The 60948-nt window shown below is 45.9% G+C and overlaps 4 protein-coding genes across 4 annotated transcripts; 3 read left to right on the top strand and 1 right to left on the bottom strand.

Annotated features, from left to right (window-relative positions):
- Positions 1-9955: 9955 nt before the first annotated feature.
- Positions 9956-12983, bottom strand: LOC136453920 (uncharacterized). The gene is made up of 5 exons (XM_066454473.1): positions 12882-12983; positions 11875-12195; positions 11669-11747; positions 10574-10704; positions 9956-10477 (listed from the first exon to the last, which is right to left on the bottom strand). Exons 2-5 carry the CDS (start codon positions 12178-12180, stop codon positions 10259-10261), a joined length of 735 nt encoding a protein of 244 aa, XP_066310570.1. The 5' UTR covers positions 12181-12195; positions 12882-12983; the 3' UTR covers positions 9956-10258.
- Positions 12984-16362: 3379 nt separating this feature from the next.
- Positions 16363-22544, top strand: LOC136451014 (sucrose-phosphate synthase-like). Its single transcript, XM_066451735.1, has 12 exons — positions 16363-17083; positions 18117-18349; positions 18583-18646; positions 18799-19491; positions 19619-19750; positions 19847-19978; positions 20168-20344; positions 20418-20471; positions 20589-20651; positions 20749-21696; positions 21790-21917; positions 22031-22544. The coding sequence occupies exons 1-12, from the start codon at positions 16760-16762 to the stop codon at positions 22317-22319; spliced, it is 3237 nt and encodes a 1078-aa protein (XP_066307832.1). The 5' UTR covers positions 16363-16759; the 3' UTR covers positions 22320-22544.
- A 2114-nt stretch (positions 22545-24658) lies between these two features.
- LOC136453919 (uncharacterized) lies at positions 24659-25296 on the top strand. The gene has a single exon (XM_066454472.1). The coding sequence runs from the start codon at positions 24744-24746 to the stop codon at positions 24984-24986; it is 243 nt and encodes an 80-aa protein (XP_066310569.1). The 5' UTR covers positions 24659-24743; the 3' UTR covers positions 24987-25296.
- A 4494-nt stretch (positions 25297-29790) lies between these two features.
- Positions 29791-39007, top strand: LOC136455515 (uncharacterized). Its single transcript, XM_066455512.1, has 3 exons — positions 29791-29941; positions 33465-33674; positions 38922-39007. The coding sequence occupies exons 1-3, from the start codon at positions 29791-29793 to the stop codon at positions 39005-39007; spliced, it is 447 nt and encodes a 148-aa protein (XP_066311609.1).
- Positions 39008-60948: the final 21941 nt, after the last annotated feature.

Below are 60948 nucleotides of genomic sequence, written 5' to 3'. Positions count from 1 at the left end.
ACCACTGGATGCTGATTTAATGGATGGGGTGAGAGGTGGATTTTTTTGTGTTTAAGCCCCTCACCCGCCGACCTTTTTTTTGTGCTTAAGCCCCCTCACCCCATCTATTGGATCAGCATCTAGTGGCCCTGATCGGTAATTTCCAAGTTTATATAGGTTGGTTGATTTGCACCTGATATGTCGCTAAGTTGTTTAGTCAAGAGAGGGAGGGCAAAGTCCAGAGAGTGATAAAAAAAAAGTCCCTAGAGAAATTTGCACGGGCCCTAGTTTCGTCAACTATTCCAGTCCTTCATCTGTACAGGTTTTACTTCGTTTCTTTGGGCTGAAAGTTGTACTTGCTTATGGAGGCTGGCTACACCGGTATCTTTCGTTCACAAACTTAAATGAAGTTGCAGAATGGGAATGTCGTGATCATCGTATCCATGAATTCTGTGAAAAGCCAGGGGAACGATTGCGAAATATGACGGAATACCACTCGTCGAAGTCAAAAAGATGACACCAGGCCATATCCTACTCCACAGGCTACAGCCAGCAGCCGAACTGCCGAAGCCGAGGACCCGTGCCTCATCAGTTTTCTCCCACCAGCTAAGCAGAAAATCCCATTAATATCTTTTTCTTATATAACAGTAATAAAAATGTATAATAAACAAACACATGCTTACAAGGTACACGTCTCCTCCGCTATACTATATTGAGGAATATCACTTTTTCTGCTAAAAAATGAAATCTATTTTTAGCTTTTCCTCATATATAACTTGTTGTTTACGTTAAAAAGTTATAGGGTGACAAAAAAAGTTCATACAATATGCTACAGAGTATTTAAATGTTTTATTATAAAATATTTTAATATTCTTTTATCCTTTTTATGTATTTAAATCCGTACTAGATGTTCCCATCTATGAAAATAATCCCAGAAAATTTTAACATATTTTTGTGCTATAAGGGTATGCTATTACCTAGTTTAAGGGATTAAATATATTCTATGGGGACTAGGTAGATAAAAGGCATGTTTAGGGTAGTTCAAGATGATATGTAATCGCACCAATTTATTTTTTATATATATTATAAAAAACTTGTCAACGAGGAATCGTGAGAGGCATGCGTGTGATTTGATTGGGAGTGGAGGAGTATTAAGTTGAAGCCCACGCTAGTTCCTTCTCTCCCTTAATAGACGATTAGATCAAACAGTATTAGGTAGAGGTCCCTCAGGGACTCAACCGCATGTTTTATTTTTTACTCGTATTTTAGGGGAAAAAAATGTCTCAAGCACAAAGTTTTGATCTTTTTGAGTTGTATACCTAGAACAAGTATCTTTTTACATTATCTAATAAAGAAAGCTAGAATAGGTAAATTAAAAGCATAGCCAGTCGGATCAGAAAGCTATCTCCACCAATGAGAATCTGAGATGGGGTCACTATGAACTTGAGGATATACTTTAAAAAAAAGAACTTGAGGATATGTAGAATGAAAAAATACCAAAAAGAAAAACATTCCCGTCTCCATCGAAGACTAGAAAACTGCCTCGGGGCTCCACATCTCTTAGCCATCAACTTTATTTTTTGTATGTTGGAATTTTGTTTCATATGACTGCAATCCTATGTATATTCTGTTATGTCCTCGTCAATCGCCGCTTCTAGAGAAATTATAAGGCACACGTCTACATCAGCAAAATGAACAATTGGCCATGATCAAGCTATTTATGAGAGAGGACACAAAAAAAAAACAATTACTCGTTTTGCTGATGTAGAAAATTTTCAGGGATAGAAACATTCCTGCTGGCGTTACAGATGGACAGCACAAAAGTCAAATCAGAGTAATTATGGAAATCATGGAAATCGAGTCTCTGAAACCATAAAAAAAACTCACAGATAAAATCATTAGACCACAATGAACAGTCCAGCTGAGAGATTAGTTCTGGCAGGGACAGTGCCAGGATTTCCAGTCTGGATAGATAGCCCTGAGGCGGCTCCATTTGGTAAACACAGGGCAGTAGCATGCATGCAGAAAGGGTAGAGCAGAAAGCCAGAAACGCGTCGGTTCCAGAATGAGACGATTCTGCAACTTTGGTTAGGAGGCCGTTCAGGAGAAGCACATACATAGCTGGGGGTTAAGGTACACGATGGTTCAACAAACAAGTGATGAAGGAAGCTGCAGATTTTTTTAAAAGACTTGGACCAATCCAAAAACAAACCAATATGTGCAAACTTGAAAACTACCAGTCACGACCACTAAATGCTGATCCAATGAATGGGGTGAGGGGGCTTAAGTGTAAGACCGGCGGGTGGGGGGCTTAAGCGCAAAAAAATCCCACCTCTTACCCCAACCATTGGATCAGCATCTAATGGTTCTAATTGGTAGTTTCTAAGTTTGTACAGTTTGGTTCGTTTGCACCTGATACGTTGTCAAAAAGGAAACTACTAGGTAGCATTCTATATCAATTATTAATTAAGAATTAACTATTGATAATTATAATTAAGAAGATATGTCTGGTCTGGAATCGTGACATACATACATAGTCTCGACCAACTAAGCTAACTCAACTTCCTTTGGTGATTTTGTTTTCAGCTGTGTTGAAAAAACAAAAAAAAAACTGCCGCTTTTTTTATTATGATTATGAAGATGAAGGTATCTTGGTCTTGGTTTATGTTTTGTTTTGGAGCTTATTTCTCGGGTAGGCACTTTGGTTTAGAAAATAAAGGTCCAAAACGTAATAACTTAGTCCGTGAAGAGAATCTAGTAGTTTTGACTTTTGAGACCGGACCAATCCAACACTTTTTTTTGAACTTATTGGCAGGAGCGCTGCCCTTCAATTAAGAAGAGAATAGAAGTTCTGGTTATCGATTACAAATTACGAACTATTACAGTTTGATGAAAAGAACTCGACACATAGTAATAAAAGCAACTAAACGGTGCAGCGCTAAGGGGATGCAAGTCTTCTCTAATGAGAGGTGTTGCACACGCCCGATGCCGAAGCAAGATGTCTTGCTTGATGAGATCGAAGACTTGATCTACTCACAAAGCTTTAGATTCAAATATTCTCTGATTCCTCTCCTTCCATAAGTTCCAGGTCGCGTACATTAACACTGTCGCTACCGATCTTTTCTCTTTGTCCTTCAATGGCTATAACATTTGATTCCACCAATCTTGGATATCCGTTGCAACTGTTGAGAGAAAGCCAGCACCCCACCCCATCCAATTGCCAATCAGGAACCACACCTCCCTTGCAAAGTAGCATTGCAGACACAGATGGCATGCAGTTTCAGGCTCTTGGTCACATAAAGGGCAGGTTGTTGGACCTTGCCAATGCCTGGCCGATAGCAGGTCGGCCATCAAGATTTTCCTTTGTAGCAGAACCCAGGCAAAGAATTTAACCTTTCCCTCAGCGAATGCTTTCTAGACTTTATGCTGGCTGCCATCTGAGTAGGTGCCTTGCAGTTGCATCTTGTATGCCGATTTGGTTGTGTACGATCCATCAGCAGTCCATCACCAGGTTATTGAATCAGTTTCATCACTAAGCTGTACGCCCTGTATCAATTCCCACAAGATGATGAATTCTGCCATTTCTTGTGCTGTTGTCATTCGCCACAGACCACGAGTCTAGTTGTTGTTCTGGAGTTCTTGTTGAACTGTTCGTTGCTTCCTCCATGCCAATCTGTACAAGGTTGGTACTATGTCAATCGGGGCCCTTCCTTGCAGCCAACTGCAATGCCAAAACTTGGCCACCACACCATTGCCAACAGTGCTAACTCTAAAAACTTGTCTATTTATGTTATCACAGGGTGTTGGCGACCCAACCCAAGGCCTCTCCGGGTCCTTCCATTCAAATCATATCCATCGCAACCTTAGAGCTCTACTGAACATTTGCAGGTCTAGAATGCCCAATCCTCCTAACTCTTTAGGCAGCTTGCATTTCTTTCAATTCACCAGGCAGTGACCTCTGCTAGCATTCTCTTCACCTTTCCAGAGGAATCTTCTTCTAATCTTATCTATTTTCTTGATTGCCCATTTTGGCAAGGAGAAAACCGTGAGGAAGTAAACTGGCATTGCTGATAGCACTGATTTTACCAAAGTCAATCTTCCAGTCTTGTCCATTAACTTTTCCTTCCATACTGATAATTTTGATGCCATCCTATCAATTAGTGGCTGAACCTCCACCCTTCTGAGTTTTCTGAGTGACAGTGGGAGATCTAAATATTTGCATGGAAATGTTTTGATCGTGCAGGACATATCTTGCATTATATCATTTACAGCGATGTTGTCACACCTAATTGGGTAGGCAGTCGACTTATTGAGGTTGATATGGAGGCCAGACACCTCCTCAAAAATATCCAAAATCTCTTTGATTGCATGAACCTCTTGTCTGACTGGATTAACAAAAATAGCAGCGTCATTGGCATAAAGGCTTACTCTAAATTTGGCCGATTGGGATGCCACTGGGGTGATTAAAGAGTGCTCTTCTGCAATTGATAAGATTCTCTGCAATGGCTCTAATGCTAGTATGAACGGTGACAAAGGATCCCCCTGCCTTAAACCTTTTTTGTGCCTAAAGAAAGAAATCCGTTTACTAGAATTGATGAAGATGTTGTGGAGAGCAGCAATGATATCCACTCTCTCCATCTTTGTCCAAAGCCCATACTTTCCATAGCCTCTAGCAAATAGTCCCATCTCACCGAGTCGAAAGCCTTTGCAATATCGAGCTTGAGAAACAATGTTGGTTGGTTTGTTTTGTGTAAATGCCTAATGGTGTTCTGTGTGTAGAGAAAGTTGTCATGGATGCTTCGTTTCCTGATGAAAGCACTTTGATTTCTTGACACAAGATTGCTCAGACTCTAGGACAACCTGGTTGCCAGCACTTTGAATATAATCTTGGCAATGCTACTAGTCAAGCTAATTGGTCTGTAATCCCTAATTTTCAGAGCTTCAGCTGATTTAGGAATGAGCACAATGTGGGCAGAATTTAGCATCTTGAGATGTTGCCCGTGCAGATTGTAGAAGTAATGCAATGCTGCACAAAGATCCTCCTTGATTATGTCCTAGCATGACCTAAAGAACTTTGCAATAAAACCATCAGGGCCAGGTGCAGCTTCAAGTTGCATGTCCTAGATTGCCTGCTTAACTTCCTCTTCATTGAATTCCTCTTCCAGGTGACTTAGGTCTTGCCTTGTGATATTAATTGATTCCTAATTCAGTGTTTGATTCCTAACTGCTTGTGTCCCCAGTACAGATGAAAAAAGTTGTAGAATTGCCCCTTCTTTCTCCTCCTGTGTATGCAGGAACCCTTGCTGCGTTTGCAATGTTTGGATGTAGTTCTTTTTCCTTCTCCCATTAGCTGACAGGAAAAAATTTTTTGAGGATGCATCTCCTGCCTTAAGGTACTTCAATCTTGATCTTTGCCTTGCCCTTAATTTCTCAATAGCAGCCATGGCAAGATACCTGTTCTTTAGATCTCTTTTTAGCAGCACCTCCTGTTGGCTTAGCTGTCTGACCTCCTGTACCACATCTAGAATTGCAATGAGCTGCTTGGCAGCCAACATCAGTAACTTGTTATTGCCAATAATTTCTCTTGCCCATCCTCTCAACCGCTTTGCTGTGCATTGCAATTTAGTGTATAACTTCTGGAAAGGGTTCTGAATGGTTAGATTCCTGCTTCAGACTTGCGGTACTTCCTCCCTGAATCCCTGGATTTCTGTCCAAAAGGTTTCGAACCTAAACCCTCTATAAGCTCTGATATATCCTTCTGTAGCAAGTATTAAGGGGCAATGATCTGATACTAATGATGAATCAGCATACAATCTGCAATTGGGCAACATTAGCTCCCATTCTGTTGTGCAAAAAAACTTATCAATTCTTGTATATGTGACATTATTGCTCCATGTGAATTTTCTGTCTGTTAGGGAGATTTCCTTTAACTCTAGTTCCTCAACCGTGTTCCTGAAGGCACCCATTAGTCTTCTATTGATGTTGTTGTTGTTTTTATCCTCTGCACTCAAAATCATGTTGAAGTCCCCTAGGATCAGCCATCTATCTAGATCAGGTTGCTTACAACTTTTTATTTCAGCCAGGAAATACATTTTATCCTGATCAAATTGTGGATCATATACTCCTGTCAGCCGCCAACTTACAGGGTATGTCTTTGACTCTAATTTTGCTATCACTGTATGACCTCTGATTTGTGTCTCTGACAGGTTATAATAGTCCTCATTCACTGCTAGCAACACTCCCCCTCTGGTATCTTATGCAGGTAAATAAGTAAAACTGTTGGTAAATTTTGGACCTAAAGCTTATGATACAATGGTAGCATCTAGATTTTGCATCTTTGTTTCTTGCAAACACACTATGCTGCAGTTATGCTCAGTTACTAAATCTCTGACCACCTGTCTTCTTGCTTTTGTATTGAGGCCTCTAACGTTCCAATTCAGGATTCTACAATTCTGTTCATTCATGATCATTTTTATGGTAGTTCTAACCCAAAATAACTGTGGGACCAGCAACCTCATAGCCATTCCTGCTCCTCCCTTGCACACCTTTATTATGCACTAAGTAAATTACACTATTTACAATGGACCATAACACAGTGGTAGCCCTTCTCCTCTAAGCTTGCTCCCACCGTACACGAGACACACAGGATGCTGGTTTGTTCATGGTAATTGAAACAAACACAACTCCCCCCAACCCCCCTCCCCCAGCTGAAGAGAGGCAAGGTTCACTCATCCCCCTCCAACGCTATCGCGTCGAGAGGATCAGCTTCATTGCCATTTAGCCGAAAAGTCTCACGAAGGCCTTGCACAGTCATCTCTTTCATAGGCTCAACAAATTGCAGTCTGGATTTTTCCTGCTGGCCCTCTTCCAGATTCTTGTTGGTGTCCACAATTCCGCATTTTTTCATGAGGAGTCTGGTAGCCTGCTCCTGCATTGTCAGGTTAGACTTTGGCCTACTAGCAATCCTCTCACTTTTTCTTTTTCTCACTTTTTCTTTTACTTGTGTGTATACTTTCATTCTCCTTCCCTACTGCTTTGTTGCCCTTGTTTTCCTTCACCGGGGTGATAAGCACTTCCTTAGCATCTCCCTTGCTGATCTTATCTTTTGGCTTCTGCATCCGTTTGCTTTGTTCAGTGATAGGTGTTTCCAGAATGGCTCTTGGGACTTGCTTGGTGAGTGCAAAATCTGATAAGCGACGGGCTATTTTTTCTGTATTTTGGTCAGCCTCTTCTCGCTTGTGATTCCTGATTTTAGTGTTCTCTTCTGCTTGGGTCAGTTTCTGCATTGCTCTCTGTTGAGGGTCATCAATCTGTACCAGTGGTGGTACTGGTAAGTTTATTTCAGCGCCTTGCTGCAGTATGTCATTTACTGTTGTAGATCCGGTATTTTTCATTTCTTCAGTGCTCCCCCCTCCTTCCCCTGGATGTGCTTCTCAGCAGTAGCTACCTCATTTTGAGACAATGCAGGTACCTCTTTGTGAATGGTGATCAGTTTGATAGGAGTTTTAATTGAAGTTACAGACTGAGTGATCTGCAGCTCATTCACTGTTGGCAATCCGACACTCATCACTGGTGGCTCGAAGACTGTAGCCGATATGGGACATTCCCTCCCTCTAGTTTGCATTTCTGGCATGCTGCTTCGCCTAGCTTCAGCATTGTTTTGCACATTAACATCAACGTTGGGGTTGTGAAATAGCTCTTCATCATATTCCTGCTCCCTATTTTCTTTCTCCTGTGTCATCTCTAACCGTGTGGTTGTTTAGCCCCAGCATATTTGCATCTTCACTGAAAGACTGACCAGCCGATCCCGTCTTAGTTGTGATGGGAGTAAGGGTGTGTTGTTGAGCGTCTGACTTTTTCTCTCCATCGGTGTCTTCCCGACGTGCTAGCGCCGGCACATAGCCACATACCGTGCGCTTTGACTTGCTATTGCTACGCAGCCAAAAGGGACTCGCGCACCGGTAGCCCACTGGTACGGTGGCATGCCGTGATTCTACGTGCTTTTATGAATCGTCGATCCGATTTCGCCGCCAGGAACTGAATCGTTCGGAGTTCAGAGCCAACGCTGCGAGAACAAGTCCAGTCGTCCTTTTTTTTGAAGTATAAAAAGGTCCAGTCATCCTACATGCATGCATTGCTAATCCTGGAGTTAATAACATGACAAGGACGTAATGATCGATGTTTCTCAGCGTAATAATTTATAATTCATATCGAAAAAAGCACTAACACCTTTCGAAACAAAAAAAAAATCGCCCTTCTTTAACTCAACTTTCTGAATCCCAAAAGTAACATCCTGTTTCTTTTTATCTTAGAAAAAACAGAGCAATCTAATAACACTACGCAAACCACTCAAGAAAAACACAAAGTGCTTCCTTTTTGTGAGAGAGAAAAAAAACACACAAAGTGCTTCCGGTCGCTAGAAAATGGCGCACCCGATGCTATTGGCGCCCTACTTGATTGATGTGCAAGGATTGGACAAGTCAGGTCTTGCTGATTCTGAAGGAAGCCAGGCAAGCACTAGCAATCCTGTACTGTACTACTAGGCAGGCGTTACCCGGCACTGACGCAAATGGGCCGGCGCAGGAGGAGGAAGAAAGGCGACGGCGACGGAGAGGGATGGGTACGTGCGTGCTCGCTGGGTGGCCGCGTGGGTGGCGATGGCGTCAACCTCGGCATCATTTGGGCCACCGCTTCCCTTATCCCACCCCCCACCCCACCGAGACGGCTTTGGGATGAACTGGACGGGGACGGCAGCGGACGGGCACCCACCGCCGATGAAGACGTCCCCGGTGTTGTATTGCTCTTGCTCAGGCACGCTAGGATTGCTTTGATCCGATCCAATGGGCAGCGTCACGGGGTACGAGCTAGGCGAGGTGAGGTTCAGAGGCTGACACGACGGTGTTTGACTTGTTCAGTTGATTGATCCATGAACGTTACATCCCAGTTGCTCTGCCTGTAGGATGGATTGCTGCCCCGGCTCTGGTTTTGATCGACCCGTGGTTGGTGCTACCAAATGGTGCCAAAGAATCCTTTCGCTTTCGCCGCGTCCGTTTAATACCCGTGGTGCTAGCAAATATGCCTCTTTAGAATACAAGAACTTTACAGAAATTAAGAATCGTATATGGATGTCACATTTTTATTTTAGAAAAAAACACATATAAAATAGAAAAAAAGATTCGTACTCCAATTTCCAAACGGACCTTGAGCCCCGTTCGGCTTACCTTATAATCCGCACTATTTAGCTTGTTTTTTCAGTCGGAACAGTGTTTTTCTCTCACAACCATTCAGACAAAATAGTGTTTTCAGCCAGTTTCAGCAAGCCGAACGAGGCCCAAAGGAGGACGAGCGGAGCACCCCGCAATTTTGCAGGAACATCATAGCTATTTTATTAAAAAATAGCGATGGTAATAAGACCCGATTTGGATCCCATTAGCAGTTAATAGTTAGCTAACTATTAGCTCATAGCTAATATTAGCTAGTTTCGTCCAACTAGTAAGATAGTTCATAGCTAGTATTCAACTAACAATTAGCTAGACTATAAGTAAGACCCATTTGGATTCAATAAGCTAATTATTAGCTCTATGGATCTAACATGACCTAAGTTTATCGTCATCACCATCATCACATGACTCAGGAAAAGTTGACCTGTTCCAAACAAGACCTGAGAATGAGTAATACCGTCTTTGATAAAAACTAATAGCTAATTTCGATTTGTCATGCTAGCAGAAAAGGTAATGGGCTCGATAGCCGGTACCATCTGTTTTCTGTAAGGAAACATGTCTCTCTCTCAGCCCATGGGAATTGGTCTGGCCTTGACAACCTAAGCCCCAAAAACTTCCAGATCACGTCATCAGGCCACTGCAATACTTCATGGGCCTCAAAGATACCGCTGAAACTTCAGAGTCAGACAGACCTTCCACGGCCAGCACGCTGCTCATACGGCCTGCATTACAGAGACTGCAAACAGCATAAAAAATAGGGTACCACTTCACGGTTCACATTGCATTGCATCACAATTCACATCCCAGACAGAAGGTTAAGACACCGCATCGACCATAGTTAACAAACAAACACCAACATTCTGATGATGCTAGGATATACTTTACTGATGATCCAGCCTTGATACGATGCCTTGAATGCAAAACCACTTGTTAATTCCCTGTGATACTCTATGCTAATGATAAGCCCCTAAATACCTCCAACATACCCCGCCACAAGCCCACAATGGGATGAAAAAGGTCAGGCGCCGCAGAACTTGTAGCAAAATGACTGCACTGGGCTACTCAGTCAATGGGAGGTACACCCGGTGCTGCTGGGTTGGAGTAAGCTTCCTCCGGCAGGTAGGGCACTTCTTCTGGGCCTGAATGGCAGCCTTGATGCACTTCTGGCAGAAAATGTGGCCGCAGACGGTGGATGCCGCTTCCGTTAGCTCGTTCATGCAGATTGGGCAGCTGAACTTTGGTTCCTTCGGGACCTCCTTCACAGGTTCAGGGGGTGCCTGGATCAACATTGGCATGAAGAATCATTTAAGTGGGCATTACAGAGTCGATATTTACTGACCTTATATTGGCCAAGGACACCAGAGAGTTCTTACCTTGAAGGTGTTGACTTCTGGTGTGTCCACTATACTTATTACAGGGCGGGCGTTGGTTGCTCTCAGAGGCTCGTGCCTACGGTTTATGCCCAGAGATAGCAGTGTGTTCACATGCTCATCAAGAGCATCACCTAGAAAGAATGCAACATCCACCCAGAAAGACAAGTACGTGAGTCTCTTAGATTCCATCCCTACATGCTAGGCATACTTGAGCAAAATTAAGAACAAAAATTTACAAGGTGATATTTAACACTTATTTAAAAGGAAATGCATCACTAAGGCTACGATTATATTACCTAAACACTTGTCGTGTGTGCAAATGATCAGGTAAACAACAATTAAAACTTACAAGGCAGCCTAAACCAACTGAAACCAGGGAAAAACAATAACATTGATATCCAACACTGCTAACACGACAGACATGTGTGCACACGCCCATGCTATTAACCTTCCAGTGGAACAACTCTCAAGTCAGTATGCCAACCAGTGTTTCAATTTCAATCCCTGTTTCAAAGGCGTCGCCTAGGCGTCCAGGTGTACCCAGCTTGCCTTGGGGGAACAGTAGCACCTTGTCGCCTAGGTGCCACCTAGGCGTCCAGGCAGACCTAGCACTCGCCTGGACGCCCAGTCGCCTTTGAAACCATGATTTCAATCCAGCACATTGAAAGACATTAGTGATCTCTGATATTACTGCTAGCTTATTAAATAAACCATGTGGAAAATACCAGCCACATCAATAAGATTATGTTGTTATATGGGCAGCTAACAACTAGCCATGGTAAAAATAAAAAATAAAAAAATAAATAGCGCTACATCGTGAAGCACCAACACACATATCACATAATTTTTTATGCTTAGCAAGCTAAACTGTAAGAAACATGACCTACATTATGATGCTACCTCCTTTAAAGTGCAGGGAAAACATCACAACTACTAGAGAATGAAGAGCAGGGCAGTCCAACAGAGCAAAACTATAAATTACTATGTGCGAGATGGAATAAGAACCACGAGTTTCCATACAAAACAACTAGATTGCTGCATAAAATGAATGGCTGAATACGGTTTATAAAATTCATACTGGAGATAACATCAAACCTGCTGGTTCTGGGTTTGTTTCAGAATCATCATCTATTATCACAGTAATACGTTCTGTCCTGGTCGACTGTTGTCTTGCCTGAGACATGAAGGCAAACAACAAGATAATCAGTTTTCCATCTTAAATGGTCATATAAGAAACTAAAGCAGACCAAAATAATATGCAAATCAACAGATAGGCACTAGAACAATGCACAGGTACATACTCGAGGGAGTGATCTTGAAGAATAGATAACAACATCATCATCGATGGCTTCCACATCGATGGGGCAACTATGCATGCCAATGCGAGGCTCATCAGTAGCCGGTGGCGTACTGCTCGAAGCCTGGATGTGCTGCACAGGCATACTGCTTGAAGCCTCGCTGTGCGAGACAGGCATGCTGTTGAAAAGTAGAGCCCCCTCACCAGCCCCTTCAGCAGGGGGGCAGTTGAGGTCCAAAAGCCGCGAATGCGACTTAGTCGTAGTCCGCCGCCTTTTCGGAGTCCGCCTTCCAGCACCATGAGAGTTCATGGTGAGTAAAAGATACTGGCTTGCGCAAAGTCAATTAAAAAAAATGAATGTTAGCAAAATTTCAGCAATGATTACAAGCACAATCCCAACAGCTTCGAAACAGAATGAGGAAATAAACAATATTGTTCTCGAGACACCATGGTAAAATCGATCTTACATGATTTAATAACATTGAACAACATTCTTGAACAATGGAAACATGCTTTACCCAACTTCTCTACGGGAATTGGTATACACAGCAGTACAGCACTTAATCACTTATGATACACAACCGAGATAAACTACACCTGACGAGATGCAAGAACTCTAGAAAGAATCATCTGCGTACCCTCCCCACAAGACCGACTCCAATCAACGAAACAGAATCCAGAAATCTAGTCTTTTCGAAAAGAATACGTCCAAATGCCTTCCTAAAGCCCCAGGCTCCGCTTCAACCAAAAGGGGCTAAAAAATCGCACCTTTCTTCCGCTTTCCCCAATTCCCCAACCCCTAACCATCAGGGTCGACAGAGATCCCCGGAATTCCACCCCAAAACCTTGTATTCCGCCCAGAAATCGTCCAAAACCCCCAAATCGGGCATGATTCCAGCATTTATTCGCCGTCCACCTCCATCCGATCCCCCCAAAAAACAGAAAAAATCGCGAAAAATCCCAAAGCATACAGAAGGATACAGGAACAGCAAGCTGGGAATCGAAGACTACCGGGAAGAATCGGGCTTGTCGTCTGGGTCGGAGGAGCGTCTAGGGTCTGTGGTTGCGAGCTGAGTCTGTTCTTTTTTTTCGTCTGACCGCCGAGCATTTCGCCATTTATTACTATAAATACGAAAGCGGACGCGGGCAGTAGCGTCAGGGATGGCTGTCACGCGGGGGCCCTGCGCCGTGTCCACCATGGTCCGTGCACTCGGCGCAGGGTGAGAGGTGGCCGGAATGGGGTCCCCTTCGCGTGAGCGTCAGTGGGAAACGACGCGGTGGTCAGTAGCGACACGGTGATGTCAGCGCCTACGTGCCAAACGAACGGGCCTTTCCGTGTTAGTGACATGTGGGTCCAGGATCCAATATGTCAGTTAAACAACCATTCGGTTTGGCGTTGGATGCCTGAATAGGCTCGGCTCACGACCTATGGTTTGCGTTGGAGAGGCTCGGCTCATAACCGGTCTTGGACTCTTGGTTTAGGGTTTATCAGGGCTCCGCCCTCTGGCGTAAGAAGCCACAAAGTATCTAAACTTTGGCGAAAAAAAGTTTTTCTTCCTATGCCCGGGAAAAATGATGTAAACGTCCACGAAGAGAAGTTTTTCTTTGGACACGTGTGTCCTGAAAACATGGTGTAAATGTTTGATTGCTTTACTAGATTCTTAGGTCGTTTCATTGTTTCAAGATTTTAGTATCGAAACCGTTAACAGCTAGATAGAGGTAGTATTTGGGTATCTTATTAATATATTTTTGAAACACTAGTTTACATCTATATCATTTCTGATGCAGGGTGAAGGTTTACATGAGGTATTCGTTGATGTGAAACGCACCACCTCTCAACCAGCGTAGACGAAATGTATCGCATTCGTAGTTATCTAGATTATTATATGTACTCTTATCCATGGAGTAGTTTTGCTGGCTCAATGTGCCAAAATGATGGAACCCTTAGTGGTGAATATCTTACACCAAGGTTATGTAAAAAACCCAAATTAACACCTTGATAACATAATCAACCCTCTAACCGATTCCCCCTAATCGGCTTAGGGCTCAGGAGTTAGACCCAGCGGGTGCGCTCGGCCGCTCGCAGACCCCCGCTAGATACCGAGAAAGACCCGCTGGGCCCAGGACAACCCGAGCAACGTGCAACCTCATCGCTCGTGGAGGACATCTTTGGTCAAATTGGCGGACATGTCCCTCGCTCGGGAACCCCAGGGCTCTCGAGGAGCTTGACCCATGGTCCCAGCGCCAACGCTTGGGAGTGACCAAAGGTGGCTTGGCAGCGGTAGGCCCATACCCCATCTTCTCGACCAACCCTTTGCCTACGGCCACGTTGGGAATCTTCTGTCGAGCTTTGACAGGCGTCAGGGGACTAACACGTGGACAGAACTGTAGAGCTCACAGTCCTAGCAAGGCGTTGTTTCCTCACCCTCGCAAGGCATTGTCGACCACTCCGGACGAGGGATCACGATCCAGGAAGGACATAACATGAGAGCTGGAGCGCACGGCCTGTTGGCACCAAGGAGGAGAAAATAGGCGCGGGACCCTATGTTAGTCTCTCCTGGGAAGGCTCTTCTCAGTTGGCATGCAATGAATGCTAATGGGAAGATTGACCGGTGACGGCCACAACGGTATCATCTGTCCCTGGTCACTCGCTCCTGACCCCAGTAGTGCGAGAGACGTTTTCGGGCTATCGGTCTCGACCACGAAAGAAGGAGCATCGAATGCCCCTAACGACTCCAAGATCAAGAACGTGAAACATTAGAACTTCCTTAGTAGCCAAGGAAGCTACGATACCCAACTCTTGTACACCCTCGCCCTCGTAGATATAAGGCAGGGGCTCCTGTAGAGCGCGCTGGAGGGGGGGAGGGGCGAATCCCAAAGACCCTAGATCAAAACTAGCTCAACGCTCTCCTACCACCTCTCTTTCTCTCTTATTGTAAGAACTCGCTTAAACATTTTAACACAAAAAACTCATTGTTGAACATAGGGCTTTGAAGCCCGAACCGGGATGGCCCCCTCTGTGACTTGAGTGCAAAGCACCAGAATTCGTAATGTCGATCCACTAATCACTAGCCATGGTTACAAACTCACGTCACTTAGCTCAGCTCCTAAAAACTACGGAGTACCATGATAACTCTCAAGTAAAAACTCCTAGCTAGCCTGGTTAATGGGAGTGGAAGCATGAGCTCTTAGACGTAAGACCGGTGTCTTGTATGCTCTGTTGGACCAGAGCCATCCAGAGCTGACAGTGACAACTAATGTGAAAATGTGAAAGGCTAAATGCACTGTGCTGCTTATTCGATTTGGTGCCACGTGGACGGCCACATTATTTGTGATTTGCATAGACGTTATACGATTATGACTCGTATTACCGTAGTACTTTATTACTATACCAATGGCCGGTAGATTTTTTACTCTAAGTAGAAGAGGAAGAAACAGCACGTGTTTTCACACCATCGTGTAGCCTTTTCACATTGACTGCGATGGCCCTTGTTTGACTCGATGACGGGCCATGATTTGGGATCGGGCAAAGATGGACTATGCAGGCCCAGTAAAAGATGTCTCGACCGCTTCGGGTATTGGCCCAGCTGACTATTGGATCGAAATTGGAGGCTTGCGTGTGTGTGTATATGGCACCCAAGGTTTGCGCGTCCTGGGCTCCTAGCCCATACACACAACAAGCTGGGCCACGTACCAGCAACATGTTGTAGTGCCTTCGTATACGATCTCACAGTATATACTTCTCTCCCTGTACGGCCGTACGCAGGAACATGTACAATACGGTGGTACCGATAAGTACTGGCCAGCATTTGCTGTGATATGGCAGAAAAATGTACCGACTGGAATATATATGCGGCGAATATTCCGGCGACAGCGCAGTGCATTGAGTGCCCGATTGGTACGCGCTCGACCGGAGACGAGGGCGGAGCGCGACGCGCCGGCGAGGGGTTTTGTCCCCGCTCGCAACCGGCCAAATAAACGCGCCGCCGTGTCGTCCACACCAATCCCACCCTTTTATCGTCATTTCCTATTCCTACGGCTACGGAGTACGTGCCACACGTGACGCCACGACACGCGACGCCCATGGTCCGTCCGTGGATATACTATGCCGTGCAGTCGTGCACACAGGGTATGGATCGCGTCACTGCCGCCAGGACATGCGTTCGGCCTTCGGCGGCCAGCCGGAGCCGCAGGCTGCATGCATGGGACATGGGTGGCTGCGGAAAGGATTCGTGCGGGTGACGCAGCGCGTCCACATACGTAAGCATCATGACCACCACGAGCGTGCGATCCGTAACCGCGTGTGAATCCTGACGGGACGTAGAAGCGAAATCCGTACTAACCAACGGACGCGCAACTCAAAAAGCGCGGGGCCCGGAGCTCGTCGGCTCGCTGACCCCGCGGGCCCAGCCGAGCCGGGGGGCCACCACCTAGCCACGCTTCGCCAGGGCCGCGGTTTTCTCATCCCCCGCGCGTCCTCCCTGCTCCGTCCGTGGCAACGGAAGGCCCCTACAACTGCGGCCGCCGCTGCAACCGCATGCACGGCACGATCCTTTCCCTTCTTCTTTCTCAAATTCTCCTCCGATGCCGCGGTGACGCGTGGTGCGTGCGCGCGCGCCTTTCCCCCTGCCCCCGTCCTCTCCCTCTCTCTCTCTTGATCGGTTCCAGTTAACACTCGCAGCCCTCCAGTGGGCACGCCGGGACGGGCGCGCTTTCTCGCTGCCGCGCCAAAGCAGGAAACCAAGCAACGGCCAGGAAGGAGTCACGCGCGAGGCGAAAAGCGGGCGGGGGTTAGGAGAAGCGTGGGTTAATGCTCCCGTAGTCGCGTAGCGAGCGAGCGATCTGAGAGAGGTAGAGGCCGGGCGGAAGAGGAGAAGTCGGGGGATCCGATGGCGGGCAACGAGTGGATCAATGGGTACCTGGAGGCGATCCTCGACAGCCGCACCTCGGCGGGGGGAGGAGGCGGAGGCGGCGGGGACCCCAGGTCGCCGGTGGCGGGGGCGTCGCCGACGAAGGCGGCGAGCCCCCGCGGCCCGCACATGAACTTCAACCCCTCGCACTACTTCGTCGAGGAGGTGGTCAAGGGCGTCGACGAGAGCGACCTCCACCGGACGTGGATCAAGGTCGTCGCCACACGCAACGCCCGCGAGCGCAGCACCAGGCTCGAGAACATGTGCTGGCGGATCTGGCACCTCGCGCGCAAGAAGAAACAGGTCAGGATTTCGCATCGCCTCTTTCTCGGTTAATCTCTCGCTGCTTGTTTTGTTTTGTTTTGTTCATATAATCTCGTTCGTCTCTGAATTTGTGTTTTGTTTAATCTCTGTTTCCTTTCTTCTTTCTCGTGCCCCTTCTGTGATTTGCTTCCCGTTAGTTGGCGGCCGTACGGAACCGCCCGCTCCTTGATTTTTGTTTTTTAGTGTTTTCTGTTTGCTGGACGAAGATGCGTGATTAATGAAGCGCACACTGCATGAGCGATCCTTGATTTTTAATGTTTTCTGTTTGCTGGCCGGAGATGCATGATTAATGAAAAGCAAAACTGCACAGCGAATAGAATATCTGATAAATATTCTAATCGTTCGCTTTATGAACTTGTTTTTCAGCCTGTTCGCTTGTTGGTTTCAGCCAGCCCAAACCAGCCAGCCAACAGTGTTTTTCTCTCACAATAAACCAGCACCAGTCAGTCCAAATCAGCCTAGAAACCAACCGGCGAACAGGGCGTTTGATTGATGTTTAAGCCTGATGATGAAGTGATGATAGATCAGCTATGCATGGTTGGTTGTGGTGCTTTCAGAATTCAGAACCGCACACTTAACTGAGATGTCACATCTAATGATCTAAGGGTCTGTTTGGATTGTGGGAAAAAATTCATGCTCCTGCGTTTTTCCTGTAAAATTGAACTGATTCATGTAAAATTCCTGCGAGATTCCTGTGAAATTCCTACCTTCCGAACATGCCCTAAAAAGAAACTTTAGTTGATCTGCAGTGTTTCGCTGTTGTGCATATAAAGGTATCTCATTCAATCATTCTAGCATGTACTTTACCACCCGTTCACCCGTCAAGGCAGACACGGTATACTCACGGTTTGTTTGCTTTCCTTCACCTTTTTTTTAATAGAACACCTTTTCTGAATAGAACACTGAACTGGACCTGGTAGGATTCACGGTTTTTTCTGTGACAAAAGAGAATTGCGCATGTTCGTGCTGAGATTCTCCCTTTGCTGATGCTTCTGAATTTTGTTATGAGCAGCTGGAGCTGGAGGGCATCCAGAGAATCTCTGCACGCAGGAAGGAACAGGAGCAGGTGCGCCGTGAGGCGACTGAGGACCTGGCCGAGGATCTGTCAGAAGGTGAGAAGGGGGACACCCTCGGCGAGCTTGCGCCGGTTGAGACGGCCAAGAAGAAGTTCCAGAGGAACTTCTCTGACCTTACCGTCTGGTCTGACGACAATAAGGAGAAGAAGCTTTACATTGTGCTCATCAGGTCTACCCATTTGCACATTGTGTTCGTTCTATTCCTATGTAGTGCTAAATTGCTAATAAAGAATATATATCTGGTAATGAAATGTCTCTTCTTTGCTCTTTGCACATCTTAGGAAGTAGAAAAATTGGTATATCTTCTTTCTTCAAAAATTGTATAGTTTTTTTTAAGACAAATAAAAAATTTGTATAGTTAAATCTCTGGAGTTTCACAAGCTGTTCCTTTGTTGACTGCAGTGTGCATGGTCTAGTTCGTGGCGAAAACATGGAACTAGGTTGTGATTCTGACACCGGTGGCCAGGTAAACACCATTGGTCATTTGTTAATTATTTGGGAGAAGTTCGTTATGCCGAATCAAGTTTTCTTTTTTTTTTTGAGAACTTGCGACGGGGCGCAAGCTTTTTCCTAATCAAGTTTTCATGATTGAGTGCGACTGATCTTTGAATCTCACAGGTGAAATATGTTGTCGAACTTGCAAGAGCGATGTCAATGATGCCTGGAGTGTACAGGGTGGACCTCTTCACTCGTCAAGTGTCATCTCCTGACGTGGACTGGAGTTATGGTGAGCCAACGGAGATGTTATGCTCCGGTTCCAATGATGGAGAGGGGATGGGTGAGAGTGCCGGAGCCTACATTGTGCGCATACCGTGTGGGCCACGGGACAAATACCTCAAGAAGGAAGCACTGTGGCCTTACCTCCAAGAGTTTGTCGATGGAGCTCTGGCGCATATCCTTAACATGTCCAAGGCTTTGGGAGAGCAGGTTGGAAATGGGAGGCCAGTACTGCCTTATGTGATACATGGACACTATGCCGATGCTGGGGATGTTGCTGTTCTCCTTTCCGGTGCGCTGAATGTGCCCATGGTGCTCACTGGTCACTCACTTGGGAGGAACAAGCTAGAGCAACTGCTGAAGCAAGGGCGCATGTCCAAGGAGGAGATAGATTCAACCTACAAGATCATGAGGCGTATAGAGGGTGAGGAGCTGGCCCTGGATGCGTCAGAGCTTGTTATCACGAGCACAAGGCAGGAGATTGATGAACAGTGGGGATTGTACGATGGATTTGACGTCAAGCTTGAGAAAGTGTTGAGGGCCCGGGCGAGGCGTGGGGTTAGCTGCCATGGTCGTTTCATGCCTAGGATGGTGGTAAGTATTCAAATCTCTGTTGTCGATACCAAGTAGTAAGTACTGTTCAACACCTGAATCGTGAAGTTAAAAAAAATTGTCATCCATTTGATCTATATCTGTGTTGATTAGAGAACTTTGTTGGCAGGTGATTCCTCCAGGAATGGACTTCAGCAATGTTGTGGTCCCTGAAGACATTGATGGGGATGGTGACAACAAAGATGATATCATTGGTTTGGAGGGTGCCTCACCCAAGTCAATGCCCCCAATTTGGGCTGAGGTTGGTGCTTGATCCCAAATTCCTTTGCAGACCTACAACGACTGCCTTCACAGGTATCACAAGTCTTAAGGTCGCTGCATGACAACTTTGTCACAGGTGATGCGGTTCCTAACCAACCCTCACAAGCCGATGATCCTCGCGTTGTCAAGGCCAGACCCGAAGAAGAACATCACTACCCTCGTCAAAGCATTTGGAGAGTGCCGCCCACTCAGGGAACTTGCAAACCTTGTAAGAAACAGTTAATCTGAAGTATACTCATAAATTTCATCGTTGTAAATGTTTTGTAATTTGTATGGTCGAATAACTAGTGCTATCATGATCACAATGCAGGAATATTTGTTCTTTTCTCTAACAGACCTATATGCAAATTTCTGATTCTGAACATCATTCATGTAATGGAATTTTCCTCTGTTTCAGACTCTGATCATGGGGAACAGAGATGACATCGACGATATGTCTGCTGGGAATGCCAGTGTCCTCACCACAGTTCTGAAGCTGATTGACAAGTATGATCTGTATGGAAGTGTGGCGTTCCCTAAGCATCACAATCAGGCTGATGTCCCGGAGATCTACCGCCTCGCGGCCAAAATGAAGGTTTGCTGCTTACCACGACCCTTCATTGAGCTTTGACAACTCACACTCAACCATAACTGATTGCTCCCTGCAGGGCGTCTTCATCAACCCTGCTCTCGTTGAGCCGTTCGGTCTCACCCTGATAGAGGTCAGCTTCTTCTTCAGTTCTCTACCTCAGCTATAGCCTTTTTAAAAACTACATTATCAGCTATAGCCTTTTCAAAAATCACATTAAATTTCACTATGAAAAATGTGTGGTTTTCAGGCTGCGGCACACGGACTTCCAATAGTCGCTACCAAGAATGGTGGTCCAGTCGACATTACAACTGTGAGAAACCATATTTTGAACATTCAATGTGTGAGAAACCCACTGCAATTCACTTGTGAAAACAGTGGATAATTGTGTGCGTGCATCATACTGGCAGGCACTGAACAATGGACTGCTCGTTGACCCACACGACCAGAATGCCATCGCTGATGCACTGCTGAAGCTTGTAGCAGACAAGAACCTGTGGCAGGAATGCCGGAGAAACGGGCTGCGCAACATCCACCTCTACTCATGGCCGGAGCACTGCAGCACTTACCTCACCAGGGTGGCTGGGTGCCGGTTAAGGAACCCAAGGTGGCTGAAGGACACACCGGCAGATGCCGGAGCTGATGAGGAGGAGTTCCTGGAGGATTCCATGGACGCTCAGGACCTGTCACTTCGTCTGTCCATCGACGGTGAGAAGAGCTCGCTGAACACTAACGACCCACTGTCGTCGGACCCGCAGGATCAGGTGCAGAAGATCATGAACAAGATCAAGCAGTCGTCAGCGCTTCCGCCGTCCATGTCCTCGGGCGGAGACGGTGCCAAGAATGCAGCCGAGGCCACAGGCGGCACCGTGAACAAGTACCCACTCCTGCGCCGGCGCCGACGCCTGTTCGTCATAGCTGTGGACTGCTACCAAGACGATGGCCGTGCTAGCAAGAAGATGCTGCAGGTGATCCAGGAAGTTTTCAGAGCAGTCCGGTCGGACTCCCAGATGTCCAAGATCTCAGGGTTCGCGCTGTCGACTGCCATGCCGTTGTCCGAGACACTCCAGCTTCTGCAGCTCGGCAAGATCCAAGCGACCGACTTCGATGCCCTCATCTGTAGCAGTGGCAGCGAGGTGTACTATCCTGGCACGGTGAACTGCATCGACGCTGAAGGAAAGCTGCGCCCAGATCAGGACTATCTGATGCACATCAGCCACCGCTGGTCCCATGACGGCGCGAGGCAGACCATAGCAAAGCTCATGGCCAGTCAGGACGGTTCAGACGACGCTGTCGAGCTGGACGTGGCGTCCAGTAATGCACACTGCTTCGCGTTCCTCATCAAAGATCCTAAAAAGGTTAGTAAATTCTTTAATTTATACTTAATGCGTATCCTAATGCCTACTTATAACCGGTTGCTGTATGAATCTGAATTCTATTTGTCTGTTTAGGTGAAAACGGTCGATGAGATGAGGGAGAGGCTGAGGATGCGTGGTCTCCGGTGCCACATCATATACTGCAGGAACGCCACAAGACTTCAGGTTGTCCCTCTGCTAGCATCAAGGTCACAGGCACTCAGGTAAGAACATACTACAGAATCTAGCTTGAAGCTCTCGTGGAATTTTTCTGACAACAAATGCTATAATTAACCTTCCTGCCAATCTGTAACAAACAAACAAAATTCAATTTCAGGTACCTTTTCGTGCGCTGGGGCCTATCTGTGGGGAACATGTATCTGATCACTGGGGAACATGGCGACACCGATCTAGAGGAGATGCTACCTGGGTTACACAAGACTCTGATCGTCCGGGGTGTCACCGAGAAGGGTTCGGAAGCGCTGCTGAGGAGCCCAGGAAGCTACAAGAGGGACGACGTCGTCCCGTCTGAGACCCCCTTGGCTGCGTACACGACTGGTGAGCTGAAGGCCGATGAGATCATGCGGGCTCTGAAGCAGGTCTCCAAGACTTCCAGTGGCATGTGAATTTGCTGCTGGGAAGGCTGATTCTCTAACATATATCCTTGTTGTTCATAACTCAAAAGGCAGACTCATTTTGTCCTTTTCTTCACTGCTAGATAAATAAATTGTGAACACTACCACGGGTGTATATATTGCAGTGACAAATAACTAGGACACTGCTAATTCTACTGGTGGCTCACGACTGTGAACAGTGATTAATAATATACTACGACTGTCTTGTGAGATATAGCCCGAGCATACAAGATTGTATGCTGTGTATTTCTCATGTAGTTTCAGCTAGGTTTACTTTTTTTTTAAACCCTGTAGTTTACTTGTTAGCAGTAAAACTCAGGTTTCAATTTTGGTGTTTGAATTTTTTCGGTTATCCCCGAGATTCATGAAACTTTGTCAATTTTTTTTTGAAAGATCTGGCTCTAGCCGGCTTTGATTAATAATAAGACAGAAGCAACAACAGTTTACATGCGCGAGGAGCGCTCCCTATAGCAGCCTAGGCTGTGTAAGGTTCTAGCCGGCTTTGTCAATTTTGTTTAGGACATCAGCAAAATGTATGATTTCTAAATATCTATAAACGACACATATATTGAGTAGAAGAATATGTGACATAAACAATATTAGAAAATTATTAAAGCTATATATTTATAATAAAGCACGTGCATTAGTGTAATACGAAGCTTTGGATTTATCTTTCAACCACCCTCGAAATTACCAAAAAATGCGAAATTGCACAAAAATTTTGAACTCCCTTTGGCACCCCTTTTCCCTTTTTATTTCAGTCCTAGAACTAGAATGTACGGGACAAACCTTTGCTAAACCCTTAGCAAGTCATGTGAGTTGATTTTCTTTATCAAAGAAAGGATAAAGTATAATCAGTTGTGCCAAAGTGACTGATTGGAGAGTGCATCGCCGAAAAACATGATTGTTCCTTTCCTTTCAAAGGTACCATGCGATCAGGATGACCAAAGGTCGCCGAGATTATGCTGAAATCATGAAAACCATATCGGCTTTTGATATGTCATATGCAATTGGTCCATCGATTCCATGATGCACATGCGTGGCAAGTTCGTGAGTCATGAGCACCGCAACGGACATTTTCATCTTTTTTTTTGTGAGAAGCTGGTCACAACATTGTCTAATAAAAATTGCTCGAAAGCTTTTTTGCGTCCTTTCCAAAATAAAGAAGCTGATCACAAGTGGAAACAAATAATCACAAGATTGCTGTCAGCATCACAGTATAAAACTATAAAATGGCATAGGCAGCAGACCTAAAATCAGTAGCACATTGGTGTCATTGATGTTTCACAGCTTGTTTGGAAGGTTTGAGAGACTGATGGATGTTGGTATGATGTTGCGGCTACCAGTGACTACAATGAACATGAGTAATATTGCAATGAATATGGCGTTGTTTTAATTAGGGGGAGATGATCCAAACTTAAATTTACAACATGGCGAAGAACTAAATAATTTGTGAGAAACTTGGTAGTGGTTTTATTGAGAAATGAAGCTCATCAAGATGGAATCGAATGCTACCTTAATGGTCTTGGCAAAAAGTTGTACAACCATGGATATGAGTGAGGAAAAAAGAAAGAGGAGAAAAGGAAAAACAATGGTTTCAATTCAAGGATTTTTTTGATGGTATGAATGTAGTGCTGGTGCATGGAGTGAGCAAAGTTACAATCAAACAAATGACAAAACTATTTGAAAGATATCCAAGTAAAAAAGAAACACAAATAATGTTACAATGAAAAAAAAAAACTAGCTACCCATACTATTTGCATGGGCTAAAACTAGCTACCATGCTATTTGCGTGGTATACTGGTAGTACACGAAGTTACTATAGCCTTATTAATCTCTTTTCCCATTCTTAAAATAAAGCAGAACACGCATTGGTCTTCTGAAAGTAGTGGCATGTCAATGTATATATGATTGCTCCACAAAGAAAAACAAAAGTCAGTGTCCTGGTATCTTACTGATTTCTGACAATATAGTTATACAGATGTGGAAATGCAATTTTGAAGTTCAGACAATACAATTGCGATAATAAATTCCAGAAGCAAAGAAACTAAATAAAAGGGTCTAAAAACCCACCCAAGCATGCAATGCAAATACTAGTAGTTCTGAATGTGAGATTCTCCAAACCGTTCGTTTCAGAGTTCCAAGAATAAGCTCGCCGGTCCGGAACAACAGGACCCTTCAAAGCTCAAACCAAATTTAGCAGGCAACGCACAACATTGGCCTTCTCTTGAGCGACACCGCTGCAGAACGGACGCTGCCCCTGAAACCTCTCCCCTCCACCTCTCTGGCGCCCCCTCCCCCGCTATAAAGCCTCCAAGAACATCCACCATCTCCACCATAACAAAGCCACGATCCATCCGAATAAACCGCAGACTCCCAATCCTGCCAAATCCGAGCTCGCGTCCGCAGAGGTCCATGGCGTCCAAGTCCGGCGAGCTGCGCATGACGCTGCTGGGCGTGGCCCTGCTGGGGCTGCTGCTGCTGAGCCAGCACGCGGCGCCCGTCGACGCCACCGAGAGCGCCGCCCCCGGCATGAAAATGACTAGCTTCAGCTTCAACAGCAACAACAAAAACTACAACGCCGGCGGCCGCACTCTCAGCAGCTTCAGCATGAACGCCGGCGACAGCGAGAAGAAGACCCGCGGCAAGGGCGTCTGATCGCCCCACACCCATGCCTGCCGGCCACATGCCTCGCCTCTCACCACGCAGCGTTACCGTACTACTATATCTACATGCGACCGTGGGACAACGTCGGCCGGAGCTCGATCGGCGTAGTTGCCGCGCGGCTGTCAAAGTCCCTTGTTTCTTTCTTGATTTGTGCTTGTGTTGGGTTCGGTGTTTTTCTTTCTTTTGATTAATCTTGTTTTCAAATGCATGTACGCATGTGACGGCACCAGTTGGTCTTGTGTGTAAGTCTATTATTAAGAATAGACTAGCAAGGCGACTCATGCTAACTTCTATTCTTGGATTCCAGTCTCTAGTAGGGTCCGTTTGGTTTGCGCCTGTTATGTTGTACTCTTACTAACTTCTTTCTTTTTTTCGCGATCGTGTCGAGGCACGTATTTTATTAAGCAGAAGATAGTTTTGCTACAACGAAGAGCTGCCACGGTAATCAAGGTTACCGAAGCCCTCCCCCACCGAACTCGCACGTGATTGTGATTACACAAATCTAATTTCGCGACTACTGCCTGAGCCAAATCAAAGAAGCGCCATTAGCGCCCTCAGCTGTTTATAACCAGCCAGGCACCAAGCATCGACCTCCTCCTGGATCATCACCCCCACCTGCGCAGCCGGAGTTGATACACCGTTGAAGGTCCTCGCGCAGCCGGAGTTGATACACCGTTGAAGGTCCTCGCGTTGCACTCCGTCTAGATCATCCATCCAATGAGGAAGAAGAGGGAGTCGAAACCTCTGCGGACCGGCTTTGGGACCATCTTCCTGCTTTGCAGCCACCACAGAATTGCCTGTTCGACCCGAACCACCACAATATCCTAGAGATGCAATCTCCTAATCCATGAATCCCAGACCTCACGACTGAAGGAGCAGCCAAGCAAGATGTCGCGTCGTGCGCGGCCATTAAGCCTCCGCACGTTCCAGACGAAACAGCTAGCTAACGACGACATAAAGAACAGCTTTGCAACGAAGGTAGAGTGTGGACACTGGAGACTAAGCCTCAACAGTGACAAGGCCAGCCATGTCAAGCCCCATGGTTTCCGGATCAAATTCCCCGGAGAAAAGGATCTGCAGCGCCTGCTGTTTCCTTGCACACATGTTTCCCTGGAATGTTTCCTTGAGCTTCCTCTGGATCTCTGAGTCGACAGCAGCAGCATCGACGTGCACCCCTAGCTTCTTCAGGAGCACGGACTGTGCCTGCTTGGTGGAGTTTGCCGCCCGTGGTTTGGCGGCAATTCTGCCGCTGCACCTTATGGAGTGGATGGATGCTGGCGTCCTGGATCGACGTAGCCTCGGCGCATTTTTTTTATTTTTAACATTTTTTTTAAAACTGACACTGTTTTTTTTTCTTCAAAATTAACACTTTTGGATGTGCCTGTTTGCACGATGCGTCTAATTCACGCTGTCGCGCCATGCATGGCGGCGCGACAGGGGGCAGTCAACGGTTGCGGCGACCGCTGACGTGCCACCCGTCACGACGGCGGCGGGCCTGTCGCGCCACGCATCACGCTGCCGCACCACGCATCACGGCGTGGCAGACCCCTTGTTCCCTCTCCCAGTGTCTCCGTCCTTAGACGAGAAAACGCGCCGCCGCGACTCCCGCCCGCCACGCCCGACGCGCCCCGCCTGGCGCTCCCGCCCGCCGCGACCCCGGCCGCCGCGACCCCCGCCGTGTGCCCATCCTCCCTCATTCCATCTCCATCTTCCCCTGTCTCGTTGCCTCCCTTACTGCCGCCGCCGCCCCTCCATCTCCCCACTGCCGCATGTCGCCCGTCCTCGTCGCCGCCCCTTCATCTCTCCGCATTGTCTCGAGCCATGAAGGACATTGCTACGCTGCCCATCGTCGTCCTCCAGAAGGGGGGATTGCCGCTGGCCGGCCGGCCATTGCTGTCGCCCTCCAGAAGTAGGCCGCTGCCGGCCAGCCATTGCCGCCGGCGGCCATCTCCTTTCCATTGGTGAATTGTGGTGACCTATAATCTTTGTCGAGGTAATGCTCTTCTACATCTCTGTCAATTTTTTTTTTGCTAGGGTTAGGATTCAAATTTAGTTTGACTAGATAGAGATTTATATAATTAGTTAGCAAAGATATTTAGTGAAGTTAGTAAATATAAGTTATGTATAGTTTTGTAGTTAGCTAGATATGTATAGTTAGTAAAGTTACTTAGTATAGTAAGTATATAAATTAATATTAGTGTGTTTAGTGTAGTGAGTTGTAACTCCCTCGGTGTTACACCGTAAATCATTTACCAAAATATGTCATGAGTATTATGTTTATGTGTTAATGCATATGATAAAGTGTGTAGATCAATTTCTGTAACTCAAAACGATCAACTAAAATACGAAACGAAAGTTGATTCGATAGTCATGTTATATCACTTAGGGTTTAAAACCAATTTTTATTAAGCAAAAATACTATAAAACATGTATGTGATATTTAAATAAAGTTTGAAGTATAAACTTTGTAGATGACAATGAAATACTTGCGGTTGAAAAATGATATTACTAGCTAATATTTTCACTAGCTTAGAAATCACAAATGGAAATCAAATTCAGCTCAAAAACTTAGAATTTTTAAAGTCTGCTAATAGTTAGACACTGCTATATTTAGCAATTTATTGTGAGAGATTGGGTTAAGGAGTGGTGTAGTGTTATAGCTCGATTTGGTAGTCTCACGTGCCATCTTGAGCATGGTAAAGACGGTTTAGGTCCTAAAGCAATCGTTTGGTCGTGTTGAACGCTTTAAAATTCATGCGTGTCACTGTCTCGGGTTGGTTGGCGCCGAGTGCACGGTCACCACGCGGCCTTCTCACGCCGTGCACATGGCCGCGTCCCACGTGGTCAACCGTGCCACCGCGCTTGGCCGGTCGAGCCGCCTGGGCTTGGTCGAGGCCGGCCGCAGCGAGCCGCTGGCCCCGCGCCCTGCTGCTTTGCCTCACGCTGCCGTCTTGGGTGCTGCCGTGGCGGCGCTGTGCTGCCGTCGCGTCCGCACTGCCGACACTACTCACGTCACGACACTATTGCTGCTGTCGCATCGTCGTTGCGTCCACGCTGATCCGCTGCACCTCTGCGCTGTTGCCGGTCCTATGCGTGTCGCCTCTACCGCGCGCATGTGGGCGAGCCACCGTCGCCATGCCATTTATGTCACTGCGGAGCACGGGCCACACCGGTCAGATGCGGGCATGCGTTGTCCATAGCATCGGTGCGTGGGTCTCCTGATCCTGCTGCTCATGTCCCGCCAAGGCAAGGCCGAGCCGAGCCCACCTACCTCGCCGCCTCTCTTTCTTTCTTCTCTCTCAGCTTTCTGTCGCCATCGTGTCGTGTCATGGTGAAGCCAGAGAGCGAGCACCTCTCATCAATTCCTCGTGCCCGCATCTCTCCCTTCACACCCTCTCTCTAGTCGACCCTACCCTGCCTTGATTCGCGTCATGCCGAGCTCTAATTTTGGAGCTTTGCCTGCCGCCGTGCTGTTAAGGCCCATCACCGCCCATGCCGTGGCCAGCCTCCACCACTTCACCCTGCGGTAATTCCTTTGCACCACTAGCTCACCTTGGCTCCCTCTTTGTCGTACGTATGCTAGTCGTAGCTCTAGTGCCGCCTCCTCACCATTGATGCGGCCATGCCTTTGTGGTCCGCCGTTCATCTCGCAGCGCGCACGTGGCCAGCCTCGCTCGGGTCATCTCCGGCCGAGCCAGCTTCTCGTTAAGGTTGCTGGTGAGTTGTCGTTGCTCACCCATTACCCCTACCGACTTGTTGTTGTTGCGGCTCACCTGAACGTTGTCGCTATTGCTATAGGGTGCCCACCGTATGGAGAGGTCCTTCTACGGTGTCTCGGCTCATGCAACCACCGCCCATCGTCTCGCCTCAAACCCTAAGTGAGCATCGGCCTCATAGATAGGTCAACGTGGGTCCTGTGTGGCCGGTGCAAGCGTCAGTGCCACCGCTCGCCGCGCCAGCGTGCACGGGATGGTCGAGGGCCTTGCCATTGTAAAGAGGAGAAGATCCGAGGGTTCCGTTGCAAAGTTACTAAATATAGAAATAGTATATGTAGTGTCCGCGCTATTTTCTGATAATGCTAGGGCGTTTTTGCTAATGTGCCAGCGCGCGTGGGATCTCCCCGTCTCGGGCCACCTCGTGCTGCAGGCCGGCCTCGCGTGGGCCGCGCCTGTGGGCCGCCACGCGCTAGCGCTTGCGTTGCGCCGCGTTGGGACGAAAGCAGCTTAGCTTTTTCGTGGAGAATAGAAATAGCTTTTCATTTTAATTCTGAACTAAACTTTGGTAATTAATATAAAATCATGTAGGTATCCAAAAATTGTGAAACCAATTTTGTTAAGTTCGTAAAATTGTTTTCTATCTGTTAGTGTATTTAGTTCATATATATACTTGTCGATACCAGGAGCTGTTAAATCATTTGAGAGTGCTTAATATTATTAGGTTAAATATTGTTGGATTTTTTGTGGTAAAATGGTGATAGCTTTAGCTTTGAAAATTTTACAGTGGCTTCTTGGTATTATTATGTTCTCACTGTAATTTTTGTAGCTTTAGAATAGACTAAACATAAGAGTAGTTAAATGCTCTTTGTTTCAAATATACATTAAACCATTAGTAGAAATAAAGATATATCCTTTAATTGTAAAGCTAGGTGTTTGTTAGTTGAACCCAACACTTTACTTGGTAATGATGATAGTTAGCTTACTACCTTAGTCATTAGAGCTAGCTTAGTGGCTTAGTGGATGTATTCTTATTTTAAGAGTTGTTGTTGCCAAAATACTAAGTATTGCATCATCATCGCATGCATGTAGAGAACGAATTGGTGGAGATCGGGACCATCAGAGACCATGAGTTTGAGGAGGTGATCGAGGAGTATGAGGAGGAGATCCTCATGCAGGAGGAGGTCCCGGAGCCGCCACTGACTGACTATGCTGACACCACGCTTGCCCAAGGCAAGCCTCGGTGTATAACCCTTGTTTTGAATAATCACTAGATATATATATGTGATGTGTATTTATGTTACAGGCTTATTGTTGAAACTACATGCATATATATACCTACCTATGAGTCCTACTAGCTTAGGTCACATAGCTACTATGCTTAGGTTTTTGGTAGCGTGAGTAACCTGCCGTTACTTGCAATAGATGATTATTGATATTACTCACATGATAAAATGGTGAAAGGAAATGGAGTTCGGGCAGGGATATGGTACGGGTATTGGTGGGTGTAAGAGGTTGTGTCCCACAGCCAATGGGGTATAGCTTGATTACACTATTTTCCCTATCCGTGTCGGTTAAGGACCGACCGTTGCATTGGATTTTAGTCAGGTCATAGACTTATTATCCCAAGCACATACTTGCTTATTGTAGTGGGAAGGCTCATTGCTCTCTTGTCGTGGGTTCTGGCTCTTTTCGGACCGATTGATTGGAGGTGGGGATGGTAAAGGTCGAAGCACCACAGAGTCCGGGACTCAGGTGTGGGGGCTTAGAATCTAAGTTTGGACGGGGACCTAGACTCCTTGATAGGAGAGTGATGAGTTGGTCCTGCTTGTGCCTAGGGTATAAGTGGGGTGTGTGTTTCAGGATACCCAGTTGGGCTACATTGATTCATGAATCACCGTGTAATACGGTATGACTTGTCTACGATCTAGCACCGTAGTAATAATTGGAAGATGAAAGATGGTGAAATAGATCTGAGTGCTCAACTCTTGCTTGAAAGTAGAACATGTGCTTACATAGAATGGTTAGCTAATGAACTAATCATGACTGCTAATAAAATACACACATAAGGATTCACTACTAGTAATGTTTTTTGCAAAAAAGAAATCTAGCAAACTATAAAGCCTATCATATCCGTTAGAGTTAGGAAATTATTCTCACTAGTCGGGTAAGTCTTGCGAGTACATTGTGCACTCAGGGTTTATTTACCTCTATTGCAGGTGCAGCTTGAGGAATAGCTGTTGTGTGGAGGATTATTCTGGTGGGCACAGATAGATCCTTGTATCTTATCGTTAGATGTTTATTCCGCTATTTAAATTCCGCACTCTGAACTTGGTATTGTAATAATATATTTCTGAGAACTCTTGTTGTATGAAATGGACTAAGTAATGTAAACTCATTCTCATTATTGGATTTTAGAGGAAAAACATGGATTATTCGAGTTCTCCCTTGGGGTGTGCTCGATGAAACCGTCCGATGTAACTCATTTTTAGGGTGCTTAGTGTCTGGTGGAAGACGAGCGCCTCTAGAAGCGTGCTATTTTAGGCAGTTGTACCACAGGTGGTATCGGAGCCAATAATGAATCTACGAGTTTCATAATTCTTTTAAAAAACCTAAAATTTGACCAACAAAAGTTTACAAAAAGTAGGATGCGATAAAATAATGTAGATAAGTATAAGCCCTAGTAATATGGTCTATCTAGGATAGTGTCACTAGTTTTATCTAATCAATTTTCTATAGGTACACTAACTTACGCTGCGTAAGAATCGTTTAGCGTACGTAAAGTGAGTGTGCGTTGTGCCAATTTTTTTGCGAATACCGCTATATTTCAGCTTGAGTGAATGGGTAGGCCGATGCATGCATCATGAAAAGAGAATCTTGCTTAAACTAAACTTTCCCCCACACGTATAATTTGGATTTGTGAATTGATTTGATAACCTAAAAGAATGCTTTAATAAAAGCCTTATCATTTCTCTAAGTCTCTTGTTCCTAATCTAGAGGGTTGTCCCAAATGGTTGGTTCCTATCTATTTATAGATGAACCTAAGGTCTAGTCATGGGAGCACCAATGCTGGGATAGGCCGTGGTCTTGGTGAAGGCCAAGGTGAAAGTGGTCGTGGCAATGAGAATGACAACGAGGAGAGCCATGAGGCCCCACTTCTGGCTCCTCCTCTGCCACCACCACCTCCGATGACCCATGCAGAAATGATGGCGGAAATGTTAGTTGCTCAGCATGAGTCAGCCCATGCCTTGGAGATGCTTGCCCATGCCATTGGTGGCTTCGCCCGTGGGGGCCATGGAGGCAATGGCGGGAACAGGGGTGGTGCCCGTGGTCCTAAGGAGCCCTATTCTTACCAGGATTTCTTAAAGACTCACCCACCCACATTCACACCGACTCCTGAGCCTCTAGATGCAGAGCATTAGCTTTGTATTCTGGAGCAGAAGTTTTTGCTACTCACTATAACTAAAGAACAGAAGGTGCGCTTTGCAGCACATTAGCTGTTGGGTTCTGCCAGTTCATGGTGTTACACGTTCAATGCCATGCAGCTGATGGACCATCGTGTGACTTGGCAGGAGTTTACCGCTACTTTTAGAGAGTACTACATTCCTGCTGGTGTGCTAAATAGGAAGTTGATGAAGTTCCTAGACCTGAAGCAAGGAAGCTTGTCTGTGATGTATTATGTGAACAAGTTCAATCATCTGGCATAGTATGCTAGGACCCACATCGATTCTGATGAGAAGAAGAGGGACCATTTCTATCACAGCCTCTCTTGCAGTCTATAGAAGGAGCTGTACACAGGGAACTACTAGACTTTTGGTGTTATGATGAATGCTGCTATTGCCATGGAAGGACTTCAGCGTGACTCTCAGGATGAGTGGAAGAGCAAGCAGGTGATCACTAGATCTTCTAGTCACCCCTAGGCTCAGAAGGTGTAGGTTGTCAGGTGGGTGCCCTATCAGTCTTCGGATGGGCACCCATTCTATCAGCCTTAGCAGACCTACCAGGCACCTCCCACTCAGTACCATCCACCTACTCTGTAGGTGCAACAACAGTCTTAGGGACAGTAGGTTTTGCCTTGTCTAGGGTAGGGGAATAAGCCAGGTGCCTGTTTCAAGTGTGGCAAGGAAGGTCATTATGCTAGGGAGTGCCCACAGAACCAGCCTGCATAGTCTTCCCAGCCTTCAGCTAACTCCCATCTGGTCAAGAGGACGATTATCAAGAAGAAGGTGCCCATAAGCCGCTCTGGATAAGTCAACTTCATTAAGGCTGAGGAGATTTTGTAGAATGAACCTATGATGGCTGATATGTTTACCATTGATTCCCACCTAGCATATGTGTTGTTTGATTCTAGTGCATCACATTCATTCATGAGCATGGGGTTTGCACATAGGCATAATATATCTCTTATGGCTATTTCTATTGCCTATAGAATCAGTACTCCAGGTGCGTAGTTGTGCATTAATACTCAAATGGACACAGTCGGATTAGTGCTAGCTACTCACACTTACCACCTCTAGTTCATGGTGCTACCTAGGCAAGGCATAAATGCAATTCTGGGCATGAACTGGTTGTGAGTTTATGGGGTAGTCTTGAACCTTAAGCGGAGAGTTGTTGAGTTATGGCTTCCTTCTTCCGAGGATATGATGTCTCTTATTATGCCCTTAGATCCACCTTACCAGTTGTTGCTCATGTTGAAACTTCTCCTAATCTTGTCTCTATTCCATGGTCTGTGAATTTCCGGATGTCTTTCCTGCAGATCTACCTGGGTTGCCACCAGAAAGGAACGTGGAGTTTACTATTGAGTTAGAACCTAGCACTGCTCCTATTTCACGACATCCTTACCGCATGGCTCCTAAAGAACTAGCAGAAATGAAGAAGCAGTTAGAGAAATTATTTGAGAAGGGCTTTATCTATCCTAGTTCTTCACCATGGGGTTGTCTAGCTATTTTTGTGAAGAAGAAGGATGGTACTTTGTGGATGTGTATAGATTATCGCCCTCTCAATGCGGTAACCATTAAGAACAAGTATCCTTTACCTCGTATTGATACTTTGTTCGATTAGTTGGCTGGTGCCAAGGTGTTTTTAAAAATTGATCTTCATTCTGGGTATCATCAAATCAAGATCCAGCCACAAGATATATCAAAGACAACTTTCTCTACTAGGTATGGGATGTATGAGTACCTAGTCATGTCTTTTGGTCTCACCAATGCTCCTACATTCTTCATGTATCTCATGAATTCAGTCTTCATGCCAGAGTTGGGCAAGTTTGTAGTGGTGTTCATTGATGACATTTTGATATACTCCAAGAACAATGAAGAGCATGCATAGCATCTTCGGATAGTACTGACTTGATTAAAGGAACACAAGTTGTATGTCAAATTCAGCAAGTGCGAGTTTTAGTTAGATTGAGTGTAGTTTTTGGGATATGTTCTGACACCTAAAGGTATCTCCATGGACCCAAGCAAGGTCCAAGATGTGTTAAATTGAAAGCCCCAAAGTCAGTGCATCAGATTCATCAGTTTCTTGGTCTTGCTGGTTACTATCGGCGTTTCATTCCTGACTTCTCCAAAATAGCCTAACCAATGACCAAGTTGCTTCAGAAAGATGTCAAGTTTGTATAGAGTCTGGCTTGTGAAGAAGCTTTCGAAGTCCTAAAGAAGTTTCTTACCTCTGCTCCTATTCTTGCCCAACCAGATATTGACAAGCCATTTAATGTGTATTGTGATGCCCTAAGGACTGGACTGGGATACGTGCTTATGTAGGATGGGCGTGTGATAGCTTATGCTTCATGGCAGCTGAAAAAACACGAGGTGAATTATCCCACCCACGATTTAGAGCTGGCTGTTGTGGTGTACGCTCTAAAAATTTGGAGGCATTATTTGTTGGGAAATAAAGTGCATATTTTATGGATCACAAGAGCCTCAAATATATTTTCACTCAATTTGAGTTGAATATGAGGCAACAGAGATGGCTGGAGCTAATCAAGGATTACAATTTGGAGGTTCATTACCATCCTGGAAAAGCTAATGTGGTAACTGATGCTTTGAGCTAGAAGTTGTATCAAGTTGAAGAAGCACCTTTGTCTCTCAACCATGCTGAGGTGCTAGCTCATATTGCTCTAGTCTCATATTTACTTGAGCAACTTATTATAGAGCAAAGGCAAGATGTTTCAGAAATCCCACATATCAAGGAGTTAGTTACCGAAGGGCGTGGTCCATATTTTAGTATTGATGATCAAGGTGTAGTGAGGTTCAAAAATAGATTGGTTGTTCCATCAAGTGAGGAGCTTAGAAGAATTTTTTTTGATGAAGCTCACAACTCCAAGTTGTCCATCCATCCAGGAAGTAACAAGATGTACCATGATTTGCGCCACTTGTATTGGTGGCCAAATATGAAGCAGGATATCACCAAGTATGTTGCAGAATGTGACACTTATGGAAGAGTTAAGGCAGACCATATGTGTATGCCTAAATTTTTATAGCCCTTGCCTATCCCTATTTGGAAATGGGAGGATATTTCCATGCACTTTGTTGTGGGTTTGCCCCGCACGGCAAAGGGGTATGACTCTATTTGGGTCATTGTGGATCATCTTACTAAGTCCACTCATTTTCTTCCGGTGGATACCAGGTATTCCACCAAGAAGTATGCCAAGTTGTATTTTGACTAAATTATGACCCTACATGGAGTTCTTCTTACTATCGTCTCTGATAGAGGATCAGTCTTTATCTCTTATTTCTAGAAGCAACTTTAGCAATGTCTTGGTACTAGTCTCCTCAGAAGTTCAGCTTATCATCCGCAAACTGTCGGTCAGGCAGAAAGAGTCAATCAGGTACTTGAGGATATGTTGAGAGCTTGTGTCATCTCTTTTCTTGAAAAGTGGGATGAATGCTTGACTCTAGCTGAGTTTTCTTATAACAATAGCTATCAAGAAAGTATTCGTATGGCACCTTTTGAGGCCCTATATGGCAAGAAATGTAGAACACCTCTTAACTAGGTTGAGGTGGGTGATCATGGATATTTTGGGCCTGATTTTATCAAAGAAGCTCAAGAGCTAGTATTATTCAGAGCCATTTGAAGGCGACTCAAAGCCATCAGAAAACTTATGTGGGCAAGCGAAGAAGGCTCTTGCAATTTGAAGTTGGTGATCACGTGTATCTCAAGGTATCTCCCATAAGAGGGGTGCATCGCTTTGGTGTCTGGGGAAAGCTAGCCCCTCGCTATGTTGGACCTTATAAGATTTTTGACCTAGTGTGGTTTTGTTGCCTATCGTATCCAGCTCCTGGATATTTTGTCAGTAGTGCATACTATCTTCCATGTTTCCCAGTTAAAGAAATGTTTGTGGGTCCTCGATGAAGCTATGGAAATTGAAGGACTTCCCCTCCAACCCGACTTATCTTATATAGAGCATCCTGTCAAGATCTTAGATGAAAAAAGAAAGAGTGACTAGAAACAATGTGATGAAGTTTTATAAAGTTCAGTGGCAAAATCACTCTGAGGATGAAGCAACATGGGAGCAAGAAAGTTATATCTTGAAGCATTATCCCCACCTTCTTTCTAGTTCACCGAGGTAATTATTTAAATCAGAATTTATTTCTTATGTCTTTTCCTACACTAGGCACATGAAATCTCGGGACAAGATTTTGTTTAAGGGGGGTAGATTTGTAACACCCTCAGTGTTACACCATAAATCATTTACTTAAACATGTCATGAGTATCATGTTTATGTGTTAATGCATGTGATAAAAGTGTGTAGATCAATTTCTATAACTCAAAATGATCAACTAAAATGCAAAACGAAAGTTGATTCGACAGTCATGTTATATCACTTAGGGTTTAAAACTAATTTTTATTAAGCAAAAATATTATAGAACATATATGTGATACGTAAATAAAGTTTGAAGTACAAACTTTGTAGATGACAATGAAATACTTGCGGTTCAAAAATGATATTACTAGCTAATATTTCCACTAGCTTAGAAATCACAAATGCAAATCAAATTCAGCTCAAAAACTTAGAAATTTTCAAGTCTGCCAATAGTTAGACATTGCTATGTTTAGCAATTTATTGTGAGAGATTGGGTTAAGGAGTGGTGTAGTGTTATAGCTCAATTTGGTAGTCCCATGTGCCATCTTGAATATGGTGAAGACAGTTGAGGTCCTAAAGCAATCGTTTAGTCGTGTTGAACACTTTAAAATTCGTGCGTGTCACTGTCTCAGGTTGGTTGGCGCCGGGTGCGCGGTCACCACGCGGCCTTCTCATGCCGCACACATGGCTGCGTCCAACACGGTCAATCGTGCCATCGTGCTTGGCCGGTCGAGCCGCCTAGGCTTGGTCGAGGCTGGCCATAGCGAGCTGCTGGCCCCGCGCCCTGCTGCTCTGCCTCACGCTGCCGTCGCGGCCGCACTACCGACACTACTCGCATCACAACAATGTCGCTGCCATCGCATCATCATCACATCCATGCTGATTCGCTGCACCTCTGCGTTGTTGCCGGTACTGTGCGTGTTGCCTCTGCCGCGCGCACGTGGGCTAGCCGTCGTCGCCGTGCCATTTATGGCACTACGGTGCACGGGCCATGCCGGTCGGATATGGGCCCACATTGTCCTAATCTCGTCGCTTGCGTCCTGCCAAAGCAAGGCCGAGCTGATCCCACCTGCCTCGCCATCTCTCTCTTTCTCTCTTCTCTCTCTGCTTTCCACTACCGTCGTGTCATGTCATGGTGAAGCCAGAGAGCGAGCACCTCTCATCAATTCCTTGTGCTCACATCTCCGCCTTCACGCCCCCTCTCCAGCTGACCCCACCCTACCTTGACTCGCATCACGCCGAGCTCCAATTTTGGAGCTTTGCCCGCCACCGTGCCGTTAAGGCCTGTCACCGCCCGCGCCGTGGCCAGCCTCCGCCACTTCACCCACGCTATTTCCTTTGCACCACTAGCTTGCCTTGGATCCTTATTCATCATGCGCATGCTAGTAGTAGCTCTAATGCCGCCTCCTCGCCGCTAACGCGACCATGCCTTTGCGGTCCACCATTCACCTCATAGCACGCACGTGGCTAGCCTCGCTCGGGTTGTCTCCGGCCGAGCCGACTTCTTGGTAAGGTCGTTGGTGAGTTGTTGTTACTCAACTATTACCCCTACCACCTTGTTGTGGTTGCGGCTCACCTGAACGCCATCGCCATTGCCACAGGGTGGCCACTGTCATGGATAGGTCCTTCTATGGCGTCCCGGCTCGTGCAACCGCTGCCCATCGTCTCGCATCAAACCCTAGGTGAGCGTCAGCCTTGTAGATAGGTCAGCGTGGGTCCTATGTGGCCGGTGCAAGCGCCAGTGCCACCGCTCGCCATGCCAGCGCTCGCCATGCCAGCGCACGCAGGGATTGTTGAGGGCCTTGCCGTTGTAAAGAGGAGAAGATCCGAGGGTTCTGTTGCAAAGCCGCTGACTATAGAAATAGTACGTGTAGTGTTCGCGCTATTTTCTGATAACGCGAGGGCATTTTTGCTAATGTGCCAGCACATGCGAGATCTCCCCACCGCGGGCCGCCTCGCACTGCTAGCTGGCCTCACGTGGGCCGTGCCTATGGGTCGACGCGCTCGTGCGCACTCGTGTTGCGCCGCATGGGCCGAAAGCGGTTTAGCTTTTTCGTGGAGAATAGAAATAGCTTTTTATTTTAATTATGAGCTAAACTTTGGTAATTAATATAAAATCATGTAGGTATCCAAAAATTGTGAAACCAATTTTGTTAAGTTCCTAAAATTATTCTCTATCTATTAGTGTATTTAGTTCATCTATATACTTGTCGATACCAAGAGCTATTAAATCATTTGAGAGTGCTTAATATTATTAGATTAAATATTTTAGGATTTTTTGTGGCAAAACAATGATTGCTTTAGCTTTGAAAATTTTACATTGGCTTCATGTTATTATTATGTTTTCACTGTAATTTTTGTAGCTTTAGAGTAGGATAAACATAAGAGTAGTTAAATGTTCTTTGTTTCAAATATACATTAAACCATTAGTAGAAATAAAGATATATATCCTTTAATTGTAAAGCTAGGTGTTTGTTAGTTGAACCCAACACTTTGCTGGGTAATGATGATAGTTAGCTTACTGCCTTAGTCATTAGAGCTAGCTTAGTGGCTTGGTGGATGTATTCTTATTTTAAGAGTTGCTGTTGCCAAAATACTAAGTATTGCATCATCATCGCATGCATATAGAGAACGAGTTGATAGAGATCATGGCTATCAGAGACCATGAGTTCAAGGAGGTGATCGAGAAGTATGAGGAGGAGATCCTCATGTAGGAGGAGGTCCTAGAGCCACCACCGACTGACTGAGCTGACACCGCGCCTGCCCAAGGCAAGCCCCGGTGCATAACCCTTATTTTGAATAATTACTGGATATATATATGTGATGTGCATTTATGTTATATGCTTATTATTGAAACTACATGCATAGGTATACCTACCTATGAGTCCTACTAGCTTAGGTCGCATAGCTGCTATGCTTAGGTTTTTTGTAGCGTGAGTAACCTGTCGCTACTCGTAATAGGTGATTATTGATATTACTCGCATGATAAAATGGTGAAAGAAAATAGAGATCGGGTAGGGATATGGTATGGGTATTGTAACACCCTAAAATTAGCTACTTTCTAAAAAGAGTAAAATAATTTCTGTTAATTGTTTTGTGGTCATAAAAACATAGGTAAAAGAAAATTTGTTTTAAATTAAAATCTAACATAAGGGTAGCAACATGTTTGCGCATACATGCCGTTGCATTGATACTTTTGTGATGAGTGGTTTGGAAAATAAATTCAAATCTCAATCTTCAAAATATTATTTTCAAGCAGTGGTTTAAAAAGAATTTGGAAACTTGCAAAAACAAAAGTTAGATAAGATGCTTTGTTTTCAAAAGACAAAGGCGTGGAAAAGGTTTTAAGACATGTTAGAACGATGCCTCTCCTTCCGGGAATCTTTCCGACCTGTTTTGGGATTAAATTCCTCTTGCTTAGAGCTTTGTCTTTTTCCTCGATCAATCCAAAAGTCTTTTCTGGGAGCAAAAACCACTTTGGTTGTGTTTCTTATTCTTCCATCTATCCCTAGGAATTTTTCTAGTATTTTTGGAGCTCAGAGATATTTTTCGGAGCCAAAAATAGTAATTTCCGATTTTCTATAATTATTTTAATTCCAAAAATCAATTATTTCCTAAAATATCTTCACTTTCCAAAATCTCTAAACCCTGCGTGTATATATATATATATATGCCAGTGTAGCCCTCGACGTGCTGATTCTGAAAGTACAGCCCGTTTCATGAGCCGCCACTCCTATCGCCGCAGATCAAATGCCAAAGTTTGGCATAGCTAGGTTTCTGACAAACTCTTCGGTGAGCTTTTTCGACCAAACTGTCGTGTTCTGGCGTCAACCACCATCACCACAAGGTAGATCTTCTCGTTCTCTACACCATAGTGTCCTTCTTTTCTTGAATCCATCACCAATTGACTGTTTCCCCTTGGTTTTCCTTTTTCCGGTCGTTTTCCGACGAGCTCATCCATGGCCGACACCTTCTTTCTCTCTCCCTCCGGCCGAGGAAGCTTCCCCTGCAGTCGACCATCCACCACCGCAGTCTAGAGCCCAGCATCCAACCCCGAGGCCCCCCCAGTGGCCTCGCTTTTTCCTATGCCCCCTGCGCATCTCGCAGTGGAGGCCGGCACAGGCAGCGCTGTGTGTGGTGCCTGCTCAGGCCTCGCCCTACGCGAGCCTAGCTTGGCGCCTGTGCCGCGGGCGTGCCACGTCGCCATTAGTAGTGACTGACCGGTCGCCCCTCCTTGCTAGCTGAGCCTCCTCCCTCCCCATGCAAGCCGGCAACAGCAGACAACCATGGTCATGTCGAGATGAAGAAGAACAGAGAGGTAGAAGATGCAACTATTTACCATTTTGCCATCCAGTTGTTAATCTCTGTCGTTTAATCGTTTTAGCTCCGTTTCAGTTCGTTCCAGTTGCGTTAGATTCATGTCATTGAGATCTACCGTAGTAGAGTTATTAGTTTTCATATCACATGTTTATGAATTTATTTTATTAAAATATTAGAACAGGTGCTTACATAGAATGGTTAGCTAATGAACTAATCATGACTGCTAATAAAATATATACATAAGGATTCACTACTAGTAATGTTTTTTGCAAAAAGGAAACCCAACAAACCATAAAGCCTATCGTATCCTTTGGAGTCGGGAAATTATTCTCACTAGTCAGGTAAGTCTTTGGAGTACATTGTGTACCCAGGCTTTATTTACCTACTCCTCAAGGTGCACCTACAATAGGGGTAGATAAACCCTAAGGACATAATATACTCGCAAGACTTACCCGACTAGTGGGAATAATTTCCCGACTCCAAAGGATATGATAGGCTTTATGGTTTGCTGGGTTTCCTTTTTGCAAAAAACATTACTAGTAGTGAATCCTTATGTATGTATTTTATTAGCAGTCATGATTAATTTATTAGCTAACCATCCTATGTAAGCACATGTTCTACTTTTAAGCAAGAGTTGAGCAATCAGATCCATTTCACCGTCCTTCATCTTCCAGTTCTTACTACGGTGCTAGATCGTAGACAAGTCATACCGTATTACATGGTGATTCGTGAATCAATGTAGCCCAGCTGGGTACCTCAAAACACATGCCCCGCTTGTACCCCAAGCACAAGTAGGACCAACCCACCACTCTCCTATCAAGGGGTCTAGGTCCCTGTTCAAATTTAGACTCCAAGCCCCCACGTCTGAGTCCCGGACTCAGTGTGGCGCTTAGACCTCCACTATCCCTGCCTCCAATCAGTCAGTCTAGAAAGAGCCAAAACCCATGACAAGAGAGCAACAAGCCTTCCTGCTCCCATAAGCAAGTATGTGCTCAGGATAATAAGTCTATGACCTGACTAGAATCTAATGCAACGGCTGGTCCTTAACCGACACGGATAGGGAAAACAGTGTAACCAAGTTATGCCCCATTGGCTACGGGACACAACCTCTTACACCCACTAATCCTGTACCATATCCCAGCCTGGTCTCTATTTCCTTTCACCATTTTATCATGTGAGTAATATCAATAATCACCTATTACGAGTAACGACAGGTTACTCATGCTACCGAAAACCTAAGCATAGCAGCTATGCGACCTAAGCTAGTAGGACTCATAGGTAGGTATATCTATGCATGTAGTTTCAACAATAAGTATGTAATGTAAATGCACATCACATATATATATCCAGTGATTATTCAAAATAAGGATTATGCACTAGGGATTGCCTTGGGCAGGCGTGGTGTCAGCTCAGTCAGTCAGTGGTGGCTTGAAGACCTCCTCCCTCATGAGGATCTCCTCCTCATACTCCTCGATCACCTCCTTGAACTCGTGGTCCTCCTCATATCCGAGTGAGGCTGACCACGTGCACGCTGTGAGGTGAACGACGGACCACAAAGGCACTGCCGCATCAGCAGCGAGGAGGAGGCACTAGAGCTGTGACTACCGTGTGCATGACGAAGAGGGAGCCAATGCGAGCTAGTGGTGCAAAGGAATTAGCATGGGGTGAAGTGGTGGAGGCTGGCCGTGGCACAGGCGGTGATGGGCCTTAACGACATGGTGGCGGGCAAAGCTCCAAAATTGGAGCTTGATGTGACGAGAGTCAAGGCGGGGTGGGGTCAGCTGGTGTGGGGGGTACGACCCAGATACCCATGGCAGACCATATGGGCTATGCCCCTAGGGGTGGCCTAGCCCACAAGATGAAGCCTTGTAGGGCACGACGCTGCTCGGTGTCTCCCGCAAGACACCAGGAAGATATCCTAAAGATATTATGAGATCTGTTAGGATACGTATGATCCCATAATTCCTATAATCTGCTATTACTTTTCGGTTATCTCCTAGATCTAACCGACTTGTAACCCTACCTCCAAACTATATAAGGTGGGCAGGGACCCCTTCAAACACACACAATATCATACGATAGCCAATACAATCCAATAGACCATAGGAGTAGGGTATTACATCACGCTGATGGCCCAAACCTATCTAACTCGTGTGCCTCTGTTGCCTTCTTGTTCTTGATTACACACATCTCTATCGATCAATCTCCCTTTGTGGGATACCCCTTGGAGGACTACCGATGATGTTCTGTCGATAGTCAGCGCGCTAGGTAGGGGTGTGTGTGTTGTTTCCATATCGAACAAGATGGTACATTTTGCAGGCTCTTCGTCCCTCCCATAGCCCGTTCAGATCTTCACGGTTGGATCGATCCCATGGATTATCAACGCTGATGGAGTCGGATTTTGAGCCGGTGCATATCAATACTACGCCGATCACCTCAACACCTATGACTACAGATCTGATCTCGAAACCACCTCCAAGGTCGCTTTCACTGACAATTCACCGCTCGCTCCCCCGCTACCCAAGGAGGCAAATCAACAATGACAATCTGATCGCATCCATCGATTAGGTTGGCCAGAAGCTCGTTGATTGCCTCTCCATCACGGAATCAGCTCTGACCACTCTGGTCTAGTGCCGACCACCCTCCAATCTAGATCTATCAAAGGCTGATCGGTAAACTCTAGGGATTACATCCCTACCCTTTGGGCTCACCGGCGTCGCCGCTGCCTATCAAGATGCCCTAAGGGGCAAATTCGCCGACTAGGTGAGAGATATCCATCCTCTCGCCGACCAGATCGCCAACCAGCTCTTGCCGGCTATCAACATGCTACACATCGACCGATGCCCTGATACATCCCTCCAAATAATCCTAGAGGAAAAATCCAGACTCCGAGTCCTAGGGCTCTATGGAGACTATCGCCGAAACGATCACCGTACAGCCTCCTTTCCCTCCCTTCCATGGAGGTAGAATTTTCAACATCAGCGTCGATAGCCCCCCATGGGAAGGGGAAACTGAGGAGGACCACGCCGCCCGCGTCAACTAGAACGTCCACTATGAGCAGCACCGAACAAACAAAGTTACCCTTGTGCTAGCCGAGGCTGCTCTCAATGATCAGGTTGACTCGCAAGGAAGGCCATGCCAACTCGAACGCAACCTCGATGATGAATTTGTCCATGTTGATGGCCACGACATCTACAAGACCCCAAGCTCCAACTTGGCCAGTGGCCGCCAATGAGCTCGCTCGGCTCCCGCAGACACCGGAGGTCGCTAAGGTCACCGCCATGCTTAAAGCAGCGCACTGCTAGGTCAATGAGATCCAATAGGATTAGAGACCTTCCTACTCGATGAGCTCAATTCACTGATCCACCGTGCCAAGATCTAATCACTGTCGTAGCCGAAGTCATTTCACCGACCAGCACCATGATGATGGACAACCTCTCCAGGGGAGAGCTATGGGCAACCGCGTCGACCACCCTCGCCAACATGACCAAGAAGTTGACCAGGATGTCCGAGCGCACCTCAACAATCTCTAAGACACGTGATGACATATCGATGAGCATTGTTTCTCTCACCATGAAGAAGAAGTACATCGTTGTTAAGAATACGAGCAAGAGTTTGGTAGTCTGGACTTAGCCCTCTAGCCACTCAACGTTGGCAACGCCGTAGATCATGACGGTGACAATCCCGAAGGGCCCTAAGCATTCACAAGGGCACTCCGAACACTCCAGCGGCCTCGTGGCTTCAAAATCACTAGGGTCGAGCCCTATGAAGGACGGATGAACCCCACACAGTGGCTACAAGCTTATGCCACTGCTATGCACGCCGCCATCGGAGATACCAGCATCATGATGAACTATCTTCCCATCATGCTCACGCCAACTGCGATGAACTGGTTCACAAGCCTCGCCTTGAACTCCATCAGATCATGGGAAGAGTTGAAGAAGGTCTTCACTGACAACTACATGTCTATGTGTACTCGGTCGGACACCAAGCATGATCTAAACCGCATCTACCAGAAGCTATCCGAGCTCCTCCGTAGCTACATTAGACACTTTTTCGAGATGAGGAATTCTATTCCCAACATCATGGAAGCAGAGGTCATCACCGCCTTCGTCTGAGGACTCCATCACTGCGACCTCCGCTCCAAGTTCAATCGCAAGAAGCCTAAGAGGATCGGCGAGATGATAACAACCGCTAATCAGTACACCGATGCCGAAGAGGCCGAAGTACGCTTCAATGAGGATGCGGTCACTCGTCGCCCAACTAGCCGCAGTGACAAGTGACCCGATGACCGGCACCATAGCGATCGCCGCTATGACGACCGTAGCCACCATTAGGACGGTGGTCGTGATCGGCCAGAAAGGTCCAAATCTGGTCAATATCGCTGCCGCCGACCAGACCACATCATCGCCACTGTTGATGAACCTCACACCAAGCACAACTATGATGAGCAGTATAAGAAGATCCTTGAAGGCCCGTGCCCTCTCCATAAAAATAGCAAGCATAAAATGAAGGACTGTCTCGGCTTGGCTAAGGAGTTCTAGGCTACAAAGACAAACGATGACAACAATGATGGAGCCGAAGGCTACTGACCACCTTGGGGCAACAACAACGCCTTCTAGGATCATGACAAAATGGTCGCCACCATCTTTGGGGGCCTCGCTGCCACCGAGAGTAGAAGAGATCGGAAGCTCATCGCCTGTCGGGTGCTCGCTGTCAACGCGGAAGACGCCCTCGCCAACCCTAGCTATTGCCCCTGGTCCGAGGTCCCCATCACCTTTAGTAGGGCTGACTAGTGGGTGGACATCCCTTACACATGGCATTTCCCCCTTGTTCTTGATGCAACCATCAGGAAAGTGCTTTTAAAAAAAGTACTCATCGACGGCGGAAGCGCCCTGAACCTCCTCTTCACCGGAGCCCTAAAGGAGCTGGGCCTCGGGATAGGAGACCTCGCACCCTCCGACTCCTCCTTCTAGGGTGTGGTACCTGGTAGGGCATCCAAACTGCTTGGAGAGATCACCCTCCCAGTACAGTTTGGCATGGCTAGCAACTACCACACCGAGCACATCAACTTCTACGTTGTCGACTTCAACACCACCTACCATGCCATACTTGGTCGGCCAGCTCTGGCCAAGTTCATGGCCATACCACACTATGCCTATCTGGTGCTAAAGATGCCTTCGCCCGTAGGAGTTCTGGCCCTATGGGCCAACCTCTCCATCGCCTACGCCTGCGAGATAGAAAGTCTTGCCCTTGCTAAAGCCATGGACCTCTCCATCCAGATGGCTAGCGTGGTCACCGATGCTAAGACGGTGCCCGCCGATGACCTAGAGATCCCAGTGCTAGAGCCTCTGTATGCCTCCGCCAAGTCCAAGGAAACCAAGGAGGTCATCCTCGGCCTCGATGACCCCTCCAAGACCATGAAGATTGGGGCTCACCTTAACCCCAAATAGGAAAGCACGCTCATCTCCTTCCTATGTGCCAACACCGATGTGTTTACTTGGAAACCTTCAAACATGCTAGGGGTACCATAGGAGAAGATCGAGCACTCCTTGAATGTCTCGTCGACCACCAAACCGATCAAGCAAAAACTCTGATGATTCACGCTAGACAAGAAGGAAGCTATTAGGGTAGAAATAAAATGGCTCCTAGCTGCTGGATTTATTAAAGAAGTGTATCATCCTAAGTTGTTAGCAAACCCTATTCTCGTTCAAAAAAGAATAAAGAATGGAGAATATGCTTTAATTACACTAATCTCAACAACCACTGCCCTAAAGACCCCTTCGGTCTGCCTTAGATAGACAAGGTTGTAGACTCCACCACCGGCTATGAACTGCTCTCCTTCCTTGACTGTTACTTTGGCTATCACTAGATATCCCTCAAGGAAGACAACCCGATCAAAATGTCATTCATCACGCCTTTTGGTGCGTATTGCTATACCACCATGTCCTTCAGACTCAAGAACACTAGGGCGACCTACCAAAGGGCCATCTAGATGTGCCTCGATCAATAGATAGGCCACAACGTCGAAGCATACATTGACGATGTGGTCGTCAAGTCCAAGACTACAAATAATCTCATCGTCGACCTTGAAGAAACTTTTGCAAACCTGAAAAGGTATAGATGGAAGTTGAACCCTTCAAAGTGCATCTTTGGAGTTCCATTCGGCATACTCTTGGGCTACATCGTCAGCGCCCATGGCATCGAGCCCAACCCCGACAAGGTCTCCGCCATCACCAACATGAAACGGCTAACCTGCGTAAAGGACATACAAAAACTTACAGGCTGCATGGCTGCTCTCAGCCGCTTTATATCGCGCCTCGGTGAAAAGGGGCTACCATTCTTCAAACTCCTCAAGGCCTCCAAGCGCTTCTCCTGGTTGGAGGAGGCAGATACAACTTTCGAGCAGCTCAAGTTTTTTCTAACAAAGCCTTCGATCATGATGGCACCTCAACCAGACGAAACTCTATTGATCTACATCACTGCCACTTCCCGCGTCATTAGCACAGCTATCGTTGTTGAACACGAGGAGGTCGGGCACGCCTATAAGGTGCAACATCCGGTCTACTTCATCAGCGAGGTCCTTAATGAGTCCAAAACTCATTATCCTCAAGTTCAAAAACTGCTATATGCTATTCTGATGATGTCACGCAAGCTCCACCATTACTTTGAGTATTACAAGATCACCGTGGTCACCGAGTTCCCTCTAGGGGACATCCTCTACAACAAAGAGGCCAACGGGCGCATCATCAAGTGGGCTATTGAGCTCGGCACTTACTCCATTGAATTCAGAAGCAGGCCTACCATCAAGTCTTAGGCGCTCACCGACTTCATCGTTGAGTGGACCGAGATCCAAGAGCCCATCCCCGCTACTTGCCTCGAGCACTGGGTGATGTACTTCGACGGCGCCCTCAACATTAATGATGTTGGTGCTGGCATTCTATTCATTACACTGACCTAGGATAAGCTCTATTATGTTCTCCAAATACATTTTCCAGCCTCCAACAACATCACCGAATATGAAGCATGTATCCATGGACTCCATATAGCCATCGAGCTCGATGTCAAATGCCTCATGGTATATGGAGACTCCATGCGGGTCATCAACCAGCTCAACAAAGACTGGTCCTGCTCCAGTGAGAAGATGGATGCATATTGCGCTGAAATTAGGAAACTCGAAGGAAAGTTCTATGGTATTGAGTACCACCATGTGGTACGAGATCAAAATCAGCTCGTCGACCACCTATCTAAGATAGGCTCTTCTCACGCCACGATTTCACCGAGGGTTTTCGGTCAAGACCTCTTTACACCATCTATTAAGGAAGACAAGGAAGTTCAAGAAATTCCCCTCGCCGAGCAGTTGGTACTGACAGTACCTTCACCGACCGCCGACTGGAGAGAACAGTTTATCAAGTACTTCACCAGCACCGACGTACCTGCCGACAAGACTAAAACTAAATGCCTAATCCATCAAAGCAAGCATTATGTGCTGGTAGATGGGAACTTGATGAGAAAAAGTGCTAAGGGCGGGATACTATAGAAATGCATCACCCAAGAAGAGGGAGTGAAACTACTTCTCGAAATTCACTCTAGTTCCTATGGGAACCACGCGGCCTCAAGAAACCTGGTCAGCAAAGCTTTTCAAGCTAGTTTTTACTGGCCCACGGCCATCGCCGATGTAGAAGACCTTGTCCGACGGTGTGAAGGATGCTAATTTTTCGCCAAGCATATACATGTGCCAGCACAAGAACTACAGACCATCCTAGCTTACTAGCCTTTTGCATGCTGGGGACTAGACATGATCATCCCTTTCAAGCCATCATTAGGTGGTTTCCGGTACATGTACATCGCCATTGATAAGTTTTCCAAGTGGATCGAATACAAGCCACTTGTTTTCGCTACTTCAAAGAAGGCAGTCGAGCTCTTTGAAGATATCATCCACAGACTCGGTCTTTCGAACAGCATTATCACTGACCTTAGAACTACATTCACTGGTCATCATTTTTGGGACTTCTACGAAGACCAATACATCTCTGTTAAATATGTCTTCGTTGCCCATCCTAGAGCCAATGGCCAAGTCAAACGGGCGAACGGCATGATCCTCGATGCCCTAAAAAAGAGTCTATATCAAAAAGAGGAAAAGCATCCGGGCAGATGGCTCAAAGAGCTTCCAGCAGTGGTCTAGGGACTGCGCACTCAAGCTAGTCACAGCACCAGTGTATCTCCCTACTTGTTGGTCTATGGCTCTGAGGCCATACTTCCAGCGGATATTGCCTTCCGAGCACCTTGGGTGGAACATTACGATGAAGAGCAAGCCACAACTATTTAGACAGAGGATGTCGATAGGGCCGAAGAAGAACGCCTGATCACCTGAATCCGCACAGCCAAATACCTAGAAGGCTTATGAAGATACTACAACCGCAATATCAAAGGTCGTTCATTTGCTGTCGGTGACCTCGTTCTCCATAGAAAACAGAAAACCAAAGGGATGCACAAGCTCTCCTCCCCCTAGGAACGGCATTATGTGGTCAAAGAGGTTACTCGACCAGGGTCTTATCGATTATGTGACTTGGATGGATTCGATATCCCCAATTCATGGCACATCGAGCACCTTATACGTTTCTATCCTTGAAATGCTCCATATATGTATTCTCCACTCCGTAATGAATGAAGTTTTGGTCACCATAATCTGTCTCGATTATTTCTCCATTACGATTAAATCTCCATTTGCAGTCGCCAGCTCTAAGCTACTCCTTAACAAACTCCAATACGTGATCTCCATAAATGCTCCGCCATGTTTCTCCATATCTCCAAGATATTTCACCAACCACCGGGCAGCACATGTTCCGCTCTGTGTTCTTTGGAGAAAACCTAGTCTCCGATCTCTCCCTATACGTGCTACGGGCTCCGCGCTCTATGTTATGGGTGGTCAGCTATGGTTCCTTGGTCATGCCTGTTCCTCCTACACGTGCACAGGCTCTGCGCTCGATGTTATGGAATATGGGCTAGCCGGGGCCAAGAGCTCAGTAACGAACCAACTGCTCGGACGCTACTTATACTGCGTATAATCGCGTTAGGGTTAACACTACAATGATTTTTCACTGAAATACTACCAAACTACATAAACATGCACATGTCACTTTATAACATTTATACACATACATAAATGTTTATCTACGCCCTCACGCATTTTAACCGTCTTCTCCAGCCATTATAGATTATTCTCCGAGCAGGTCATTGGCCTTGGCCATCGCCGTCCATCTCACCAAACAGGTCGATGTCGCCGGCCAATTTCTTCACTACGTCCTCCACCTCATCTTCTAGATGCTGATGCTCCATCACGCCCGTCCCTCTAGCAAATCCGGCCCTTATCGCTTGAAGGTTAATGATAGGGTAGTGGGACCAGACCACCGCTAGGGCGTGTGTAACGACGGTGACGGTGGTGTTGCGGTTGAAGCTTTTGAAGTTCTCCCATGCCACCTTGCACCTATTGATGATGGTGTCCAGACATGGTGGCCTATCGTCAGGCTGAGGAGCCACCTCCATGTCGACGTAGTCGAGCACCGGCTTGACTCTGGCAACTATGGCATTGAGCTTGCTCCTCTGGGTTCTGGCCTCCTACTCCAGCACATCGAACTATGCCTTGGCCCTCCGATGGTAGTCTATAGGCATCACAAGGATCCGTCAAATAAAAGAAATCACTCCAGCAACAACTCTGACTATGAACTACTCACCTTTTAGCTCCTCGGCCAACTTCTTCGCTCACACTAACGCCTTCTCCTTCTCCTCTTGGAGTTGCCTGATAGTTTGGTGTAGCTGGCTGAGCTCCGCATCTTACTCTACAAGCATAACGGCCGTCAACAACAATATGACTGTTCAACAATGCGAACCAAATTCATTGATTTGCCATACCTTTTCTTTGCTCGGAGATGTTTCACAGCTGCTCGGATTTGTGCTCTAGCTGCTCGGATATCCTTATTAGCTGCTCAGAGCTACATTCTAGCTGCTCAGAGCTACTCTGCAACTACTTGGACATGGTAGCCAGCTACTTGGATAGGACGCCCTTCTGGTATTCTAGATCCCGCAAGTTGGATTCGGCAAGATCATGCTCGCGCTGGGCCTTCTGGACATTTTTCTCCATAAGCTTCACTACCTGCATCAGTTTTTCATTCTCCTCAGTGAGGGGCTCCATCCTCTTGATCAGTTGTCGCTGTTGTTCAGCAGTTCGTACTATCCCCTGCAAAAGCAACAAGATTATGAAGAACTCCAGTCTCCGACGACATAGACATATATTGCCAACGTAATACTAACCTTGATCTACTTCATCACCGTGTAAAGGGTGGACTCTAGCCTTCTGACTTCCCTGGTGGTGTCCTCCTCCTCAACGACCACCACTTCGTCGCCCCGCTTGCAGAGGATTCAGATGGCTTGAGGTCGTGATTCCTCACGCTCAATCTCTTCCACCTCGTCCTCTTCCTCCACAACTAGTGGTGCCACCTAGGGGCTTGGTGGCCACACAACGCGTCTGACCATGCCCTCCGATGTCTCAGGGAGCATGGCCGACTCTTCCGGCTACACCGGCCTCCCTGCCCTAGACTCAGGCATGGCGTCGGCAACTCTAGCATCCGCCTTCAAAGACCCAGCGGCTCCCGCCTTAAGGGACCGTGACGCCTAAGAAGGGGGGGGGGTGAATTAGGCGACTTAAAAATCTAACTCTTAACTATGGCCTCTTTTTCTAACTCTAGCAAAACCTATATAATAGATAAATTATCTAAATGTGCAACTACGGTTTTGCTAGTGTGTTGCTATCTCTACCGCAAAAGGAGTAATACAAATAATGTAAATGCGGAAGCTAAAGAGCAAGGTAGAGATATGCAAACTCCCATCGACGACTTTAGTATTTTTACCGAGGTATCGAGAAGCACGCAAGCTTCCCCCTAGTCCTCATTGGAGCCCCTCGCAAGGAATTCCTTGCAAGGGCCAAGCTCTTGGTCAGGTAACTCTGTGGATAGCCTCAGGCCTTCCCCACATGCAAGTGGGTCTTCGACGTGCCTTCTGGCAAGCCTCTCCCGGATGCTCTCCGCCATCTTCACTATTATGCTTCCGACCGAAACATCGCGGGCCTTGTTCCCTCCAGTACATGGTGGCGGCCACACCACAAACATGGTTGGTGTGATCTCACAAGACTACAAGCCCCTTCGATGTACAACAATGGTGCGTACAAGCACCGAGTGGTAAGAGGTATGCAAACCTCACTAAACACTAGGCCTAAACCTAGAGCAAGTGCATAAGCGGTGGTCTAATCAACCTAAGCACTTTGCAAAGTACCTACGCTAATCACCTAATAAAACACTAAGCACTATACAAGTGGAGATCACTAAAATGGTGTATCAACACCCTTGATATGTTTCCTCAGCTCCACAATTTTCAAATGGCCAGTTGGGGGTTGTATTTATAAACCCCACTAAGAAAGTAACCGTTGGGGATGAAATCCCGCTTTTCTACTACTGACTGAATGCAGGAGTCGTCCTGAACGGACACATCCAGTCATCCTGACAGTTGGAGCCACGAATAATTGATCGGACGCTGCCAGCGTCCGATCACATGCCATCAGACGCGTCTGGTCGCAAGTTCGCCGCTCTGGAACCTCTTTGTACTCGATCGGACGCTGTTGTCCAGCGTCCGGTCGGTTTGCCGCCAGCGTCCGGTCTAGCGTCCGGTCGCTGCTGCAGTTGTCGAGCCTCTGATCGGAGTGTTCGGTCGCTTTTTGTCAGCATCCAGTCCAGCATCCGGTCGTTGCTGCTATTGCCGAGCCTCCTGATTGGAGCGTCCGGTTGCTTTCCTCCAGCGTCCGGTCGCTTCTGTGAGCTCGTTTCTTTATGATCTTGCATGTGGCTTGGTTTCTATCTTCATGCTTAGACTTTGCTTAATATCTTGGGTCTTCTTTTGTGCTCCTAAGGTCTTGCTTAAGGTGTTGATCATCGGATCATCACGTCGTCTTTGTCCAAGTCACGTCTTGCATCCTATTGAACTACAAAACAATCACTTGCAAATTCATTAGTCCAATTTGGTTGTGTTGGTCATCAAACACCAAAATTCAAAGTAAATGGGCCTAGGGTCCATTTTTCTTACAATCTCCCCTTTTTTGGTGGTTGAGGACAACACGACCAAAGCAAGCAAATAATATAATGTTGAATTTTAAAAACTACCTACTTGCTAGGATGCAATGCAAGGGGCAAGATTATATGATGCTAAAAGATACTACTTGTAAGACTACATAAAAACTCATCTTGCCCTTGCAAATGTCCCCATGTGGTATTATGGATTTAAGCCTTACTTCCTACAAATTCTCCTCATTACATAGGCTAATCCATAATCCACTATCACCCCTTTCTCGGACCATTACTACAAATTAATGCCTACTTTTGGTCCTCTAAATTCTCCCCCTTTGGAATCAAACACCAAAAAGGAAGACATTAGTAGCACAAGGGAGGGTCAAACTTTGAGATCCTTTGTGTGTAGAGTGAAATAGATCACAAAATTTGACTCTCATATTATATAGACCAAGCTCCCCCTAAATATATGCATACATATGATAGAAGCCAAAGCATATGCATAATTGGCAAAGTATTGCACAAGGGAATTTAATCTATATAATGCACGAAGAAAGCATATAAATATCAAAAAGAAATCAACATGATGATATTGGTTTAGAAATACTATATGTAGAAATCAATTTGATTTCTACCACTTGCAATCAGTGGTGGATATTTGAAGTATGATGCTTAACTCCGGGGACTCTATTTTCCTTGCAATGAGACTACTACACACATGATAAGCTTGAAAAGGTGTTAGTCTCAAAGCATCCAACTTGTATAGTAACCTCCTCCTAAATTTGTGCACACAAGTATGGAATACTTGTAGGAAACATGCACATTGATTTTAGAATAAAAAATACCACTTGAAAGATGACATCACATGAATGTGAGAGTCATTTTCGAAGGCGATATTCGGGAGAAATTATATACAATTTGGACTTTGGCACATATTAGATGAACAATTGAAGGACAAGCTATGTGCCGTGCTCCTAAATAATTTTAAACCATGTAGGATTGCTCTAAGGAATAAGAATGAAACCGAGCAAGCCTACCATATGAAATACCTAGTGTATGCATGACAAAAGATATAAGCATGCAAATGCAAACCTAGGCATGAAAAATAACTAGATGCTAAAAGATACCAATTGTAGGAAAAATTTAAATCTAATACCATTTGAAGGAAATTGAATCTAATTACCTAACATGGGAAGGGGGAATTTGGGTCTATAGTATTCACTAACCCACTTGGCAATGATTTTGTCCATCATGATGCACCTCATGAAATGCATCCATACTTTGCCAAGTCTCCAAATTCTCCGATGTCCAGAGGACTTCTCACTTCCCTTTCGGTATCCAAACCTTTTTGGTGCTCTTCATGTTGGAGATGATTTCCTTTGGCACCCAAAAGTGTTTGACCCCATTGTTGACTTGCTTGTTTACCTTGATGGCCACCACCTTATCATTTTTCTTCTTCTTTAGCAAGTATGGTGTGGAGGCCTTCTTGTCCACCTTGTTGGTGTAGGTGTTGGAGAGCTTGCTTGTTTGATTCTTCTCTTTCTTCTTTGCTCCTCCCCCATTCTTCACCTTGCACTCATAGGACTTGTGACCTTCCTTGTGGCACACGTAGTAAACCACGGTTTGTCCTTCATCAAGCTTCTTCACTCCCTTGATGGTGTTACCTTGATGAAGTTGGGCTTGCTTCACCTTGCCTTTCACTTGAGTCAAGTCCTTGGTGAGGCGAGCTACTTCTTGCTTGAGTTGCTCATTCTCCTTTGCAACCTCTTGTGTGCATGTATCTACAACAACTTTCTCAACACAAACTTGGTTGCATAAAGGTGAGTCTAAACATAAATCATTACAAGAAGTAGAGGCATCCTTTTTAGACATGTTAGAACTTTTCCTTTTAGATGCCTTAGTGGGAGTTGTACTGACGGCTTCAAGATTAGCAACTTTATTAGTTAGCTCATCACAATGTTTGCACATGGTTTCCATTTTAGCAAGCAAACTTTTATAAGCATCTTGTGAGCTAGCTAACTTTTCTTTTAATTTTTCATTTTTCTTAACAAGTTGCTCATCATTGATTGTGCATGCATTTGTTGTTGCACTAGCCTCGAGTTGCTCAATTTTAGTAGATAGTTGAACATTAAGATTAGCAAAATTCTCATATTGTTCAAGCAAAGTTTTGTATACTTATTGTGAACTATCTAGCTTTTCTTTTATTTTCCCGAGCTTCTTTTGTTGACTAGTGCAAACTTTAGCATAATTAAGGTTTTGTTGCACAATTTCTTCATAAGAAGGCATTTCATTATCACTATCACTCTCACTAGAGGATGAACTTTTGTTACCTCGTGCCATAAGGCACACACGAGAAAGAGCTTGATGATGAGTGCTTGCACCCTCGCCTCTTGTGGTGGTCTTTTTCTTCACTTGAAGAATCATCCCATGTCCTTATTGATGTGAGGGCTTATTTCTTGCATGCCTTCTTCTTTGTCTTGGGTGTGGACTTATTTGGACAAACTTCCATAAAGTGCTCTATCTCGCCGCATCCATAGCATCCTCTCTTTCTTTGCTCATTTCTTTGATTGGTGAAAATAAGATCTTGAATTTGGATGGGCACACCCTTGATGTTGAGCTTTTGAATCATCTTCTCCACCTTGTTGATTAGTTTGATTGATTCTTCATCAAGGTCAGAGGTGGAGGAGGAAGATTGATCATCACTTGAATCATCATCATCATCCTAATCTTCTTCTTCTTCTTCACTTGAGGAGCTTGAGCTTGAGCTTGAGCTTGTCTCAACTTGCTTGCCCTTCATCTTCTTTTTTTGCCACATGCAAGATCTTTTCCTTTGCTTGATGAAGATGCTTCTTCTTGACCCATCTTACATGACATTTCAAATGTTACTATCTTGCCAATGACTATGGCCGAGGTCATGGTACTCAGGTCCTCCATATTATGAAGGATGGTGATGATACTTGCATATTTCTTTTGTGGTAGCACGGAGATGATCTTCCTCACGATGTCCGCATCATCTAGCATTGTTAATCCTATAGAATGGAGCTCATTGATAATTAGATTCAAACAAGAATACATATCATAAACAAGCTCATCATCTTTTATTTCAAAGGAATCATAATTTTGTTTAGCTAGACAATGTTTTTGCTCACGAACATTACTTGTGCCGTCATGGAGCTCTTGAAGTTTTAACAAAATTTCATGTGCCGTATTTAAAGTGAACACTTGGTCAAACACATCCATGCTAAAAGATTCAAACAAGCAATTTTTTGCTCTAGCATTGAAATGAATTTCCTTTTCATCACTCTTCGTGGGTTTATCGGGATTCTTAATGGGTTTCATCCCATCATGAGTGACTCTCCAAACTCCCAAATCAACCACCTCAAGGTAGCAAGCCATTCTAGCTCTATAGTATGGGAAGTTAGTGCTGTCAAAGTGCGGAGGCCTAGATGTATCCATCCCAACCACTCTAAATAGCATCAGCTCAACGATGGTTAAGCCAAATGTCTAAATTAAGCCAACTAGCTCTCATATCAATTGAAGGGGCCATGACACCTAAGAAGGGGGGGGGTGAATTAGGCGACTTAAAAATCTAACTCTTAACTATGGCCTCTTTTTCTAACTCTAGCAAAACCTATGCAATAGATAAACTATCTAAATATGTAACTACGGTTTTACTGGTGTGTTGCTATCTCTACCGCAAAAGGAGTAATACAAATAATGTAAATGCGGAAGCTAAAGAGCAAGGTAGAGATATGCAAACTTCAGTCGATGACTCTAGTATTTTTACTGAGGTATCGAGAAGCGTGTAAGCTTCCCCCTAGTCCTCGTTGGAGCCCCTCACAAGGAATTCCTTACAAGGGCCAAGCTCCCGATCGGGTAACTCCATGGATAGCCTCGGGCCTTCCGCACACGCAAGTGGATCTTCGATGTGCCTTCCAGCAAGCCTCTCCTGGATGCTCCCCGCCGTCTTCACTATCAAGCTTCTGGCCGAAACACCATGGGCCTTGTTCCCTCTGGTACACGGTGGCGGCCACACCACAAACGCGGTTGGTGTGATCTCGCAAGACTACAAGCCCCTCTGATGTACAACAATGGTGCGTACAAGCACCGAGTGGTAAGAGGTATGCAAACCTCACTAAACACTAGGCCTAAACCTAGAGCAAGCGCATAAGCGGTGGCCTAATCAACCTAAGCACTTCGCAAAGCACCTACGCTAATCATCTAATAAAACACTAAGCACTATGTAAGTAGAGATCACTAAAATGGTGTATCAACACCCTTGATATGTTTTCTCAGCTCCACACTTTTCAAATGGCCGGTTGGGGGTTGTATTTATAAGCCCCACTAAGAAAGTAGCCGTTGGGGACGAAACCCACTTTTTTGCTACTGACCGGACGTTGGAGTCGTCCCAACCGTTGGAGCCGCGAACAACTAATCGGACGCTGCTAGCGTCCGGTCACATGCCATCGGACGTGTCTGGTCACAAGTTTGTCGCTCTGGAACCTCTCTATACTCGATCGGACGCTGTTGTCCTATGTCTGGTCGGTTTGCCACCAGCATCTGGTCTAGCATCTGGTCGTTGCTACTATTGCCGAGCCTCTGATCGGAGTGTCCGGTCACTTTTCATCAGTGTCCAGTCCAGTATCCAGTCACTGCTACTATTGCTGAGCCTCCTAATCAGAGCATCCAGTTGCTTTCCTCCAGTGTCCGGTCCAGCGTCCGGTCACTTCTATGAGCTTGTTTCTTCGTGGTCTTGCATGCGGCTTGGTTTCTATCTTCATGCTTAGACTTTGCTTGATATCTTGGGTCTTCTCCTGTGCTCCTAAGGTCATGCTTGAGGTGTTGATCATCGGATCATCACGTCGCCTTTGTCCAAGTCACGTCTTATATCCTATTGAACTATAAAACAATCACTTGCAAATTTATTAGTCCAATTTGGTTGTGTTGGTCATCAAATACCAAAATTCAAAGTAAATGGTCCTAGGGTCCATTTTCCTTACACCGCCATTGCCCTAGGCACCACCGCCAGCTTGTCCACCATCGACGCCAACCGTTCTCCGCTGCCAAGTTCATTAGCAGCGGCGGTTGACTCCTCTATAGGCCGCTGAGCACCCAGGGACTCCGAGAAGGGGTCTGCTGGCATTACTTCCGTGCTAGGACCAGCCCCTAGCTGCTCGCCAGTCTAGATGGATGGATTCAAATTCTCCGTATGCCTCACTCTGCATCAGATTAGCTCGTCAATCGCCAAAAGAGATAAAGATACGATAGCAAAATAAGTCTACGGCAAGGATACTTATGTGTCATCCTCTCGGTACACTTTTCTGAACCGATGATGTCTATCGAGCCCCTAGGTGCGGCCCTAGGGTTGACCCGCATGCCCTGACAGCCTCTCTTTCGCCCGCTGCTCGGGGACTCCCTTCACCTAATGCACTGGGACTTACTCCCCTCCCTTCAATTGTACCTCCACATGCATGGTGCGTGGAGGTGCTTTAGTGATCGGAGGAGCCACTGGAGCCCCGTCGTCTTCCTCTTCTTCTAGACCAGCTCATCTGTCACTACCCTCTTCCCTCGAACTTTCTTCGACACCAGAGGAGGACTCTACATTCGACCAGCGTCCGCACCTCTAGACTCTGATGAGGCGCTGATGGCACCTTCCTCAGGATGAGTTGTAGGTTGGGCGTCCACTGCCTTCGGCCAATCACTCCTCAGCACGCCCAAGAAGTACGCCGCTCGTTCCTATGAATGGATCTTTCCATAAGTGAATTAGTTCACTGCTCGGCAATGGTACAGGATAAAAAAGGATTAAGAACAAACAATTGAGATGTTTACCTGAGGAGGCAGGTTCATGCAGTTGAAGGCTCTTGTCTGCCCATGCACGCTGAACAATGCATTGGGGGTGAATAGTTCAGCTGCTTGGCCTATGACATCGTTATCGGTGCAGGACCCATGGGATACCTCGCAAGAAAGGGAGAAGACCTAGTCTAATTAGGATTCTTTCCCTGTAATCTTAGTAGCAGTATTACTCTATAATCCTACTAGGAACTCTCATTGTAAACCGACTAGGACTCTGGCCTCCTGACTATATAAAGGAGGGTAGGGCTCCTTGGGTTGGGGATTCAGAGAACAATTGTACACAACACTTTATGATCAATCCAACGCAAAGGCTAACACCGACTAGACGTAGGACTATTACTCGATCAAAGATCGAGGGTCCAAACCAGGATAAATCGACTGTCTCTTGCATTCACCATCAAGTTCCGCATACGCTGAAGCCCAAACATACTGCCCCAGGTACCCCCGTGGTAGGCTATCGGTGGTCAAACATCGACAGCTGGCGCGCCAGGTAGGGGCTTTTGGCGATTTTGCATCCAAGAGCTTGATGGACCTCAACAACTTGATCTTCTCGAAGGGATCGACCTTCATCTTTAGTTCATGGATCTGCGAGGCAGGTGACGATGGCAAGCTCTAAGGCCATCTCCTTGAAGATTCAGATCATCATCAGGACTTTTCCATTTCGGCGACAATGACAGATTAGCTTGCCGAAAGATTCACGTAGCTCATAATGTCCAATCCAACTCGGATTTCACGACTTCATGTATCCAATTCAAACTCAAGTTCTGCTTTCGAGATGAAGTCTTATTCGAGTTCTTTCAGAAAACCGAGTTCTTTTCTAATAAAGCTCTGGAACATGACGTCAACCTATCAAGAATACTACTCAGAGTACACTGAGAGCACTTCAAAGAAGTCGGGTCTTCTTCTGTTCGGACTCCACAATATGGCAACATCTTATCAGACATGGCCCGAAGGATCCACCTATCCCATGCTTAGAATGCCGCTGAAGGGAGCCCAAGAAGGTCTCGTTTTAACCATAACATCTCAAGAATGCATCATCCACTGGCCAGGTTCCATTCCTGAGGATGACAGCACCCAACTAGTCGAAGATACGACAACAGCAACTCTACCCTACCAAGAAGGAGACTCGATCTGTGATCTTGAAACCTCTACTGAAGTTATCAACGGTTCTGGTAGTATGGAAATCAACGACGATGATAGAACAACTCATGCTAGAGAAGTATTCATGATTCACCGTCCTCGATCACCATTGATCCCCCCAGAAGTACCCAATGTTAGGTCTTCAAATGAATCCGAATCCAACATATCACTATTTATCCAGGGGCACGATGGTGAGACTGAGAGTCAAAAGCAAGCGAGAGAAAGAAAGAACAAATTGAAACAAGGACGTCAACGCCGTGCTAAGCAGTGAAAGGACACTTGGATCAAATATGAGTCAGATCTAGCCGAGTACAATAGAAGAAAATCAGAGCAAGAGGTCAAAGAAGGATGAGCAGCGAACACACCCTATGATAAGATCCGAGAAGCGCTAGAAGAACTCAGGGTGACTTCACATCCCAATGAAAAACAAGAATAGCTTTGGGACCTCCTCCGATCAATGGTCCTAAGGACGCACGACGGAAGAGCCCACTCAACACTACTAGATAGGTCAACATCTCATGAATAGGAAAATCAAAATAAAAGAAAGTCCGCCTTCGAGAGACTTGGACCAAGCAGAAGTCACAACGGAGAAAGTAGAAGAGATCATAATAAAAAAGACCAGGTTGAATAAACAAGGAAAGCCAGAAGCAAAGCACCCACAAGGACAGCTACGCAAAACTACTCTCACCAAGACAACAGTTGGCAAGAAGGGGGCGCTAAATCAGAATACACAGAAGCCAGAACGCATGATAGATTCCCCTATTTTGCAAACAGACTGGCTTCAATACGACTACCTCACAAGTTCAAACCGTCCAACCACTCCAAGTACGATGGCAAGACTGAACCAAAGCAATGGCTCAGGATTTACTCACAATCGATTGAATTGGCCGGAGGAGACGATGACATCAAAACATTATTCTTTCCCATGGCCCTAGAAACTATGCCACTTCAATGGTTTGACAAATTGAATCCAGGATCAATTAGAAATTGGGAGGATTTGCAAAGAGCTTTCTGTGAAAATTTCAGCAGGTATTATTACACACCCAATCACCCACACAGAGTTAAAAGGACTCAAGCAAAAAGGATGTGAAAGTCTAAGAAATTACTATCGATGATTTGGTGAACTAAGAGCTCAAGTACATGACATCACCCAACGAGAAGTAATTGAAGCTTTCTCGCATGGAATCATGGCTAGATGGCAATTTCAAGACTTCTACAAAAAAACCCAA

The sequence above is a fragment of the Miscanthus floridulus genome, chromosome 5 (genome assembly GCF_019320115.1).
Source record: "Miscanthus floridulus cultivar M001 chromosome 5, ASM1932011v1, whole genome shotgun sequence".
NCBI classification, from domain to species: Eukaryota; Viridiplantae; Streptophyta; class Magnoliopsida; order Poales; family Poaceae; genus Miscanthus; species Miscanthus floridulus.
The sequence above is the reverse complement of the archived record's forward strand: the minus strand, read 5'-3'. Positions and strand labels throughout refer to the sequence as shown.

Excerpts from the sequence above, each read along its gene's own strand:
- LOC136453920 (XM_066454473.1), bottom strand. The coding sequence starts at position 12,180 with ATGAACTCTCATGGTGCTGGAAGGCGGACTCCGAAAAGGCGGCGGACT. Across the intron at positions 11,748-11,874 it reads CTTCAAGATCACTCCCTCGA|GCAAGACAACAGTCGACCAG; the intron begins GTATGTACCTGT and ends TTCATGTCTCAG. Across the intron at positions 10,478-10,573 it reads CAGAAGTCAACACCTTCAAG|GCACCCCCTGAACCTGTGAA; the intron begins GTAAGAACTCTC and ends ATGTTGATCCAG.
- LOC136451014 (XM_066451735.1), top strand. The coding sequence starts at position 16,760 with ATGGCGGGCAACGAGTGGATCAATGGGTACCTGGAGGCGATCCTCGAC. Across the intron at positions 18,647-18,798 it reads ATTCTGACACCGGTGGCCAG|GTGAAATATGTTGTCGAACT; the intron begins GTAAACACCATT and ends TGAATCTCACAG. Across the intron at positions 19,492-19,618 it reads GTTTCATGCCTAGGATGGTG|GTGATTCCTCCAGGAATGGA; the intron begins GTAAGTATTCAA and ends CTTTGTTGGCAG.
- LOC136453919 (XM_066454472.1), top strand. The coding sequence starts at position 24,744 with ATGGCGTCCAAGTCCGGCGAGCTGCGCATGACGCTGCTGGGCGTGGCC.
- LOC136455515 (XM_066455512.1), top strand. The coding sequence starts at position 29,791 with ATGCATGTAGAGAACGAATTGGTGGAGATCGGGACCATCAGAGACCAT. Across the intron at positions 29,942-33,464 it reads TGACACCACGCTTGCCCAAG|ATCTACCTGGGTTGCCACCA; the intron begins GCAAGCCTCGGT and ends TCTTTCCTGCAG. Across the intron at positions 33,675-38,921 it reads TTTTGTGAAGAAGAAGGATG|AGAACGAGTTGATAGAGATC; the intron begins GTACTTTGTGGA and ends GCATGCATATAG.